At 44.2% G+C, this 72,089-nt stretch overlaps 1 pseudogene across 1 annotated transcript; it reads left to right on the top strand.

Annotated features, from left to right (window-relative positions):
• Nucleotides 1-10,836: 10,836 nt before the first annotated feature.
• On the top strand, nt 10,837-37,350 carry LOC309834107 (small ribosomal subunit protein uS19-like; annotated as a pseudogene). Its single transcript has 3 exons — nt 10,837-10,936; nt 12,024-12,150; nt 36,917-37,350. The product of its transcript is annotated as a small ribosomal subunit protein uS19-like (transcript).
• Nucleotides 37,351-72,089: the final 34,739 nt, after the last annotated feature.

Below are 72,089 nucleotides of genomic sequence, written 5' to 3' on the forward strand. Positions count from 1 at the left end.
GGATTGGTCTGTTCATATTTTCTATTTCTTCCTGATTCAGTCTTAGAAGATCACATGTTTCTAGGTACTTATCCATTTCTTCCAGTTTGTCCGATTTGTTGGCATATAATTGTTTATATATGATTATATATGTAGTTTCTAATGATTCTTTGTATTTCTGTGGTATTAGCTGCAACTTTTCCTTTTTCATTTCTGACTTATTAATTTGGGCCCTCTTTTCTTCTTGATGAGTCTGGTTAAAGGGTTTTCAATTTTGTTCATCTTTTCAAAGAACTAGCTCTTAGTCTCACTGATCTTTTCTATTGTTTTTTTAGTCTGTATTTCATTTCTTTCTACTCTGATCTTTTTTACTGCCTTCCTTCTGCTAACTTTGGGCTTTGTTTGTTCTTCCTTTCCTAGTTCCTTTAGGTGTAAAGTTAAGTTGTTTATTTGAGGGTCTTTTTCTTTACATTGTTTCTTTAGGTAGGCCTGTATCACTATGAACTTCCTTCTTAGAACTGATTTTGCTGTGTCCCACAGATTTTGGAAAGTTGTGTTTCCATTTTCATTTATTTCAAGGAATCTTTTCTAATTTCTTCTTTGATTTCTCCATTGATCCATTGGTTGTTTTGTAACATGTTGTTTAGTCTCCATGTGACTGTGTTTTTTCCAGTTTTCTTCTTGTAATTGATTTCTAGTTTCACACTGTTGGTTGGAAAAGATGCTTGATATGATTTCAGTCTTCTTAAATTCATTGAGACTTATTTTTTGGCCTAACATGTGATCCATCTGGAGAATGTTCCAAGTGCACTTGAAAAGAATGTTTATTCTGCAGTTTTTGGATAAAATGTTCTGTATATATCTATTAAGTTCTTCTGATCTAATGTGTCATTTAAATCCAATGTTTCCTTATTGATTTTCTGTCTAGATGATCTACCCATTTATGTAAATGGAGTACTAAAGTCCCCTACTATTATTGTTTTACTGTCAATTTCTTCCTTCATGTCTGTTAATATGTGCTTTATATTTTTAGATGCTCCTATGTTGGGTGCATAAATATTTGCAAATGTTATCTTGCATTGACCCCTTTATCATTATATAATGCCCTTCTTTTTCTCTTGTTACAGTCTATTTAGTCCAATATGAGTACTGCTATTCCAGTTTTCTTTTTGTTTCCATTTACATGGGATAGCCTTTTCCACCCTTCACTTTCAGTCTATGTGTGTCTTTAGATCTTAAGTGAGTTTCCTGTAGGCAGCATATATATGGGCCTTATTTTTCTATCCATTCAGGCACCATATGTCTTTTTTAAAACTTATTTATTTTTGGCTGTACTGGGTCTTTGCTGCTGCACGCAGGCTTTCTCTAGTTGTGGCAAGCGGGAGCTACTCTTTGTTGTGGTGCATGGGCTTCTCATTGCAGTGGCTTCTCTTGTTGCAGAGCATGGGCTCTAGGCATGCAGGCTTCAGTAGTTTTGGCACGAGCTCAGTAGTTGTGGCTCATGGGCTCTAGAGCACAGGCTCAGTAGTTGTGGCGTACGGGCTTAGTTGCTCTGCGGCATGTGGCATCTTCCTGGACCAGGGCTCAAACCCGTGTCCCCTGCATTGGCAGTCAGATTCTTAACCACTGCACCACCAGGGAAGTCCCACCATATGTCTTTTGATTGCAGCATTTGGTCCATTCACATTTAAAGTGATTATTGATAGGTATTTACTTAATGACATTTTTAAAATTGTTTTCTGGTGTTTTTGCAGTTCTCTGTTCCTTTCTTCTTCTCTTGGTCTCTTTCCTTGTGGTTTGATAATTTTCTTTAGTGTTATGTTTGGGTTTCTTTCTCTTTATTTTTTCGTATATATTAAAGGTTTTTGGTTTGGGGTTGCCATGAGGTTCATATATATTGACATATATATGAGATATAAACCAGTTTAAGTCTGAATGCATTCTAAAAGCATTACATTTTTATTACCCCAAACAAAGTTTTTTTTTTTTTTCGTATGCGGGCCTCTCACTGTTGTGGCCTCTCCCGTTGCGGAGCAACAGGCTCTGGACATGCAGGCTCAGCGGCCATGGCTCACGGGCGCAGCCGTTCTGTGGCATGTGGGATCTTCCCGGACCAGGGCACGAACCCATGTCCCCTGCATCACCAGGCAGACTCTCAACCACTGCGCCACCAGGGAAGCCCCACACTAAGTTTTTGATATCACATTTTACTTCTTTTTATTTTGTGGATCCCTTAACTACTTATTGTAATTATAGTTGATTTTACTAATTTTGTCTTTTAACCTTTATACTAGCTTTTTAAGTGTCTGATTCACTGCTTTTATATATATATATTGGCCTTTACCAGTGAGATTTTTTCTTTCATATTTTTTTTTTATTTCTAGTTGTGGCCTTTTCCTTTCTGCTTAAAGAAGACCCTTTAACATTTCTTGTAAGGCCAGTTTAGTGTTAACGAACTCCTTTAATTTTTACTTGTCTGTGAAACTCTTTACAGCCTCTTCAGTTTGAATGATAACCTAGACAGGTAGAGTATTCTTGGCTGTAATATTGTTGCTTTTCAGCACTTCAAATATATCCTGCCACTCCCTTTTGGCCTGAAAAGTTTCTACTGAAAAATAAACTGATAGTATTATGGGAGTTTCCTTGTATTTGAGTAGTTATTTTTCTCTTACTGCCTTTAAAATTCTCTCATTATCCTCAAATTTGGCATTTTAATTATGATCTGTCTTGGTGTAGATCTCTTTGTGTTCATATTGTTGGAAACACTCTGTGCTTCTTGGACCTAGATACTTGTTTCTTTCTCCAGGTTAGGGAAATTTTTAACCATTATTTCTTCAAATAAGTTTTCTACCCCTTTCTTTCTTTTCTCCCTCTGAGACCCCCTATAATGCAAATGCTAGTATACTTGATGTTACCCCAGAGGTCCCTTAAACTATACTCACTCTTTTAAATTCTTTTTTTCTTTTTGTTTTTCTGATTGGGTGATCTCCACTATTCTGTCTTCCACATCACTGACCCATTCTTCTGTATCATCTAATCTGCTGTTGACTGCTTCTAGGGTTTTTCATTTCAGTTATTGCATCCTTCAGCTCTGACTGATTCTTTCTTATATTTCCTAACTCTTTGTTGAAGATCTCACTGTGTTCCTCCGTTCTTCAGCCAAGTTCAGTGAACATCTTTATGACTATTACTTTGATCTCTTTATTAGGTAAACTACTTATCTCAGTTTCATTAGGCTTTTTTGGGGGGGGGGGTTATTTTGTTCTTTTGTTTGGAAAATATTTCTCTGCCTTCTCGTTTTGTTTGACTCTTTGTGACTGCATGTGCAAAGCAGTTTTGGCTGGCCAGCTAGAACTGGGGCAGTGATGGGCCAAGGGGGCTCCAGGGCTCAACACAATAGGGCAGCCCTGGCAGAACAGCTGGAATGGGACAGGGTGTCCCAGTGTGCACCACACTGGGGTTGCTCTCATGGGAGAACTAGAGTTGGTGTAGGTCAGGGGCATGCTGAGGCAGCTTTGACAGGCTGGCTAAAGTTCCTGCCCATGCTATCAAGGTGGAGGGGGAATGCAAAAAAATGGTGCTCTCCAGTGCCTCCAACCCTGAAGAGAGTTCCAGCAATTCCCCACCCACTTGGCAGATGCTTTAGGGTTATTAAATGGATTTCCTTCACATAATCTAGGTGCCTTTTAGACCAGTTTTTTCTCTGTGCTCCAGGGTGGCTGATTCCACATGCAGGCCCTCCTCAGTGATGTCCCTCACTCTGCCGGTTGTCAATACCATGTCTCCATCTCTCCTATCCATCTCTATGTTGTCCCTCTATTGTTTCTTGTGCAGAAGGTCATGTCTATCAGCCCTCAGTTCTTCTTTAAGAGGAATTTCTGAATATATAGGTGAAATTCAGTAGGTCCATGGGAGGAAGTGACCTCAGGGTCTTCCCATGCTGCCATCTTGGACCAAATTACCACTTGTAAATAATCCAGAACTCAAAAAAGAAAGCATAAGGAAAATTAGAAAATATCTCTAACTGAATAATAAAGAAAACACAACATAACAAAATTTGTAGTCCTATATCTATTAAAGAAATTAAACTTGGACTTCCCTGATGGTGCAGTGGTTAAGAATCTGCCTGCCAGTGCAGGGAATATGGGTTCAATTCCTGGTCCAGGAAGATACCACATGCCGTGGATGAACTAAGCCTGTGAACCACAACTACTGAGCCTGTGCTCTAGAGCCCACAAGCCACAACTACTGAGCCTGCATACCACAACTACTGAAGCCCACATGCCTAGAGCCCATGCTCTGCAACAAGAGAAGTCACCACAATGAGAAGTCCACACACCACAATGAAGAGTAGCCCCTGATCACTGCAACTAGAGAAAGCCTGTGCACAGCAACAGAGACCCAATGCAGCCAAAAATAAATAAAATTTTTTAAAAGAAGAAATTAAACTTATAATATCATACCTACTAAAAAGGAAACCTCCAGGCTCAGATGGTCTCACCAATTAATTATGTAAACATTTAAGGAAGAATCAGTGCCAATTTTACACAAGCACTTTCAGAAATTAGAGAAGGAAACACTTCCCCACTTGTTATATGAAGCTCATATAACTCTTATATCAAAACCTGAAAAAGACATTACAAGAAAATACAAATATCCTTCATGAGCATAAATACAAAAATCTTTAAGCAAATATTAGCCAAAAATTTAGCTTTATATACACATAGAAAGATAGGAAGAGAAGGGAACTTCCTTAATCTGATAAACGGGATCTCCAGAAACCTACTGCTAATGTCATACTTATATCCACTCTTACCACTTCTATTCAGTATTATATGAGAAGTCCTAGCCAGTACAATAAGGCAAGAAAAAAAATACAACACAAGAATATTAGAAAAGAAGTAAAACCATTGTTATCTGTAGACAATATGATTGCATAGGTGGAAAATCCTATGGAACGACAAAAGAATTAGTAGAATTAATACACGAGTTTAGGAAGGTCACAGGATACAAGGCCAATGTACAAAAAACAATTTAATTTCTATTAGTTCTATTGGAATAATTGGAAAACAACGAATAATTGGAAAATAATTTTTAAATTCCATTTACAGTATCAGAAACATTAAATATTGATAAATAAAACTATTTTAAAATGTGCAAGTGACAAAATTTTTGCAGAAAGAAATTAAAGAGATAAATAAATGGAAAGGTACTATGCTCATGAATTGGAAGACAAAATATTGTTAAATGTCCACTCTGTCTAAATGATCTATAGATTCAATGCCATTCCAATAAAAATTTTAGCAGACCTTTTTGAAAAATTCACAAGCTAAGTCTAAAAGTTATATGGGCACAGAATATCCAAAATATTTGAAAAAGAATAACAAATTTGGAGGACTTATATACTACATGATTTCAAGCCTTATCAGAAAGTTATAATTTGATATTGATGTAAAAATAGACAAATAGATCAATAGAACATGATAATCTATTAATTAACATATATATATAGTTAATTGATTTCAACTTCTGTTACAAAGGAAAGTCTTTCTAACATATGGTGCTAGATCAGCTTGATATCTGTGTTAAAAACAAAGTGAACCTCAACACCTATCTCACTCTTTACACAACAATTAATTCAAGAAAGAGGGATCATAGTCCTAAATGTAAAAATTAGAGCTATATACCTTCTGGAAGAGAACACAGAATATCTTTGCGATCCTGGGATAGGCAAAGATCTTTTAGGATGGTTGCAAAAAGCACTAACCAATACAAAATAAACTCATGTATTAGAATTAGTCTAGGGAGGAATACCCTGGTGGTCCAATGGTTAAGACTCCACACTTTCACTGCTGAGGGTGCGGGTTCAATCCCTGGTCAGAGAACTAAGCTGCAAAGCATGGCCAAAAAAAAAATTAGTCTGGGGAAGATTTTATTCTCCAAAAATGGCTACAGCAGTCCCACATGCTCTTCCAAAACTTTGTCACTCCCCTACCAAGAAGCTGAGTTGATTAACCCTTCCCTGAAACCTGGGTGAGCTTGTAGCTGCTCGATTCCTAAAGTAGAAGTGATGATGTATGACTTCTGAAACTAGGTCAGAAAAAGAAAACAGCTGCCATCTAACTCTCTCTTTCCTCTCTCTCTTTCTGGAGGTGCTCTCACCCTTGGAACCCAGCCACATGGAGAGGTCATAGTATTTATTCCTGCCAACAGTCCCATCTAAGATCTAAGCTGACAGTATCAATGGCCAGACATGTGAGTAATCAAGGCTTCAGATGACTTCAAGTCCCACTCTTTAAGCCACCTCAGCTGACACCTAAGGGAGCAGAGACAAGCTATCCCTACTGAGTCTTACCAAAATTATAGATTCATGAGCAAAATAAATGCTGTCATTATTTTAAGTTAAAAAAAAAATTGGGGGATAGCTTATTATGTAATAATAGTATCTGGAGCATTCTGAAAATAAGAATAATTCTGTGATCAGAAGACACCATAAAGAAAATAAATAGGCTATCCACAGACTGGGAAAAAACATTTATAATACATATATTCAACAGAGGATGTGTATCCAGCATACATAGAGAATACCTACAAATCAAGCTTTTAAAAAATAACAGCCCTATTTTTTTAAAAATAGGCAAAATAAAATCTCACAGAATAAGATATGGCAAATTAAACATGAAAAGTTGCTCAACATCATCTTTAAGTGCAAATTAAAACCATAATTTCACACCTACTAGCACAATTAAAATAAAAACCCTAGCAATGCCAAATATTGGAGACAATGTGGAGCAACATTTGGAGCATGTATAAAATAGTACAATCCCTTTGCAGACCTGTTTGGCTGTTTCTTATAAAGTTAAATACACATCTATCCTATGGTGCAGCATTTCACTACTAGGTATTTACACAAAAGAAATAAAAACACACTTCAACAAAAAGACTTATACAAGAATGTTAATAGCAGCTTTATTCATAATAGTAAAAAACTGGAAACAGCCCAAAGATCCATCTATAGGAGAATAGAAAAATAAATTGTGGCACATCCATACAATGGAATATAAATCAACAGCATAAAGAATGAACAAAAATTTATATGCATGCAACACCATGGATAAATCTTGAAATCATTCTTTTAAGAGGAAAAAGCCAGACACAAAAGAGTACATATTTATTGTTCCAGTTAGATGAAGTTAAAACTAAAGTAAAATGATAAAAATTAGAAAGTGGTTTCCTCTGGGGACAAGGAAATTGACTCTAAAGGGATACAAGAGCAATTTCTGAGATGTTCTATATCTTTTTTGATTACATAGGCATACACAATTGTCGATACTCATTGAACAGAATACTAAAGATCTGTGTACTTTACTGAGTATAAATTATACTCAATCAAAAATCAGAAAGAAATGTTTCCCTAAACTCTGTGACACATTGATGCTCAAGCAGCCCTCTGTAAGACCCCCTCTAACAAATGCCTCTTACAAAGAAGAGGAACATTCCCCTGTCCAACTCCCTCCCCACACTTTACCACAGACCAACAACCTCCAATACAGCAGCATATTGGAGCACAGAGGCACTGAGCAGGACATGGGAAGAGCAGAAAGACATAACAAATATCTAGGGTCCATCAGCAGTTACAAACCTTTTTATACACAATACCTCTTAGAGTGTCCCAGGAGTACTAGTGTTAAGTAGGAAATTTTGCAGGAAGACCCAAGGTCATGAGTTACACAGGTAGGAATAATGAGCCAATCAAATGTGTGACTTTATTCATACCCACAGGCTGGTGGGTCAGGTTACACCAGAGACCTGAAAATTCTCACTCACTCCAATGAGACTGCTTGACTTACTGTACTTCCCAAGCCACCACTTTCTCCCACCTAACTTACTATACTACCTCTTCCACCCAATGGATGAGTTCTAAAACTCATTCCTGCCAGGTCTGGCACATATACATACTATTATTTTTCAAATATGTTATTTCCCCAAATGTATGTAGACATTGATTATTCAAATACAAATTCACCTAAAGGTATTACTGAGTTCACTGTATCTTCTCAAACAGTAAATGTCAAAAGTAGAACTCCTATTGAGAGTTAATTATTTTTAATAAATAATTTTGAGGGTTTCTTATACCTGAACAGATACTTAGAGAGACCTGGATTCAAATTCTGGCTTTGCAACTTCGTAGTCATGTGACCCTGGGAAAGTTACTTCATCTCTCTGACTTTCCATTTCTCATCTGAAGAGATAGGGATAATGATAGGGTCACTAGGGGATTAAATAATGATACTGAAGTTTTAACACAGTGTATGACACATAGTAGGTGCTCAGTAAATATGAGCATTATTCAACAGAAACTGTAAGGTATGCTAAAAAAAAAAATGTCCAGGACTTGGAGTCAAAAGACATAATTCTGCTCCCATGTCCCCACTTCTCTCTCTGGTTTGAGCATGTTCCTTTAAATCTCCGAACCTCTAAACCCTTACATGCAAAAAGAGAATGTTGAGTCTAGTTGTATTAGCGATGTCCCACCACCATTGAGCAACTTTTTCTAAGTTGCTGGGAAGAAGATGCCCAAGATGTAAATGTTTATCCCACCATCAACACAATCCAAATTGCAGCAAAGTGCCAATGAACAGCAGGGCTGGGGTAAACATGGCTGCCACTCCCTGCCAGTGGTGAAATGACACAGGAAAACAGCTGGTAAACAGAGAGCTTGGAGTATTGAGCTAAGAATGATCTCTTCCCTCGGGACTGGCAAATGAGCTAAATCCAAGCAAAGAGGACCTTATGGATAGGAGAGGAAAAGGTCTTTCCAGTGTGTCTGACTTTTTCCATTCCCATTACTGCCACCTAAGTCACGTCTTCAGTGTCCTGCCTTGAGACTGAGAAGGCTTCCTCACCAATCACCCTGCTTCAGGTAATCCTTCCCCATTCTATCCTAAATAGCACAGCCAGACCTGTCTTTCCAATGCACAGCATCAACATGCTCTCTCATGGGCAAAGTCCTTCAGTGGTGACCATCAACACTGGACTCATGCTCTTCCCCCCCTCAAGAATGAATACTCTCTAAATTCTACTGATCCTTGAAGGTCCAGCTCAATTCCTACTGCTTCCAGGAAGCTTCTCCTCATGGATTCTTGGATGAAGTAGAGAGTACTCACTTATTAGAGAATCTCTAAAATAAGCACATGCCCATAAATTTTTATTGGTTCCCCACTTTTTACTGAATTTTAATAAAAACACCTCAGACTGGCACTCAGTACAGTCCACAACATTAGCCCAACCCAAATTTCCATCCCACTATTCCACCACACATGGGCTATTCTCTAGCCAATCCTGAGAATTCCTGAACTCATGAATTCACATTCTCCCTCCCTGGTATTCCTGCCCTCGGACTGTCAAAATGGGACCCATCCTTGGTTATTTCAAATACTATATTAACTCTGCTGCTTTCCCTGATTTCATCCTCCTTCCAAGCCCCTTAGCACCTTGTTTATTCCCCTGGGACTCAAAATCTTCTTGCATTTCAATTAAAGGTGCACTTTGGGAGCATAAGATCATTAAGGACAGATGCCTCTTTGTGCATTGTGATCCCTGTATTAGCACTGTCCATGCATGTCATGGGACTTAGGAATTATCGGGTGAGGAACACTGGAACGTCTATGCCTTGGTAGTTGTACGAGACATGCCAGCATTGAGCGGGAAGTCAGATAAAATGGCACGTAGAGTCCCTTCCAGTTCTAATCTTCCAGGAGCCCTAGAAGGCTCTAGGAGACCCCCTGAGCTCTGCTTTTTCTGAATTCCTTTGGCCACCAGTCACTCAATTCAGCATGTGACTGATTGGTTTTGGTGTTGTCGTTTACACCTAATTTTTTGCAAAGATAATACATTCACATAGTCCAAAATATTTTTTATAATCAAAAGGTACAAAGGACAACACCTTACCCCCGCCTCCTGTCAGGTGACTACTCATTAAGCACTTTTATTAGCTTTTTGTATCCTTCCAGATTTTCTTTATGCAAATGTAAATATATGTTCTTCTATTTTATAACACAAACAGGAGCTTGCATTTAGGTGTTTTTGCAATTAATTTGGGAGTTAAATTTGCCTTGCCAGCTGCAGTGAAACTGCCGTGTGAGGTGTATACCTTAAAGCTCCTCCATGCTGTACTATGACTAGCTCAAGGCTGGGCACACACAAATGTTTAAATAAGTGCTTCTTGGTTGGCTGCCCTTCCACAACTTTCTCTGCCCTGCCTGGAGCTGAGAGCACGTGCCCCACCTACAACTCCAACGTGTGAAGAGAGGCCCTGCATTCTCACTTCCTCTGACACATTTTTAGAGAATGGTCTGAGCCTCAGGGGGGTCAGTGCAAGTTTTATTCTGTGGTATGCCAAGCCTCCTTCCACCTTGCAATTTGGTGGAAGAGAAAGCACAATTGCCTGGGAGTCAGGAGACTTGGAGTCAGCTGCAACTGTATCCCCAAGTGGCTGCACAACTCTGGACAAGTCATCTGTCCTCTCCGGGCCTCACTCTTCTAAGAGGCTTCCAGCATCAGGGCAGTCCTTGGCCAGGGTCTTCCAGCCTTGGCTCTGCAGATGTCATGTGCTGTGGGCATAAGGGCATGTTTGCACCCAGGAGTTCATGGGAGGCACCTGGGGCATTTCCCCTGGACCTGTGTCTGCTGATTCTGGCCATGATGACACAGCCCTTGCTGCAGTCACAAGACAGTGAGTGAGCATCTCAGGGAACAGTTTCCTCCCCGGGACCACAGGCAGCTGTATACCCAAAGACTGAACTTTCCCTGATAAGTCAAGAATGGCCTAAGCAAGGGTTCCACAGTTGTCCACATATGGACCCCAAGAAGCCTACGGGCACATCTGAGGAGGCCAAGCTACCCATCCATGGAGCCTTCAAGGCCAGCATCCTTCTTACCCGCAACCTCCGAGCAGGTGGCACTAGAATGGGGAACTGTGTGGTTCCCGAGAGCCTGGCTGGGGAATTCCTCTCGATTTCTCTCTGCTCCACTGCCCTCCCCACCTGCCTCCATCTGCCTTTAGGGACAGGAGAGAGCTGACCTGGAAGGGACCTCCAAAGCCATCTGGTCCACCCTCTCAGTCTACAGATTCAGAAACTGAGTCTAGAGAGAGGAACTCACTCACCCAGGGCAAACAGCTGCCTGAGGGGGAACAGTCATCAATGATAAAGCCACCCAACCTGTCTCAGGAAAGCCAGCAGGGGCTCTCTCCTTCCGGAGGCCTTGTCCACATGTCCGCAGTGAGGCAGGTGCCACACCAAGGCTCTCCTCTCAGGGAACAGGGTGAGAAAGTGTCTCAGAGGATGCAGCCAGACAGATACTCCCCATGGTTTCCTGTTCTGGCGGGAACCCCGGTTGGTTGATTTGGTTCTCTGCACCAGTGGCGAAGGCCAACTACCTGCCTGCCTGCCTCTGGGGGCACAATGTTGGTTATAAACTTATCATGACTGTCATGAGCAGAACAGGAAGGAGGAGAGTGAAGTGGCAGTGTCTTCTTCAGCTGACCAGCATTCAGACTGAAATTGGGACTCAGGCCTCAACTCAGACCAAAAAGCTATCCCTAGGAGCCCTGTTCCCTACAGGGCTAGAGATCCTCAGGGCTTCTGGAATCTCCTCCTTCTACTGAGTTATACCCACTTCTCTCTGCCTGTCTAAACTCCTCTCTCTCCTTTGAAAAGCAGCTCAGGGCTGCCTCTTCCTTGAAGCCTTCCCTGACTATACTCCCCCATCCCAACCCCCCACCCCCTGCCCCTCCCACACCCCCCCCCCCACACACACACTCAAGGTCTCCATCCTCTGAACTGGGTACCCATGACGTGTCCTGGGCTGCTCTTTAGAATGCACATACATCTGCAATCATCTGACCAAAGACTCTGAGTGTCCTCCACAGCCCCTAGCCCAGCAGAACACATAAAAAAGTGTACCATAGTGACTTGCTGGTCAACTGATTCCAGTTCCTCCCACTGAAGGAAAGGGAAACCAACATGTGTGCCCCACACCAGCACCCCAGGAGGTTCTGCCGAAAGTTCATGGCAAGTTGCCTCCAGGGTGCGACGACCAGAAGTCAACCGGTTTTGGCGGGCTCCACACTAACTCACAGGCCAGCTGCAGTGTGGCAGACCAGGACCGGTAAGTCCCACCTTCCAGCCTCCTTCCAGACATTGCAACACACACACACACACACACGCGCGCGCGCGCGATGTCCTTGCATTTTGCGTCCTTTGCTACCCCTCAAGTCTCATTTCACCCAATTCCTCCTGTGGATAAGTTAAGACTGGTGTGGTCACGGGGCTCATAGGGACTTGCGTATAAGTCACGCCCCGGTCTCTGTGCATTACCCACCACCCAACTCTCCCCCAGGACTCCTTCCAGCTCTAGGAAAAACCAGTGAGAGCACTTCTCCATACTTGCTCTGACAGGGCTCAGACAAGTAAAACCAGAAATGGAGAAATGGCAGCAGTAAAAGCAAACACCACCGCAGAGCTGGACCTCACGCAGGTCCCTGCCGACAGTTAGAAGGACCCTACGATTTCCAGACTGCTCCAGGCAGTCATAATCTGGGGAAGACCTTAATGCTTGATTTCTCTTTTCCTGCGATTTGTAGCTTGTGGCACTCAAAATCCTTGAGTCCCAAACAGTGTTCTTCCCCTTTAGGCAAAGTTTCTGGGCCAGGCAACAGTGGCTCTCTCCAGCCCGGCCCCGCCTGGCCCCAGCCTAAGGCTGAAGAAACCTCCTCAGCGAAAGCTAAGGGTGTCATGGTGACATTAATTCAGCCACATTCCACATGTATAATATTCCTGAGGAGTAGTTAGGCCTGTAAATCCATTATTTATGATGCAGAATTGCCCATGCAATGCAATGCAGGTATGTTAGTATTGCTGTGAGAAACAACTTTTCAACGTCCTTGTTTTGAGAGGTACAAATTTTACAACTTCAGCAATGCGTCACCAAACACTGCTTACATAGCTACTTCCATACCTGGTTCAAAGTGGCTGCTTATATTCAAATATAGAATTTCCCCTACCTGAATATACCGAACAAATTAAAAATGGTTCATGATTTGCATCCAAGTTCTGGGTTTCTTACCATTGCCCTCGTTTCCTTTGTAGCACTGAAATCAGACCTTAACTGTGCTTGTGAAACAAAAACACGGAGGCCATTTCCATTGCAGAACAGAAAGTCATAGACAAGCACCTGCATATCTTTCTTTGTTGGTTGGGGGTGGGGTGAGGAGGGAGAAGGAAGAGGGACACTTCATCTCCACCTCTCAACTTCAAGCCAGAGACTGGGGGTTCAACCTCTGTGTGCCCAGGGCACCCACACACCTTTTCTGAGCTGTGATTGTCTGCTCTTGAAAACAGCTATACCACCAGTATGCTTTAGCACTGACAGAAGAGAAGAGCTAATCAGAGTGACTAAGGCAAATATACCAGATTATCACAAGCCCTAGCCCCTTTCTGACTTGCAGCTGATCTGGAGACATACTTCATCACCTTCCAGTGCCATGTTCCATGGAGGTGAGGATTTTAAGTTCAAACCTCTTCCAGGTCATTATGAAGATTCATGTGTCAAGGCAGAAGAAATGAATATGTTTTAGCAATTTATTAGTTTTATTTGTAATTTTAAAACATTTAGTCATGGGACAGGTAGGCTTCTGTTTTTACTCTAATCCTGCTCTTTTCTTGGCAATAGGCTGGCTTGCCATTTTCCAACACACATCCTTCGCTTCAGTCGGAACCGCAATCCCACCGACACACTGCCTCATCCTTAAACTACACCAGCTCCTCCCCCAGCGCTGTTCTTCTCCAACCCTCACCAGGACTGCTCCCCACCCCATCCCTTCCAAATCCTTCCAAGCTTCCTGCAGCCCATCTGAAGCCTCTGCTGAAACCTTCTGTCACTCACAGACCTCCCTTCTCCCTGCACCCCGGTACTGCTCCCAGCTATACCACCAGACTTGCCCTATGTAAAGTCTATTTGAATCACCTGATGACTTGTACCGCTTGTCTCTCTTCCCTTGCAGACCTCCAGGAGGGCCCTAATCTTACGTGCTTCTGCACTGCAAACAATCCCTAACAGAATGTTGAATTGAAAGTTGACACTCAATAAATACTTGCTCTTTTTTGGGAGGAAAAGTTGGCAGACGTAATCAAAATTTTAAATGTTCTTGGACTCTAACCTAGCATCCTGACTTCCAGGCATCTAACCCGCAGAAATACTTGGAAAAGAGCTTAGAACAGGACCCTGCCCATAGTAAGCATACTATTCAGAATTAATGGTAGCTAGCTGTTGCTGCTGCTACTGTTGTTAGAATGTTCCCTGCAATATTGTTTATAATAGCAAAAATCTGGAAAGAAAACAAATGGCCAGCAATAAGACAATCATTAAATAATTGGTGGTACGTCAATTACATTCTATGCAGATTTTTAAAAGAATGATTTTATTTTTTTAAGAACTAAATATATAATTTTGTGTATGTATATTATACACATTCAGGGAGGCAGCATAAACTCATAATTAAGAGCACAGATTCAGGACTCAGACTGCTTGAGTATCAATCCTGGCTTCATCGCCTACTACCTATGTGAACTTAAGCAAATTATTTAACTTCTCTGTGCCTCAGTTTCCTTAACTATCAAATGAAGAAAATAATAATACCTGCCTCACAGGACTAATGTATGGACTGAATGAGTTCCTATGGGTAAAGCACTAGAAAAGTATCTGGCACATATTAAAAGTTAGTTGTCATCAGTATTATTATCTGCAAAAAAGACAAAAGATAAATACCAAACTGTTAACAGTAGTTTCCTCTGGAGAGAGATACTGGAGAAAAGGAAATGTTCTGGTTTTTGGGTTTTTTTTTTTTTAACCACAAGCAGGTATAGCTTACATAATATAAAGATGCAACCTACTTGCTAATAGGTTGCAGGTTTGACTCATAAGGACAACTGCTACCTGAGATGCAGTGTGAGATGTCAGGATGCAGGACCACAAGCCACGGCTTCCTCATTTCTAAATCCTGATTCTAACTCCAACCCACAGCCAGAAAATAAAAAATAAAAGATGTTATCACCAGCTGCTGCCCCACACACACACTCTGCAACCCCACAACGTGCTAAAAAATTGAGAACATCTGTTTGGGGGGAAAAAGCACCAATTACTATTTTGAACGGGAAGAAAGGGAACAAGTAAATTTGGCAACCAATATATTTTTACTCATACGTTTTGAATGCCAAGGTAGGATCTAGTGCTGCTTTAATAATCATCTTCCTGTGATAAAAGGTGACTCTAAGTACTACCTAGGACCACACCCTCCATGTCGCAAAACCCTCCTCTCTTCCTAGACACCTTCCCAGCCACCCCCAGTCTGCAGCATCGTCTACCTCGCGCCACGTGGAGCCATGCTTTGGCCCCTGCCTCTAGGAAGCTCTGGCTCTGGTGACCCACGTTGTGATATGACACATGTGCCACCCAAGGCCCAAGAACACTGAGAACAGAAGCCCTCTACCTTGGGCTTCATTCTTCTCCACCACTTCCCAGCACATTCCCTCCTACCAGCCACACCACAAATGTAAACTCCTTGACCCCACCTCAAGGCCTCGCCCAGCCTAGCCCCTGGGCTGTTTCAGCCCTGTCTCTGGCAATTCCACGATCCCCTCTCCTTCTGGGGGTGCAGTCAAGCTGGCCAAGTCCCTGCCCTCCAGCTTGACCTTTTGCTTTGCACTTCTTTCTTCTGTGGAGGCTGCTCCTCTCATATTCACCATCTTTGTGCTACTGTCAGCATCTCCTCCCTTGCTCTTCATGTAACCACTTCCCACTACCCTTCAGACCAACTTAACAACACCCCGCATCCTGGCCCCTGACCAGTGCATAACGACCTCTCTGCCCTCTCCACTCTGCACCCTCATCTTGTGCTCAGCAAATAACCCAAATCACACAGGCTACCCTCTGAATGGGTAGAGCCTGTCTCCTTAACCAGACTGCAAATTCCTGGAAGACAGGACACCTGCCAAGGTTCTTTTCCTTTCTCATATTGGGCATGGGAAGAGCAGTGTAGAGGGAAGGCTGGGAATTGGAAGAAAGGGAGGTGGAACTCTTCCCCCAAAAAGCTGAAGTGGAGTTTCATTTAGTAGCGAAATCTCCATTGACAGCTTGCTAACTTCTCATGGCAACCTTTTCTTATTTGTCTTTTTGTTCACTTAGAAAGCTAGGAAAGAAAAAAAATTGTTAAAAATTAAATCCAAAACTTTCGGCTCTGATAAGATGAATTTTCTCAAACGCCAATAATTCCACATGGCTTGTCTAAAATTAGAGAGAGAGAGAGAAGTGACCAGGATTTTTAATGGATTGGCTTCCATAGTAGATGCAAGATAGTCAAGTTTTATTTAAATGACTTTCTTAGGAAATTGGAGCAGCAGGCAATGCATCAGATGCCAGAAGTCCATTTAAATATTATACTAAGGGAAGGGAATTCATTTGGTCAAGCTGCTAAAATGAACAGGCAGAGACAGAAATGCCCTGGAGAAGTGCTGGGTGTTTCATCTTGAATCCATTTGTAAAATAAACACATTTATTTACCAAGTTTAGCACTTTGACTACTTCCTGGAATCAGTGTTTGCACAAATCCAGGCTGAGATGGCCAACTGGAATTAAAAAGTGACCAAGACTACAAAATTAATTTGACACTCCTCAATTTTCTTGTTTAAAAACACAAGACAAAATCCTAATCAAATTGGAAGTTTATACAGTTATTTCAGTCTACAGCTTGGAAATTGCCACAGCGCACTGGCAAACGGCCGCCCTTAGCGCCTCCAGCCCCAATGTGCTTGTGATGATGGTCCAAACTACAGCTGTTTATGAGCTTAAAATGCAAACATACTAACTCTTTTCTTCTGTAGGAAGAACTTGCATTCCCACTGACACCTACCGCTGCCTTACAGATGGGCCTAGCCCTGAGATTTCAAACATACTATAGGAAACACACTGACACACACACACCCTGCCCAGGGCCCACACTGCCCAGACACTTAAAATTACTTTTCCAGTAGGATCCCAGGAAAAGGTTCTGTTTAGCTACCACCTGCACATGGCCAGGTTATGACTGGTTTGACAACCTATAGCCTCTCCGGTTCTGCAGGGGTCCTTGGGGTAACTCTGCCCTCTGCCGAGTTAATGACTCCTTTTGGACTTTGGATCAGGTGTTTGGTATCCTGAGTTTCCTGTATCCAGCAGAGGCAGGAAGACCACACAGTATCAGACTTAACATCCCACAAGATGAGGTGTGGTACAGCAGACCTACTCTACTGTGCTGGCAACTGGGGCTGGAGGGTGAGGTTGTTGTTTACTGGCTCAGTATCGCACCAGCCAGTTTCATTACTGTACTCCTCCCCTCCTTGCCCCTGAGTAACGGAACTCCTGCAGGGAGGCCTGGCTCTTCCCCATAGCTCTCAAAGATTTCAGAAGCCCCTTCTTCCCTGGCAAACTTTTTCAGCAATAGCCTGCCCTGCTCTCCCCATATTGTCAACAGTTCATAGCTGAAGCCTCAGCGGAATATCCCATCCAATTTCCCATAAAATGGGACATGAAAATAAACACACATATTGTATGTTGGTTTACATTTCCTGCACAGACCCAGCAGGGGCAACAGGAAAGACATTAAGGAAACTATTTCTAAAGCAATGGGCTACATTTTAGCAAGAATACTCTCACTGACCCTAAAAAGGAAGCCATTAAGATGGCTAAAATCCCATATAATTCTTCAAAAACGTTCTTGAACATTCCCATTTTAATTTCCAAAGTCAATATGGCTTGCTAGTGCCCCATGCTCTACGACAACAATTCACATTGATGGGGAGGGAAGTATGAACATTTTTCTATTGAATGGAAAATTTGGTTATTTTTAAGGACATTATTCCAAGAGAGAAAAAGGTCTTAAGTCCATAGCACCTGACAGAATATTGTTTTGTTCCTAGAAGGCTGGTTTCTCTTGACATCTCTGCCCTTATTTAAAAAGCATATCACAGTTGTCACCTTTATATTTTCAGTCACGCGATTTCAAACCCCAAAACAGAATGTTGCCATTTATTTTTCTTCTGAAGAAAAGGAACCCTGCTTGCATGCACGCTCAATGCCCCAAATCCAAGAGAACATTCCCGTCGCACCTCTCTAGTTCAGAGCACGTGGCAAGTCTGAGTTAGTGAGATGTCTGAACTAGAGAACAGAGAAGGCTATTTTATTTCTTTCAGGTGAACTCACTAGTAATAATCACTTGCCATTAGCACATTAAAATTGTAGGTAAGTGGTGTGCTGAAGTGCTAGAAAAGTTTGTTCTCAGGCAGATAAACGGTCTCTCCTGTAGTCTTGTTCCCACTGCTAATCTGGTCAGCAAAGCCTTTCCTCGTGGATCGTGTGAGCATTAGCACCAGGTGTCCTGCCAGGGAAGCACCACACAATCCAAAGCCGCCTTGAGAACACAATGCATTTTCCACCACAACGGAGCCATTTTACCACACCTAAGAGCCTGAAAAATAAACAAAAAATAAAGGCGTGTGTCAGATCACCGCCTCTCTCCGCAGGGGCCTTCTTATGGTGGCGGACAAAATGGCAGTCCCACACTCCAGCCATCAGGAGAAACCTGACAGCTCCTTCCATTGAACTTTCCTCCGTATCCTGCTCCTCACTAGCCGGCCTTGGTGCCCTAATTCTTCCCCTTCTCCCACTCCCAAGCTTCTCCCTGTGAGGAGAGAAGGGTGAAAAAGTGTGGAGTGTCTGGGTCCGGTCTCATCTACTCATACTCCTCTCTTAGTATTCCTGTGCCACTGAACCTGGGATTATTACTTTTGTGGGTTGGCGAAGGTGGGCGTCTTAGATCCATGCTAGCCTTAAAGAGCAATGTCCTCTTCACTGGCTCTTCCTTGAAGACCTGCACTTTGTCTCATCTCAAGAGGCAAAACTGAAAGACTCAGCTCAGGGTGTGGGGCTACAGGACTAAAGGGATCACTAGACCGCTTTGGAGCCAGGCCCTCAGCCAGAAGGGCTAAAGGAGCCCTGTGACCCATGCTAGTGCAGATTTCAGCAGGAACAGAAGTTTCACACCAGGGCATGGGACCAAAGCCATGATGAAATCAATAGGATGCCTTTGCCAAGAGTGCCCACTCTGCATATCTCCCTTAAGCCTGATCTAAGAGTTGACGTTTAGGACCTGGTTAAATAGCTTTCCAACTCATCACAACTGGCTGAACGAGCAGATAAATGGAAATTTGGAACATAAGAAGCTGAGATAATCCACACACAAATGTCATGTCCCCAGATGACTGTGGGTTGAATATATGCACAGCAAGACATTTTCATAAACCAAGAAGAGATTAAATTGCCCAAAGTCTTTCACCCTTCTTACACTTGCCTATAACACAGCTGCTAATATCTAGCACCATTATTAGGGGTTATTGAATTGACGTTATATATACAATAAGATTCACGCTCCAAAGATATTAAGATCCACTGTCAGACAAATCAGTCTTTCTCAGCTCTGATAAGAAGCCCAGTTGGGTGATTGGCTCAAGGGTCATGCAACTTCCAACCCCTCATACCGAGAACAGTGAAATCACACTTCTGGGGGCCCAACATAGAGGATAACATAGAGAATCTAAAGCAGAAGTTTGAAGTTTCCTTATTTTAAAATTAATGCAAATTTTGTATTCAACTTTATAATGTAATAATAATCTTTCCATTAATTAACAATTCCTCAAAAATCCTTCAATAAAATAAATGCTCTGGGGAAATTGCCACGTTTATCCTACGGCCCCAAGGTTTGGCCAGCATACCACCACCTCACCCCACATACCCCAGCTTGAAAAGAAAAGCAACGAGGGAACCAAAGCAGAATTCTGAATCTTGGAAAGAGAAGTGAAAACAATGCTTACCAAAGTAGGGGGAGACTGATTATATTTTTTCCATAACCATTTTCCATAGCCACTGCTAGAAAATGATTAAAGTCTTATGCTGGCTTGTCATGAGGTTTCACACTGAACTGTGTTCATTGAAAAGTTTTCTCCCCTAGGGACCATCAGGACTTGGCTTAGGAACAGCCTCTGAGAACACCTTGAGAACTTCATGCATATAGGCCAAACTCCTTAATCCCTTAATACACCTAAATTCTGATGAAGTCACTGAAAGTGTCAGAGCAAGACGCAAAATCCTCGAGAGACTATCACCAATTTAGCATTTCCAGTTCAGGTGGAGACATTAATTCCACTTATCAAAGAGAAGTACAGAAAGGCATTCATTATGAAAAGCAGAAACCCGAAATGAAGAATATTGTGGGTTGGTCTCAGCTGGGTTTCCCTGAATTTATTACCTTGGAAAGTTCAACACAGATCTAAGCCTTCCACCCGAGACGGTAGCTAGTGGGAAGCAGCATCTGGGAGCAAATCACCAGGATCATGGTGGCCTCCTCATTGGGTACCAGCTGTGCAAACCCCCCAACGTGAAGGAAGGAAGAAGCAGCAGCTGGGGAAGAAGGTTAAGGAAATTGTGTGTTTAAAGGCAAGACCATTTTAAATTTTAATATTATTCCTATATAATTTGATATATGATCGGATGAGATCGGGAGGAAAAGATTGAGACATACGGGAGAAAGAGGAAGTAAGGAGATCAGGTGAAGGAGTAGGGAATAGTAGGAATGATACAAAGGCCAGAAGACAGAGAACAGAAAACAAAAGAGGCCAGATGGTGGGAATGGAGAAGAACAGCCACCAAAATCCTGTCCTCTGGAGGCATGCTTGTGCCATTTGGAGGAATAACTTTAATTTGTTTTGTCTTTTTCTTACTGTTTCAGAACATCGGTGGCTTAGACAGACAAACTTCTCATTTGCAAGGAGGAAAAGAGATCTCGCCTTCAACTCAACATAACTTAAATTTGGCTCTGACTTTAAAAGTTAACCAGTTTTGGAAAAAAAATTAACCTAAGCCTGAAGCTTCAGAAAATGGACCTTAAATTTTACCTGTAGTTAAATCCACCTTCTTGCAATGAAACAGTAATTAATATATTTCCATCTTCCTTCATGATTAAATTCAGGAGAAGAGTCTACAAAAGCATGATTATACCTAGGGAAAGTTACAGTCAATGGATTTACTGACTAGAATTAGGGGCACTGTTTTCTCTATTTCACCCCGAAGTCAGACATCAAAGTAACCTCTCTCTCCCTCTCTCTCTCTTTCTCTCTCTCTCTCACTCACACACACACACACACACACACACACACACACACACACACACACACGAGCACGTATACACTCCACCTCACTCTCCCTCACTCTGAATGTATTCCTGCTGATAGAGAATCCCAAAGTCTCGTTCCCATGCTCCACCGTCTTTTTTCCTTATAAGCTTAGAGTCATGTATGCGGCATATCAATTCAGTTCTCACTTGTCAGGTCAAGAACAGGGCCAATACACTGGCTTAATTTAAAGAGTTTCTGAGTTGTTAGAATTTCAGGATTCAAACAAAAATGAAATTTGACTTAGAGGGTTTTTTTCCCTTCCACTTCCTGGTGAAGATACAAGAAAATAGCCAAATGGTAGTTAGACGATGGAGAACAGGTGCAAAGGGCTGGAAAATGCTCTGCTCTTGAATAATTGAAAGCAGACTAGAGATCCTTCTGTTCTATGAACTCTCCACAACCGGAGAGAGCAGGTTCCCTGAAAAGGTCTGAGCACTGGTCAGGGAATTCCAAATTACAAGGGGGAGAAATCACTTGAATGACGAGTTCAACAAGAGATCCCCATCTATTTAAATTGTAAAGACACCAAAACATGAAAATCTGCCTGCCAGTCCTGCTCTCATTCGCTTGAGCCAACTACATGCATGTGCTTGGATGCAGAAAATAAAAATGGCCCTGCAGTCCCTTGAAAAACTTTCCTTAATCTTGATGTTACTTTAAAGCCATCATAAATCACACAACCTGCCAATCTTGCCATGTTTTATAAACCGTGGTGAGAGGTAGAGTATTTCTGGCCCAACGATCTCCCAGTAACAAATGCCAGTTCTAATGCTGCAGCATTTCCTCAATACCACTCGACCTCTTAAACAAGGCTCTACAAGTATATTAACTGTCATATTCTCAATTTTTTTTTACAATGGGAAGTGATATCCTCTTATGACTAGCTCGATGGAGCCAAGGGCAGCGGCTGTCTGGGGACTGATGAAAACACCCAATTGTGGTGGGCAAGGCTTTCCGCCCACCAATCATTGTCCCTAACATACCTATGGGTTCCCTGATCCCTACAAGATCCCCCAAGGTCACACCCCACTGACTCATCAGGTTCCAGCCTGCCCCTGTAACTCACTGTCATCCAAATGGGTGCCAAAATCAACCTCCACAGGGCCACACTCTGCATGGCCTTCAGGATCAATCGAAAAGGCTGAACCCAGGCAAGCCCATGGCCTGGCTTGCCTTCAGGAAATTCCGGGCTGTCTGCAGCAGCTGTGGTTTGAGTAGTACAACAAATTCACTTACTGAATGACAACAGCTTTATTGGCAAGCCAATTCAATTAAAGCCCCTGCATCCAACAAAGTCTCCGGCAGCCCTCTCTGCATAAAGAACATGGAATCATGCCTACATTTCCCTGAGTGCCCTCAGCCCTAGCTGTCCCTCTACATGAGAGGGAGAGGGATGAATGAATTAGATGCGGATGATGGTAATTAATGGCTGGCTGTCAGAGAGTCATTTTGGAGGCTCGGCCCGTTGAAGGCTCCGTATTAAAGACCAAATCCCAGCACAAACTGACCAGGACAGGCTAGAACTCGCTTTCTAAATAGTAGGAGTGTCACAGGCACCTGCAGCAAGAAGGGAGGGGGAAGCAGGGTAAGGTAAAGGAGGGTTGGAGGGGAAATAGAGAAGCAAAACATCAGGCTGCTTACATTGATCAATGCTTCTTACACTATTGATATATAAATAATATGTTCATTTTTCATTCTTACAAAATATGTCCTTTAGGCTACCATTATGGTGAACTTACTTCAGAGTTCTGACATGAGATTATTAGGAGGGGGAAAGGGAGGGCTGACTGTAGAGCTACAAACAAAACACATTTTCTTATAAAATACATATAACAGATCATTTTTGCCTTCAGTAACAAAGATAAAATAAGAGTTTTTCAGATCCCTGGCACAGTCTTGCCAACCAGTCCTTTGGCACTCAAAGAGAACGTGGGGGGAAGAATATCAGAGGGGGCAGGAAGGGAAAGAAAACAATTAACAAATCAGCTCCGACTGGCTCATTTATATGGAGATAGCTCTCACTTTGCCTTTAGCCAATGCCACCAACACAGCCAAGTCAGGTTAACTACCTAGCAGGAGATAACTTGGGTCGATTGGGCTTAATTATTCCTGATAGTAACAGGTTACCATATGCACTGTTTGGAGCATAAACAAAAGCCAGATATCGAGGGGCTAAAATGATCCTTCTCCAACAATTGGAGTCGTGTGAAAAGCCAGATTCCTGGTTCGTTCCACCTGTCTAAAGTCCTAGTCTTAGAGGTGTCAGGGCCTGAGTTGCCACCCATGAAATGTAAGAAATTCCATGACTATACTGGAATGAGTCTTTTGTCTCACTCCCAGAAAGAGAAGAGAGTTCCAGGTGGGAAATTTCATTTAGGGAGTTTGTTTCTCTGCTCACAGAATGTCTGCCTAGAACCTGAATGTTTGCCTAGAACCTGACTTCAAAATTCCAAGTTTGGAGAAAATGTCACCTCCACCAGGAAGCCTCCCCAGATTCTCTCAATAATAAAATACTTCCTCTGCTACACTCCTAGAGAACCCTGAATGTCCTCTATCATGGTCTTTAATTCAATCTTCTCTACAACATAGTTTGTTGTCCCCTTGTCTTCCTTCCCCAAAAGACATGGATTTTCTGAGGGCTGAGCTCTGGGCTTTGTATATAACTGGCACTCAATAAATCTAAGTGGAGTTGAATTAAATGGCCCTTAGGAAATGGATACAACTTGGCAAAGCCTCAGTCTTAAAGAATTATGTGGAACCTTGTTATGACCCTACAGGCATCAAGATTTCACTGCTGTTTTCTTCACTATAGCCACTAAATTGGTTGCCCACTTTAATTAGAACAGAGGCCAGATGTCTGGCCAGCTCTGCTAGAACCGGAAGAGCTAGCAAGCTGGTGGAGTTTCCCAGCTGGGGGCTCAAGAGGCTGGCTTCGTGTGGTTGGGTCACCTTCCCTTGCATACTTCCTTCCCTCTTACTTGACTCCCCTTCCCCCCCCCCACCACCACCCCATCCCGAGGGCAGCTGTCCCTTTTATCAGCAAAAGCCCTTTCCTGACAACACATCTGTCCAGCACAATGTTTCACCCTGTCCAGTGATTCGGTTACCTGAAGCATTTGCATCCTTGATCAGTGCAAGGGCCTGAAACATACGTGTCCGTAAAGAGCCAGCAGAGGCAGAATATCTCCTTTCAGAAGACTACTATCCACTAAGAATGAAATCTAATATTTAAAGGGCATGACACCCCGTTCATACTAGATTTCATTAATCAGTGTTTTCGTGGAAAGGATAAATCCTTTATGCATGCCTTTTTCCTGATTTTTTCCCCCATTTAAAAACTGCAATGCTTATTTTTCTTCCCTGCTATTAGCTCACAGAGACCCACTACCGTGAACCCTGCTTCCTTGCCTCCCAAAACTCACCCTTACTCATTCACACTGAGGGAATGAAGTTCAGTCAAGAAAAGAGGGGTAGAAAGAGAGACAGAAAAGTGTTCTAGTTAGTTTTAAGCATGTTTCATTAAATAAAACCTTTGCAACCCTTGAAAAAAATAGAGACTGTCACTATAATTACGAGCCTGTACTTGGCATGTGAGTGACCAATACGTTCAATGCCTCAAGAATATTAAGTAGGAGATCACAGCCTTCGCTTGGACACTCACTAAGGACTATATTACTGACATTGAACATGATGAGAATGGCATTGCTACGACAGCCACAAAACCCACACTTTTAGGTGAAGTTCAGAAAAGAGGAATCACTGGTATCCTTCCTGAGAGATGCTGACCAAAGAATATGCTGATTTTTTTTTACCTTTTCACATAGACTCTTATGCATCTGCATATGGCATTGAAATTGCAATGAAGCAATGAAGATCAGCACCAAAGTACTTCATCATGTCGCTAAGGACGGAAGAGTCTAACAATGCCCAGGACCTCGGAATGAACCAGAGGCACTTTTCAGATGTCTAAACACCTATGATTGTGCTAATACTTTTCTGCTGCATGTTCCCTTCAATTTATGGAATAGTGAAGACCCAACAAATGGTTAAATAATGCCCCATTTCCTCATTAGCTTCAAATGTAATTCCCATTGTTGAGTAAATATCTTGGTTCCTGAATAACACTTTTTAAAATATGCAACAAATAACACAAATATGGGAAAACAATATGTACAAAGATGCTTATCACAATATGCTTTATAACAGTGGGAAACTGGAAGCAATCAAAATGATAACAATAGGTAAGTTGTTAAGTGAATACACTGCAATGGACCATCACGCAGCCATTAGGAGGATAAAGACCATATAGCAACATGGAAAAATGCAAGTGACACATGCTAAGTGGGAAAGGGACTGGAAATAGTATTGCACTGTGATTACAACTAGATAAAAGCATACATACAAAAAGAGACCGGAAGGGAATAAACAAAACTAACAATTGTGTTAGGGATTATAAATGATTATTTTCCCTTATCTTTACTTCTCAAACTATCAGTAATGTTACGTGTCTTTTATAATTTAAAAAATAAATGGAAAACCCAGCAACTTTTTAAGAACTATTATTTTTTAAAGTAGCTATAATTTTGAAATTAAAAAAACAGTAATATGCAAAATATTCTAACTATATGAAGCCCTAATTAAGATGTTCCACATGGAAACAGCAGCCCTGGCAGGGTGAGCATCACCCCACACTGCTGCTCCCACCACTAACACACATCTCAGGGAGAATTCCCTTCTGCAGACTCTTCCACTGACTCAGATTTACAGGCCTCTTTCTAGATATTTTCACTCCACCTGAACAGTTTATTTCAATATAATCATTGGATGGGAGAAAGCAGCAGTAGCTGAAACTGAGGGCTGGAAAGTCAGAATTCTGCTTAACCACAGATGCTGGCGTCCAGCTGGCTGGCTGCAATGAAGCTGCTTAGGGGTGGACACTGGAATAGCCACACAGGAGAGATAAGAGGCTGGGAAGAATGAGCCTAGCAATTTAAAATAAACCTGAATCTCCTTAGCTCTGTTGAATAAGATCCCAGGATACTGAAACAACCTGCAGCTTTGGCCTTGGATCTGCCGTGTATGATCTTTGAAGAATTAAAGAATGAGAATAAAAGGGTCAGAACTCTGGTAGGGGCCAATTTTACATCCTTGCTCCAAACAGCACCTCTTAATGTTCTAGTGGATCATGCCCACTTCTTGACCAGAATTCATTTCCAAACTACAGCCTTCTGCACCCCACAGAAAAGAGTATACCTAAAATTTATCTCATGGGCAGCTAATAATAATCTACAGGCATTAGCTAACAGTAATAGATTCTGAGTTACATAAAGAGACAATAGATAACCAAAAGCTTACCTAGCAAGATGTCCCACTCACTTGGCAGCACCTCTTGTACTTCACGTTAAATCGTACAGGTCACATGTTGCTGCATCAAAGAAACCATAATTTCTGTAGTCTTAGGTGAGTAAGACTTATGTCCCCACATAAGCTGTAAATGCTAACCACTTTTTAAGACGATGGCCTCCCTTTAGGATTTGACTTCTTGCCATGACACTTTTGATAACTTTATCAACCCCAGCGTATTAAAATATTCAAGCTTGTAAGCATCAACTATCTAACACTGATTCGTGAGTCTAATCCTAAAACTAGCTCTTTAGGCTGTTTTAGCTACTTTTATATGCAACCTGAGTACATGACAGTATCACATTCAGTTTGGAAGGCAGACCTTATAAAGTGTGAAATCTTTTAAGACACCACAGGAGTGCACAAAACAATTATTAATAAGCATTGCACATATTTTTAAATGTGACTCTTTTGCTGGCCTTCTTCCTCATCTCAGTGCTCCTGGTATCACTTTAGACAATACAGTAAGTCGTTTCAGCCATGTCTGCCCAGGGAAATGGAAGGAAGAATTCAGGTCTTCCTTTTTGGGTGCAAATCCCAGACAGCCCCTAAATTAAGACAGAGAGGCAGAGGACAGCAAGAGGCATCTCCCCAGAAGAGTAATTTATTTTGGCTTTAATGAGAAGCAAGACAGTCCCCACACACTTGCTTGGCATGAGCAGAGTTTAAGAACTTAGAGCAGTTCCTGAAATAAGCACGAAGGACATCTTCTCATACCACACCTGAACCACCTGTTTGCTAACTTCCTCCTTAGACTCTCAAGTTTTTGCAAGTCTTTGCCTGAAACAGCTTCTTAAATCTTCAGTTAAATCAAGTGCCACCTTCTCCCTATAGAAACCTCAGCCCGTCCAGGGTCAAGGCAAAGGGTTACTGCTGAAAGGAGGCACCAAGTTGGAAGGACACTTGGGGACTCTTCAGTCTAGTGGTAGCCACCAAATCACCAGAGGAGCCTGTGACCCAGCCCCAGAGATTCTACTGCAGTGGGACTGAAAGCCCCCTAGGCGCTTGCGCACACACAACGTCTCTGTCACAGGTGGCCCAAGCACAGCACTTTGAGAAACAAGGATGTACTCCAATATCCTCTGAGGCTCAGAGAAGTTGCCAAAGACACATAACCTGTTGGCAATGGAGTTAGGAGCAGTATTCAGATCTGTAGACTCTTGCCACATCCTACTGCCCCAGGGAGCGAGAGGAAAAGCAATTACAGCTGGAGGCCGGGCAGGAGCAGGTAGCACTACCCTCCCCAGGGGATACCAACATGCGCTGTGGAGTTTGGAACCTGGAGCAGGCACTTGGTGCCAAGGGGTCATAATACCACCTTTAATGATGCCTATGGCTAACCTTCCCCACAGGAGCCACAGCAACAAAACTCTTTTCTAGGCACCTGCATTTGATCTAATATCTGGATAGAAGTGGCCATCTGGGGCTGGCTTAGCAGAACCATAAAATCCAGTCCCAGCTTCACCGGGTGTCAGCCATGTACCACGAGCAAGTCACTTACCTTCTCTTCGGCTTCTGTTTGCCCATCTGAAAAATGAGCCTAATGCCTACTTTTCTGATTCATTGTGAGAATCAAATGAGGTCACGATATGTCCTCTGAAAATTAAAATCTTCCGGAAGCATAACGTCCTATCTAGTATTCTCATACTCTTATGGATCCTGTGCAAAACTAGAAGGAATATACCCTCTTCTACAACAAGAATTGGATAGGATAGAGCTTCCCCAAAACACCAGAATTGCTCATATTTTCTAGGAAGCCTAAAGGCTATAGCCAGTGTACACAGTATCAGTGCAGACCCGTGGTAAGCAGAACAGAAAGGATGAAGCCTTTAGAAGGCACTTGGGATGCATTCAAACTTGGACCCCAAGGCTTTGTTGACTTCCTATATCCAAGAGTCACAGCCGCAGGACTGGGGTTTATCTGGTCCTCTTAGCCCTGATCAGAGCCAACAGTCGTAATGATTCTGGGGTCCTTCGATGGCTCTCCTCCCCAGCTATATAAACACATGGTTCTGAGGCACTTCCTTTGCCTCCTAAACCAGCACTCACAAACGCATTCCATGCAGGATTCCAATTCATCAATTTTCTGCCTGCATTTGCATGTTTGAAATGAGGAAAATATTTTAGATCTCTGTTTTTTATTCCAGATGGAATCTGTTTGTAAAAACCCAGAACTCCTTTCAGAGGCCATTGAGAGGTAGAAGAAGGTGAGGGGGTGGGGCTTCTGGGAAGGCTCTGGGGCCCCAACTTCCTCTTCAAGTAGAGCAGCTGTACTTCTACCTAATCGGGCTCCCACAGAAGGCTTCGTTTTGTTAATTTTTTTTAAAAGTCATGAAAACCAGTCATCTTATCCAGTCCCCTGGTTTAAAGGGGAGGAAATCACATTGGAGAAAGGTTAACTGATATTCCAACCTTCTCCCTTAGTCACTTGCCCAGGCAGGAGAATAATGGGAAATTCTGCTTCCAATGGAAGGGCTTCCTGCCAGGGTCTTCGGTCTCAGTGCAAGCTGCTATGCGTGGCAGCAGCTGGGTGGCTTCTCCTGTCTGTCCCCACATCTGGTAGCTCTTAACAGTGGCCACCTCCAGTTCCAGCTCATCAGTGCCTCCCCAGGGCCTCTCCTGGGACACTCCAGTTAACAGCTGGGATGGCATCTCCAGAGTTCCTCATCTCCTCTGCCAGCTCGTCTGGCCCTCTGGTTTCTGGGTAGCACCATCTTTACAGAATCAGCCCCTCTCTAGGACTCTTTCAAAGGACAGTTCTCAAAACAACATGAAAATTAAAAAAAAAAAATCCACAAAACTTATTAATGACTCTGTGAAGTGAATCCAGGGAAGCAAGTCCACATAAGGAACGCTGGCTGTCACACTTAGTTGCCCCCTCAGGGCCCAGGCCTGCTGACTCTCCTTAGCTCAGGGTGTGTACCAAGGTCTCCAAAGCTGTCCTCCCAAGGGTTGTAGGGGGAAACTTTATACTATTATATCTATGTTACATTTGTTGAGCATGGTAATAGTATTGTGATTATGTAGGAACATGTCCTTATTCCTAGAATATGTAGTCTGAAGTGTGTTTGTGTGTGTGTTTAGATGGGGAAGGCGGGGAGATATAGGCTGAGAAAGAAAGAGGTAAAGCAAATGTAGAAAAATGTCAGTTGGTGAATCGTGGTGAATGGTATATAAATGTTTATTGTACAAGTCTTTTAACTTTTTCTTAGGTTTGACATTTTTCCAAATAAATGCTTGGGGATAGGGGAAGGAGGTCTTATACAAAGGCACATTTACCCTGAAGTGGATGAAGCCTAAGTGTCAGGGTCCCTCGCTATATGGAGCCCTTCCAAGACACTGGTAGGTTAGTGAGGGTCATCAATGTAAAGAGTAGGTAAGATGAATTACTATACCAGAAAACCTGAAACACCCTGAAATCTTACAGCTTACATACAAAGCAAACTGGATAGAGGTTGTTCCAAGTTTGTCAACAACCTAAAAAGTTATGACATTACCAATTACAAGCAGCAAAGCTGACATTTTCTTAATTGTCAATAATAAAAGACAAATTTCTATCAGCCATGTTAGAGAAAGACTAAATTATCTTTCTATTCTCTCTGTAGAAAATATTACAAAATTGTTGTGTACAAAGAGGTGAACAAAGAATATAGAAGGAAAAGTATCATAGAAGTATGTCAAGTAATTAATTCAAAATATTGTTAGTTTTCTAGATATTTGTCAGCATGTTTAATAATTATATAATTTGATTTATTTTTTCCTTCTGTATATGAATTCACTGTTAGAGCCTCCCTCCTTCTAAAGTGCATGCTTTGTTTCCCAAACATGTTGATCACACAAATATATACACACAGACAAATATCAATACATGCAGCCTTTTTTCAAAGCAACATCTTTTGCGTTTAGGGTTCCTTGGAACACATTTGGAAACACTGCCCCAGAGCAAAGTTGCTTCTTTTTATCCACATCTATCTATCATGGTAGCTGCACTGTAGCATTTGATTTCCAGAAAGACATTTATTTCAAGAGTTTACTTAAAGCAAATAAACTATATTTTTCATTGATCTTATATTTACATACAATCTGCTTTATATAGCCACATTCATTAACCCAGCCAATTAAGGTCCAAACAGCACTGTGAGGGAGGCCAGACAGGTAATAAGAAAGGATTTGCCCCAGGTCCCACTTCACAAACATCCACCTCCATCTCTCCAGCCTCTGTATGGCTACTTCAATGTTCCACAGGAGTAAACTGAGGCAAGGGGGCTGGAGGTAACTTTTCTTAGAACAACAAGGCATAGGATCTGGGTTTCCATTTTGTGGATTACTGTCGAATTGGTAAATTATTTTAACAGGCTCGATTTCTGTGGCCTGCTTGTCCTTTGACAACTTGTGTTCAGTGCCACCTGGGGGAGAGACACAGAAGACTAGGGCTCACATATGGGAGAGAGGGGAGTGAGTATGAGGGTTCACCCTTCTTTGCCCTCCCCAAAGTGAGGACAATTCATCCTTTTCCCCCAATGGAAAAGGATCAGTCTTTGACATTTTGCATTATAGATAACGCCAAAGAGGTAGCCCTAAATGCTAAAGGAAACTTTCAGAAAGAAGTGCAGCTTTCTATGGGTCCCTCTTCCTAACCATCCTGCATCAGCAGAACAGAGACCAGACACAGCTTCCAGGCCCATGAAAGAACTGGAGGGACAGAGCCCCATCACAGTGCTCACTTTGCATTAAATTCTCCTGCTTTGACATGGAATTCCAGGGGCGGGAAGGGGAACCCTTCTGGTAAAAAAACTCCAGAGCTGGGCTTCCCTGGTGGCTCAGTGGTTGAAAGTCCGCCTGCCGATGCAGGGGACACGGGTTCGTGCCCTGGTCCGGTAAGATCCCATGTGCCGCAGAGCGGCTGGGCCCGTGAGCCATGGCCACTGAGCCTGCGCGTCCGGAGCTGCAACGGGAGAGGCCACAATGAGAGGCCCATGTACCGCAAAAAAAAAAAAAAAAAAAAAAAAAAAAACCTCCAGAGCTAATGTTCTAATACAAAACCCAGTAACAACAACAACATAATAATAATAATAATGGTAAAATAACCATCATTTATTAAGCATTTTCCCAGCCACCTTAGGTACTTTCCATGAATTATGTCATTCCCTATAAAAAAAAAACTAGCAAACATTTCTTCAAACACTAGGGTAAGATGGTTCCATTCATGTGGTAAAGGGTACAGAGCATTGCTCTGCTTTGACTCATGTCAATAAGTAGGTAGGGCACTCCCCTGGTTGCACAGTGGTTAGGAATCTACCTGTCAATGCAGGGGACACGAGTTCGAGCCCTGGTCCAGGAAGATCCCACATGCCGCGGAGCAACTAAGCCCGTGTGCCATGACTACTGAGCCTGCGTTCTAGAGCCCGCGAGCCACAACTACTGAGCCAGTGTGCCACAGCTACTGCAGCCCACGCACCTAGAGCCCGTGCTCCGCAACAAGAGAAGCCACCGCAATGAGGAGCCCGCGCACCGCAACAAAGAGTAGCCCCCAGTCGCCCCAACTAGAGAAAGCTTGCACGCAGCAACACCCAGTGCAGCCAAAAGTAAAATAAATAAATTTTTTTAAAAAATAAGGAGGTAGAGGAAGCTGACCCCTATGGTTGGGAGTCATCCCCACTCCCCCACCCCTCACCCCACCATGGCCTCTCCACTAAACACACAGAGGACCAGCGATGGTGAATACATAGGCTGTGCACTGGTCACACTCAGATATTAAAGTCGACTAATAAGTAAGAAATATAATAATTATACAGTTGATACATTATGCATGTTTATTTTACTATTTAGACAATTCTGAAGTTTATACAGGTAAAACAGAAATTCACTCCTCACTTCCTCTCCTACTGTTAACAGCTCAGTGGGTATCCTTCCAGATTTTCCATATATATGCATGGAAATAATAATGGCCTAGACCGGCTCAGAAACCCTGCCTCCAAGATCATTTTTAGGAAAGAATGACTAGGAAACATTTCTGGAAAAGATAAAAAGGGTCAGAGACCAGTGTCACCACTTCATCCCTAATCATGGCTCCAAGGGATCTACCTCAGATCATATTTCCTAGAAACAGACTCCGTGACAGAGATTTGGGTGCAGAGCAAATTGGGGAGCATGCTTGGAAATAATACCTGTGACAGAGAGGGGGAAACAGAAAAGGACAGGTGGGAGAGTTGAACTGTGTGATGCAGCTGTCGCCTCTGTGACAATCCCGTAGGGAACTCAGGAGTTGAGATGCCCTTCTGAGTTGCCCCAGTTAAAGCAAGGGAACCAGGCTTTCCTATTCTCAAGTAACTAATAATTGGATGCAGGGAGCCCTTGGGAGAAGGAGTAAGATTGGGCAAGGCAGCTTCCTTCTTCCAGGGCTGGTTCCAGAGAGAGTACAGCTGTGAATCAGCAGGAGCCAACATCTCTTGGTTTTGAAGGGGGAGCTGGGAAGCCTACCGCAGCATATACTACAAGACCCTCAGATATTCCAAAACATTCTCTTCTAGAAAAAATGTTTCTCTTCTAGAAAGGATGAGGAGTAAACAGGAGGGAAAAAAACCTTGCTGAGTGAACAGATAAGAGAATGCTACAGCCCAAATGTTGACACAGCTCCTGAATCCGAAATGCCAAGGCTCATACCTAATGTTCCCACGATTTCCAAGAATATTGCACTATGCCATACCCTGCATAACAACACACACCGGACCTAACTACAGTTGCCAATAAGGAATGGCTAGGATGGCATTTTCCTCTCCTTTGGCCCAGAGCACTGGATTCCACTGGACAAGTTTCACCTGTATGATTGGAAATGAAAAAAAAAAAAAAAAAAACTCTTTTCTTTATGAACAATAATAAAAACAATTCTAGGAGGGGAGATAGAGCAATGCAAAGCTTTCTTGGAAATCTCATTGCTGCACCAGGAGCAGATGTCCTGGGGCACAAGTTCAGTCCTGTTCTATCCCAAATAGCACTTCGGCACACGTGGATCCAGAGCTCCTGGTGATCCTGCTCGCCCAGCTGTTTTCTTTCCTTCTAGCCTCAGCAAGGACACCCAAACCTTCTGAGGGCAGGACCAGCTACAACACAGAGCTGGGACCCCAGTCAGCTGGACAGTGTTTTGTGTCCAACTACATCAACACTGGTATTCTTTGGGTGATGCTATATCAGAAATGTCTTGCTGATTGCATTTTTCTACAAACACTCATAATGAATGACAACTAACCCTTCCTAAACCAGGCCTAGGCCGGCATGCTTTCCGATGAAACACTCCAAAGTTCCTTCAAGTGGGATTTCTATCCTGTAAGAAGTGTCCAAAATTGTCACGACTGGTGTCAAAATAACACAACCATTATCAGCATTCGTGGTAAAAGTGGCCAGTAAATGTGCCTCTGGGTCTTAGGCTCATGGTCTACAAAACGGGCAGCTGTGTGCCTGCACTGAACTTGGAATAACAGGTCAGAGAACAGACAGCATTCCTTTCAGCATTTGGGAAGACGGACTCTACAAATAAAAGGTAGAATTAACTGATCAACTTTGTAGCATGACCTTGTCCATCAGTTCTAGAACATGAGAGATTTCCATTGTGATGGTACAACTACCACTGAACAACTCATTGCATGCATTAATTCAGCCACTAAAGGCCTCCTTCCCCAGAAGTTCATATAAATACAAATCTGCTCCTGGGGCTCTAGGACAGTCAGGGAAAGGTTAATATTTGGAGATTTATCTTTAAACATTTTTAATCCACTTTTTTACAAAGATTGGCAGAGCACTTGGCAAACTGTCCCCTTACCAGTGACTTATGAGGGGCGATACTACAAAAAAATAGGGACCAACGTGTCTCAGACATCCCTGACTGATTTCTTCTGCAGCAATCTTACCTTCCAAGGGGACAAAGGACAGGCCCTACTCTACTGTAGTTAACAAGTGCAGAGCACCCACCTGGACCAGGCACCATTTGAAGCCGTTCAGCATTAAACCCTCACGACAATCCCAACTTACTACTGTTATCCCCAATTTTCAGATGAGAAAATTGAGGAACAGAGAAGTTAAGGGACCTAGTAGTCAGTGTCAGAGCTATGATTCAGAGATAAGCATCTGACTCAGGAGTCTGTGCACATAAACTCGATGCTATCCTGCCTCCAGAATGGAAGCATCTTCCAAGAAGTGCTTTTACTTTCAATCCTTTAGTTGCCTTTACTTTCCAAATTCCCTTTGAAATAGGCAGAGCCGAGGTTACCCATTTCGTGGAGACACCAGACCTACATGACTTAACTGAGTCACAGAATTAATCAGTGATTGGACAGAGAATGGAACCTAATACAACACACAGCACAGATCTTTACAATTCAACCAAGCAGACAAAAAACCAACAGACTCAAATCTGTTCCCGATCAGCAGACACCTGGACATGCTGGACAAGTGCGGGAGGTGATTGCTAAGCTCAGACCCATTATAGCCCCAAGGCACATCGCCTCCTCCCTCTAATTCATCCTGAGCAAGGCATTGAACCCATCTGGGCCTCCTTCTAGTTGCAATGACATGAGTCAATTCATTTCGAGGATAAAACAATAATAAATATTTGCATTATCCTTAATCATTGCCAAAACATTTCAAACACATCATCTCCTTTAGTCCTCCTAACAGCACTACGAAGGAAGTTTTGTAGTGTTCATTCTAGAGATGGAGAAACCAAGACTCACAAAATTTGTCATCTATCCAGTCCCATGCATAACTCAGTCTTAATGTTTGATCCTGCGCTCTCTCCACTGTGCTCCTGCAACTGTATTCTGGTTCAAGATCCAGCAGTTGAAGACCACGGTCAAAGAGAAGGCTGGGGAAATCTGAACCTGCCATCAAACCAGGGACTGTTCATCCCCAACACTTCAACGCTTCATTGTCAAATAAAAAGAATGTTGATTTCCATTATTTAACCAAATAGGATCCTTTCCATGAACATTCCAACTGCAAATCAGACTTGATGAATGACAAAAGGACATTGTTTTCCACATTTTTAATCTGTTCTGCTGGACTCCCAACCCACTGGTGAAAACTCTGAGGGACCCCAAGATGCCAGTGGTCAACTTGTGCAAATCACGTATTTTGTGATCAAAAGACTGAACTACTCTAATATCCAACTTTTTCTTGTAACTGAAACACCATTGGCCACCAAAATCTAATGGTTCTTTATATTATTAGGTCATTTATTCTCCCCAGCAACCCTGTGAGGTGGATACTATTGTTATCCCCATCTTTCTTACAGATAAGAAAACTGAGGCACAGAGAGATTAAGTGACCTGCTAGTCAGTGTCAGAGCTGTAATTCAGGACTCTGATTTGGTGGACTCTGGAATGCTCAGTTAGACAGAACTTCTTCAGTACAATTCTCTAGGATTTGAGTTGGTTTGGGGATAGAGAATGTTTTGTTCTACTTTTTAAGTTTCACTATTTATCAATAGAGTTTATCACCATCTCTTATCACTATAGTGGCTCATAAGGAGACCTCTCCCCACTACCATTAAAATAGAAATCTTCTTGGAAGGGCCAATGTCGAAAACCCTTATCAGTTATGAAGTAATAAAAAATAAGAGAAATAAGGAAAAATATAGCCTCTGGAGAGACTTGGCAATGCCCGGAGGTGACAAAAGGAAGAGAAAGAATAGATAGTAGAGGTGAAAGTTTTCCAAAAACAAATGTTACCTCTATTCTCTACCCCAGCTCTTTACAGCATAGCACATACCTCTATGAATGAACATTCTACTTACCAACTAGAAAAACACAGAAGCTGTGACTGAGTGAGTCCAAAGATGCAAAGTCCAAAGACCTGACTCTCTCTTCCCCTCCAAGCCAGGTGAGTTGCTATCCTTCTAAACTCTTGGCCTCCACAAGATCATTCCCTACCCCTGATGTAAAGACGTGTCACCATGCCTCCGGTGGCAGCCCTCCCAATCTTAGATGGCCAGGCCCAATCTTGCAGCCCACCCCTCAGCAGACCTGGTCTTCCTGGAGAACCCCACAAAGAGGGCATCCCATGTTTTCAGCTGCTGCTGCCAATTACCCAATACTTCTTTTTCTACTTCTTGGTAGTTTATTTTATCAGGCTATCTTATTTCCATGTACGTGGGCCACTCAAATACTTTTTTGAACAAGGCAAAATGTTAGTAAGTATAAAAGTTAAGGCTGCCGAAGAACTGACAAGACGGCAGAAGTAGGGCACAAGAAGCAGACCTTCCGCAAGTTCACCTACCGCAGCGTGGACCTTGATCAGATATCGGATGTGTTCTACCAGCAGCTTATGCAGCTGCACAGCACATGACAGCATCAGATGCTGAACAGAGGCCTGTGGAGGAAGCAGCATCCCTGCAGAAGTGCCTGCGCAAGGCCCAGAAGGAGGCGCCGCCCAAGGAGAAGCCGGCAGTGGTGAACACACACCTGCGGGTCATGATCATTCTGCCTGAGAAGGTGGCCAGCATGGTGGGCATCTACAACCACAAGACTTTCAACCAGGTGGAAATTAAGCCTGAGATGATCGGTCACTACCTAGGCATGCTCTGAATCACCTATAAACATGTGAAGCAGGGCCGGAAGCCACTCACTCCTCCTGCTTCATCCCCCTCAAGTAGCCTGCTTGGCCAACCAAGGCACAGATTTCTCTTTTTAAAAAAAAAAAAAAAAAAAAAAAGGTAAATAGGTAAGTAAATCACACCACCAATAAAGGCAGAAGTAATAATAATAGCAATAATCACAACAACAACCATTTATGAAGTGCTCCCTGCATGCCCTGTACTTTCCATACCTGATTGCATTTCATCTTCTCAACATGCCTTCAAGGTAAGTATATTTTACAGATGGGAAAACCGAGGCTTAAAGGCATTAAGTAACATGCCCACGTCAATCAAGAACTACGAATGCCCAGTTCCACCTGCAGGTCTGTCTCTCTCCAAAGCCCAGGCTCTTTACTAATATCCTAGACTCCTTGATCCACTCTACAGCCAGGTAGGCTTTGCATATAGGAGTACATTTCTCTGTTTTGTTTCTACCGTATTATACTGGTGGGGTCTAGAGAGATTTACTCCCTTGCCCAAGGTCTCATGGTGGTGTGGACAGAAACAGAGCCTCACATCCTCTGATTTCTACTAAAAACACTCATTCCCCTCTACCCTGCCTATCGAACTGGCCCTGCCTGCACGCGTCTCTCAATAGACAACATGCTCAAAGTGCCCTCCCTTCCCACGCCCCTTTGAAGCCCTGGAAGGAACACATAGTGATCCACTCCTATCCAGATTCCCAGCTGCTGAGGCCCACGGGCTCATGTCAAGAGCTCTGGGGATCTACATCTACCCAGAGCATCTGAGAAAGAGCCCCTGCTCCAAGATTCCAGGTGTGGTCACAGGAGAGTATTTTCTGCTAGGACCCACCCAGATCTTCCAGCAGTGCCCATGCTGGGCAGCAACCACTCTAAGGACAAGAAGGATCAAGTCTCTACTCTGCCCTAACAAGCTCTTTCAAGTCTCTGGGCCTCCCTTTTATCCTTCGTAAGGCTTAGCAGGCTACTCCAGGGGCAGTCCAGTAATCAGCCCCAGGGCATTACCAGGGAGCTTTTTAGAATTGCAGACTTTCCAGCCCCAGGCCAGGACTGCTGCATTCAATTGTGCACTTTTAATAAGATCTCTAGGTGATTCGTGTGAACAGTAAAGTGTGAGATACACCAGCTGAGACCATCTCCATGTCCTTCCCAAGACCTAAATTCTGATCTCAAAAGGCGGCTCGTGGCTCAATTTCCAGACCTCAGGGTTGAGATGCCTCTTGGAACTGGGGGAATCCAAGCTTCTAATCAGGAGTGGTCAGAAGCAGAGTCACAGAAGGCGTCTGTGAAACCCAAGCTCTTGGACAGGCAATGCGGGACCACGGGGCGGGCGAAGGAGCCGGTTCATGTTTTCCATAGGCGCGCTGTGTGTGCCAGCTGAGGTCTTTAATGTAAACCCTCCCGTGCTCCGACCTAAACAATGAGCATAATTATGGGCTCGCTTACCCCCTTCAGATGCAGGGCTTGGGTCGGCCCTCCACAGGGTCCTGCAGGAGGTCCTATTTCTGAGTCGGGGGGGCAGGGGGGCTCTGGTTAACCAGAGCAGACCCGACTCTGAGGGGCAAAGTTGACATACCAGCATAATTACACGTAGGTTGACCATATTTACTGCAACTCTGTTGTTCTAGAATTTCAAACAAAGACTGAATCCTAGGAAAACACACCACTAAAGAGAAGCAGATTGTCCTGAGTGATTTATTGACGAACAAAAGCGAGGGGAAGAAAGAGAAGAGGATTATCAGAGACTCGCACATACTTCCCTTTCCCCTGCCTGGTCTAAGGAGAACACGCAGTGACCACCGCTTTCCCACCCTCCCCAACGGAAAGGCCTCAAAACACTGACATTTTGCTTTTTCTAAGTCATGCTTTCACGTGGCCACATCAAATCCCTTAAACCCATCTAGACTCATCAGAAGAGAGCGGGCAAGTAGCACTGTCAGGACAGAGATCCCCCTCTTCTCTTCTGACTCACTTGACTCTCCCCCCACACCCTCCTACAGGACATACACTTACATCTCATACGGATCTATTTCAAATGAACGGAAAATCAACCAAGGCTGGAATTTGGCTTTAGAGAAGCCAAAACATCAGGTCAGGCGTGTGACTGGCCTTTAACTTTGGGAGGTTATGGAAGGCTTTGAAGAGCTGCCAGCACTGTTTGGCCTCAGCTCTGTCCCATGTAAATACATAACTGTTATGGAAAGCAGTGGCATTTCCAACGCACAATTCAGAGCTTTCACTGACCCAGCAATGACGGGAGGCGGCAGTTGGAAATCTGCACCGTTAGGAAACAGCACCTCCCTCCCAAAATTAAAACCTCTATATATGCAATTTAGGTGACTCTGAGATCAGGGCCACAAGGATCTCAGGGCCCTTGCTTGTAGTTGCCACCCGGTTAGGGACTGAATTTTCACACATTGAAGCCCTAGCCCCCAGTGTGACTGAATCTGGAGGTAGGGCCTTTAGGAAGGTAATTAAGGTTCAATGAGGTCATAAACATGGGACCCTAATCCGGTAGGATTTATGTCTTTATAAGAAGAACAAGAGATCTCTTTTTCTCCATGTACACACAGAGAAGAAGCCATGTGATGACACAGTGAGAAGGCATCTACCAATCCAGGAAGAGAGGTCTCACTAGAAATCAGCTCTGACAGCACCTTCATCTTAGACTTCCAGCCTCCAGAACTGTGAGAAAATAAACTTCTGTTGTTTAGGCCTCCCAGTCTGTGATACTTGATTATGGCAGCGCTAGCGAACTAATACATACACCACCCCCACGCCAACACATACACACACACACAATTACAATTATAACTCCTCAGCCAGGGAAGGCTTACCAAGGGCCTACCAAGCGCCCGACAAAAGAAACAGGAGAGGGCTTCCCTGGTGGCGCAGTGGTTGAGAGTCTGCCTGCCGATGCAGGGGACACGGTTTCGTGCCCCGGTCCGGGAGGATCCCACATGCCGCGGAGCGGCTGGGCCCATGAGCCATGGCCGCTGAGCCTGCGCGTCCGGAGCCTGTGCTCCGCAGCAGGAGAGGCCATGGCAGTGAGAAGCCCACGTACCACCAAAAAAAAAAAAAAAAAACACAAAATAAAGAAACAGGAGATAGGTTTCCTGTCCTCATAGAGCTCAGGACATCTTCGGCTAGACAAGATCAACCCTGAAAAACAAATTGGAACAATACAAGAGGGGATTTGGGTGGAGCAGAGCAGCTGATAGACCATTATGTACGAGGGTCACCAGGTAGGAAGCAGAGAATCATTCATTACAAAGGTACATGATAGTTACTGGAAGTTTCTTTGTTTTCTTTTTTTAAGTTGCTCTAAGATATTTTGCTCAGAAAGTCCCCAAACCTTCATCCTTGCCCATCAAGAAGAAAGAGTGGGTTTCCTGGCCAAAGTTCCAGGGCAGGGTCTTGAAATTCCTAATCCTGTACCCTGTCAAGATGGTTGTTTGCCACGTCTCACTGCCTGGAGCTCAAAAGGGGTTACATGCTCCTGGGCCAGGTGGTGCCACACAGATGAAGAAATAGCGAGTGACTGGGCTAATTAACCTATTTACACACACTCATAAAACTGTGAAAGCCTTTTGCAAAACTACACATGTTGTTACTGTTCAAATGTCAGAAAAAGAACACACAATCAGGATGGGATTCAGTTCCTACCAGATGTTCACAAAGGTTAAGCTCTGCTGAATGGCAAATTCCAAACTTGGTCAGTTAGAAACTCTATGGGCTTAACTCCCTCTCTAATCCTGCACTCCTCCTAGTGACACCACTTGAAATCTCCAAGCCTGAGCAAAGGGCAGGGTCTGACGTCAGAAGCCCTAAGATAGAATATGGACACCTACCACAAAAGACACCCCTGGTGGGATGGGGCACCCAGGATTGCTCTGAGCAGGGAAAGAACAAGCGGGATTTTTCACAAGTTCACCAGAGATTATGCCGCAACTTCAACGTGGGCTGGACATATTATAGCCCAGACAAAGGAGGGAGGCATGGGATGGAAGAAAAGCCATAGAAAAGATCCTGGACATTTACCAAATTGTCTTGAAGAACAGCAACTTTCTTTTTTGTGGGCCCCATCCACCCCAACTTTGGTTCTGTGGTTCCAGCAGCCCATCACAGTCACTTATCCTCTTGCCAGAGAAGTGGGCTTATGACCAGGATTGAGCCAATCAGTTTCCCCATCCCGTTCATTGATCCGAGGATTGGCATTGGACTGACCAGGGAAATCAGGATTCAGCCCCAAGAGGAAGAAAACACATTTTCTGCTCTGGTTACATGAACCAATAAACATCCTACACGTCCTTTCTTCTCAAGCTGGTCCCAGTGCTGATTCTGTTACTTACAATCAGAGGACTCATAACTAACGCAGAAAGCATTTGAACTCTCACCAGTTGCTTTCTGGTTTGTATCAGACCACCATCCTGTGTCTAGTCCTAGAGGACACCCTAAGGGAAGAGGGGACCTTGGCTGCAGGGTGACGAAACAGGATGGGGGGGGGGGAATTTCTGCTGGTGGTGACAGTGACATTGTCCAAAACATCATAAACAGTTGTGAGGAACTGTCCCAATATGCTGCCCAGCAAGGTGGGTGTTCTGGCCCTGGGGCACTCCATAAACAGAGCCAGTGACACCAGATTCTCTCCATGAACGCCTCCCACTGGGAGCTGCCAAATCTCTCCCAGCCACCTGCCTTCCAGCAGAGCTGGAAGGAGAACCCACAACCCCTCAGCACCTCCAACAAGTACTAAAAAGGAGTTCAGTGTAGCAGTCAAGTGCATGAGATCTGTATTCGGGACACTTGCATTTTAATTCCACTCCCTACCAACCGTGGGACCTTGGTTAAATAAAACCTCTTGAACCTCTCTTTACTCATCTGTATAATGGAAGTGGAATATAGCGCATAGGATTGTAGCGAGAGTTAAATGTGATCACGTATATAAAGCACTTAGCATGGTACCAGGCACTGCTGGAACTACCATCATCATTATTGTGGCTGTTACTATTAGGAAATGCTCTGAAAACTGTTCTCTGTGAAATAAGTCAGGATCTGACCTTGTAAAATCAAAAAGTTCATTCTCACTGGGAAATAGCTAGCAGCTCCTTCCAGCCTAGAGGGGCAAATTCCAGGCTTGGGTCTATTTCTTGCCTTGATATCCTTTCTCATTTATTTTTTGATTTATGAAAACGCATCCATCATTTTCTAAGGAAAGCCTCCAGACACATGAACAAAAATGATAAAAATGCACAACAAAAACAAATAAAACCATTCAGCATGGCTAACAAGTCAGGCATGTAGCCCCAGTGGGGTAGATAAATCCGGGCTCGGCACTGGGACCCAAAGGTCAACAGGCTGGGACTTTGCTGAAGGAATCGAAGAAAGGAGATTCTGAAGCTTCAACTAACAGTCTACCTCAAATCTACCAAGAGCTTAAGAGCAAATTTTCTAGAGACAACATCCAAATGGGTCTCTAAGAAGCCAGTCTAGAAAACAATGAGACAGCTACCCGCTCCCTGCCCATTCACTAGGGGATGTTTTCAGAGAGCCAGCAGACTTCTAAAGCTATGCCAAGCACCCCTTTTACCTACAATTCCCATTTCCATGAGGGAGGGGTCATCTCGGAGAAGGACACTTAGTTAAGTGACTTGGGGCTCCCTAGGAAATGTGACAAGGCCAGCCCTCTGTCCTCATCTCTTTAGTCCATGGACATTGCTCTAAGGGGACCCTCTCTGAAAAGTTTGCTTTGGAACCCAACACTTCTAGCTTTCAAAATAGATATTTCATTTTTGCTTTAAGCTGAGAATATGTGAGAGGAAAAGTGAAAATGGAAGCCCAGTAGAGGCAGGGAGGGACGCTTATGGTGTGAGATGGAGACAGGGCCTTCAACGGCAGAGCACAAGTGCCCTCATATAATCTGGGCAAGGCTCCTGATGGGTAAATGAGTTCCCAGAGTGTCTCATTGGATAAGCTCTGCAAAATGCCTTCCTGCCCACAGTCTGAGGGGGTCTTCAGTCATGGGTTGTCCTGGCCACTTCTGACTGAACAAGGGATTTATTCATAGGCTGCCAGGAGGCCAATGAGATGGCCTAGTGTGAAAACTGTGCCCCGCAGGACTGCTGAATAATGGATAACATCTGGCAGAGCTATCAGATCTTCTCCCGGGACATCTGGCTGTGACAGGGGAGCCACCGTCGGCAAGTAATGATAGATGCAGCAGAACAGAAAAATGTAACTGAATCACTCCAACTACCCAGCACTGGAGTAGACACTCATTGATAACTACCTCTGTCGGTAGAACCTGTTAATAACAAGTATTAACAACGACACGATTAACGGAGCCACTGTCGACAGCAACCATACTGGTCGAACATAACTTTGTGCCTGGCACTTTTAAGCCCTTACACATGTGACCACACTGAATCTTCACAAGGACCCTATTCAGTCAGTGCTATTATTGTCATGATTTTGCAGGTGGGGAAACTGAGGCTAGAGAAGGGACACAGCCTGGTAACTAGCAGAGCTGGAATCTGAACCAGGCAGTTTGATTATGGAACATGAGATTTCATTCACCAGGTTTCACACGCTCCTGTTAAATCACACCATGTGGCCACGAGTGATGTTCTGGTTCTCAGTGAAGCCTGCTCTGTGACCACTCTGAAGATTTTCTGTTCATCCTCACCTCCTTGTGTGTCCTTCTGATAATCCCCCATCTCCTAAAGTGATGGAATTATGTCATCGTTCCTTAAACTGGAAGCATCTAACTTATACAGAGACATTGAAGTTCCCATCAAGTGGCTCGTGGGGACAGCAGGTCCTCTAAAGGAGGTGAACTGGCCCTCATTTGCCCTTCTGAGCCTTAAAGGATGAAGCACAACCTAAAGTATTCAGCACAGACAGCCAGTGCTGGTAACACTTTCAAAGTACACTTGATTTATTAACCTCCTTCTTCCAGTCATCATAAAGAGCCTTCCCTGAAGCCAGCTAAATCCTTGGTCTAGACCAGGGGTCAGCAAACTGTGGCTCAGGGGTCAAACCTGATCTGCCACCTGTTTTGTAAATAAAGTTGTGCTAGAACATTTGGACCACAGTCATTTGTTTATGATCTACGGCTGCTTTCTACCTACAACTGCAAAGTTGAGAAGCTGTGACAGAGATTTTATGGCCCCAAAAGCCTAAAAGTTGTCATCTGGCCCTTTACAGAAAAATTTGCCAAACTCTGGTCTAGGGTGACCAGCAGGCAAGGAGGACACCCCACCACACTTAGGGCCTCTACTCAGCAGAACGGATTTGCTCAATGACAGTGACTCAAGCCACAGAAACTAAGTGCCATGAATATCAACATCAATCAAGTAAATCAACAGGTATGTAGTGACCATGGCTGTGGGCCAGTCCCCAAGACTTCCATGAGCTGCTCTAGGGCTGGATTGGACAGGGGTCTGGTGAGGGGGCCAGTAACAAGATAGGAAGAAAGTCCAAGCTGGTGGGACTCCAGGCTCCTCATTCCACCAGAACACTTCTGCTTGTTCTTTTTATATGTTTTAGTTTCCACTGAAGACTCCATTTGAATAAATGGAGTTCTGTTGCATTTTTTTTTAAATCTCAATCAACAAGTACCTCTTCAGCTTCTACTATGGGCCCAACATTAGGGTGAGTTCTAGGATGGGGGGAGGCTGGGGAAGGAGAAACCGTGACCCCTACCCTCCCACAGTTTAGCCCAGTAGTAAGAATACATGGGGGGGTACACGTAAACTGAGAAAAACATGGAAAAATAAGAATCAGGCAGTACAGATAAGAAATGCTTTTGAAGTTCAGATTATGAAGGAAGTCAGACTTGCAGCTGTAAAGGATGGGAAGGATTTTCAAAGACAGGAGGGAGAAGGAAATGACAGGGCTGGGGATGCAAGGAAGGATTGAGGATGAAGTATCCTCTCAGCCACCATGTGAGGAGCTGGGACTCTGCTAACCAGTGTTCTAGAAAAAGGAAGAGCTGCATTAGCCATCACGCAGGAAATGAGGAAGCTGTGGAAGCTGCCCTGTAAAAGGAAAACACTTCTAGCTTACTCCAAGGGGACTCCAGGTGGACATGCCACAGTTAGGGGAAAGGCTTCCAGCCAGGCATAAAGGAAGGACACAAAAGACTTTCCACAGCCTCAGAGCAAGATTTGCAAAGATTCTGCAAGACATTTTTCTAGAAAACGAATGGACTTGCCTTTTGATCCTGGGCCCTCCAAACTGGAGTAGCCAGTGAGACTTGAGCCACATGTGTGGACTCTACCCTGTAACTAAAGATCCCCCAAAGTCAGTTCTTGAACCCCAATTTAGTATCTTTCATATTCATGCAAAGGACCAGCTCCATTCCCTGTGGAAGGTAAAAGGAAAGGAGAAGATTTACCAGAGGATGGCCACAGCTTTTCCCCAGAGCAGCCCGTCTACACTGCCAAGTGAAGTTGGGTTTCTCCCCAGGGCCTAGAGAGGCAGTCTGTCCCCAAGGAACGTGGGTTCAGGCTCTAGGGAAAACCATACATTTTCTAGGTCCCTGTGGGCACAGCCCTGATGTACCGGGGGTGGGAGGTCAGACTTTCTTTACATTCACAAGCAAAACTGAAGTTAGAAATCATCCCCTAGGGAGGGCGGGAGGGAGGGAGACGCAAGAGGGAAGAGATATGGGAACATATGTATATGTATAACTGACTCACTTTGTTATAAAGCAGAAACTAACACACCACTGTAAAGCAATTATACTCCAATAAAGATGTTAAAAAAAAAAAAAAAAGAAATCATCCCCAACTCAGCCAAAAAGAGATAGCAGGGCAAGGAGGCCTCAGAGAGTAACTGAGAGTATAAGTGTACCTCATGCAGGACACAGCAGATTTTCTTGTTCTAAGTTCCCAGTGTTACAGATTCTTCCCATTTCCCTCTTTAAAAACAGCTTTAAAAATATGTACACATTTGTATTTTCTAGTTTATGTAGACGAGACTAAGGCAAAATAAGAGGGAATGTGCTAACCACCAAAATCATCCTCATTTTCATGGTGAGGTGACAAAAAGGACCTGAAGCCCCTGCTGCCCTGTACTGTGGAGTAAATATCTCTTCTCCTAACAGTGACCCAGGCCCCGTCAGCCAGACCCCCACAAAGTCTACTGGCATCATACAGAAAGACTGTATCTTCCCATCTCAGCTAACAGTTTGTGAGTTTGGGGCTGCCTGTATCAGAGAAATGTCTGAGAGATGGAGAGTGAGACGGAATCCTGACAACCTTGTGAAATACCCAGCTCCAGCCGTACCTGCATCCCATGTTCCTCTGCACTCGCAGATACATGAGTCAACAACTGCTCTTTTTTTTTTTTATGGCTAGTTTGAGCTGAGTTTTTGTCACCTGCAACCTAAAGTGGTCTACCTGCAAATTCCAGCCAAAGTGTTTACCTTAGGTCAAGCCCCTTCAAAGAACCTGCAGCCACTGCTTTTGAACACTAAGCTCCTTGCTCCATGTGAACACTGACTACCAAAAACAATGAGAATGAAAACTCCTGGACCACTTGGGCACAGCAAGTACTCCATCTCTCAGTGCCTCTCCTGCCTCTCTTTGCCAGCCCTCTTGGTCTGGCCTGTCAGCCTCTGAACTATGCCAATCCCATCTCACTCTGCGGCACCCACCATCAACTCTTCACTCCAGTGCCTCTCCCCACCCATCTCTGTTACAAGTACCTCACCAGGGAAAGAAAAGTAGCCCTGCTTCAGAAAAGAATAACTGCCATGAATTGTGTACCACGTGAAAGGAAACCACACCCACTTTGATAAGTGCCCAGCAACCGCCACTTGGTCATGGTTGTCCTGCCCTGATGGTTGGGACACTCAGGTTCCTGATGTTTACAGAGTAAAAGCAGGCAGGTCCCAGTGCCTGGAACGTGGGGCACTCGTGCCCACACACAAAGCAGAGACAGGCCCTTGCTCTCTGAGACTGTTTCCTTACGGTTACACTGGGAATCACATAGTATTACCGACCACCAGGGTTTTGTCAAAGACCACTCATCCTGAACATGGCCAAGTCTTAACAGCGATAAAGAGAACTGTGGGGAGGAATTCTATACTGAATTTGATTAATAATAAAACAAAAACAATACAGTAGGTGGTGCGGAGGGAGCCTCACAACGGGCCTATGCAGCAGGAACTAATTATTGTCTCCATTTTATAGATGTGGCTCTTGAGTCTTGGAGAGAATGCAGGTCTTGCCCAAGGTCACTCAGCTGGGCGACCACGGGGGCTTGGAGTCAGACCCCAGCATCCGAGCTCCTGACCGAGCCTCAGCGATGTTAAAGAACTGAGCCCTGCTCAGAATGTCCCTTTAAGCATCTCCATGATGCAGACAAGAACAACGGCCTTGCTTCCAACCGGGGTTCCTGAGTGAGTCTGTAGAAACAGCCTGGAGAAACAGAAAGTTCTGTAAAATATTGGGTATTGTGACTATTTAGGCAATCCAGTCCCAGTTGACGCTGCAGATGATGGCCTGTCCGCCGCACTCCTCTCAGCCTCAGACGAAGCCAATGAGGTGGGTGGAAGATTTCAAACAACAGCTGTCTTCTGGAGGCAAATGTTCACTCCAGACTAGCTCCGCTTTAAGTCACTTCTCCCCAGCTGGCCTGCAGACCCTGGTGGGCAGCACAGGCTAGTGCTTTGGAAGCTCCAGGTCAGACATTCCTGAGTTCACTCCTCTTACAGCATTTACTCTGTGCCAGCTCCAAGTCTTGCTTTCTCATCTATGAACTAGGAAGGGTAAGGGGACCAATTACAGGAGGGGTTTTCGGTGGGTGGGAGGAAGCATTGTGTTTTACCTCTTGACTATTATGAAATACTTCAGATATTGAAAATATAATAATATACAACCATCAGCAGCTTGAAAGGTAAAATGTTATCACTGACACCCCTCTTGTGCCCCTCTCCATTCCATTCCTCTTCCTCCCTTACCAGAGGTAAGCATTCCCCCGAATTTAATATAGAGCCAGAGCTGGCAAACTTTTTCTGTAAAGGGCCAGATAGTGAACATTTCCAACTTCGTCGATCATATGGTCCCTGTCACAAGTATTCAACCAGGCCTGTGGAACACAAAAGCAGGAATGAGTGTGGTGGTGTTCCAATAAGTTTTATTTGTGGGCATTGGAATTTGAATTTCATATAATTTTTAGGTGTCATGAAATATTGTTCTTCTTTTGATTTTATTACCAGCTACTTTTTTCTTACATTTTTTTCCAACTTTATTGAGATATAATTGACATATAATTTTTATCAACTACTGAAAACTACAAAAACCATTCTTAGTTCACAGGCCATACAAAAAGCAAGTAGCAGGCTGGACATGGCCAGTGGGTGTAGTTTGCCAACCCCTGGTCTATATCATTCCCATACACACTTTCATACTGCAACTCCACATGTGTATGTCCAAATACAGTGTTGTTTGGTGTGTCTTAATTTCATATAAATGGTATTATATAGTACATTTGCTTCCACAACTGGTCACTCCTTTTTTAAAGTTATGTTTGCTAAGATTTGTCTGAGCCATTACATGGAACCTTTAGTTAATTCATTTTTACTACTGTATAGGATTTCATTATATGAATTTACCACAACTTATTTATAAGGTTTCACTACATGAACTTCACACAGCTTATATACCTTGATGGACATTCAAGGTGCTCTTTACTATTACAAACAAGGCTGCAGAGACACCCTGACACCCACCTCCTGTGCACGTGCACCAGATTTTTTCTAGGGCTGCTCCTCCAAGTAGAATTGCCTGTTCATGGGGTGTTTGTTCATCATGATCACATAAAGCCAGAATCATGAAGAACTCAGCACCACACCTGACACCTACTAAGTGTCCAATCACTGGCAGCCCATGTTCCTCTGGATCCCCCTTAAGTACCAGGCAGAAGACTTACTAGTAATTTTTAAAGTGTTTTTTCTGTGTGTTTCAAAATAAGTACTTTTAAATTTAATTCAAAAAGACTATCATGGGCAAAATGTGTGGGACAAACAATGGGACTTGTGGGTGATCAAGGAGGGAAACGGCCAGTTGGGTCAGAATTATCAGGAATGGCTTTTTTAAAAGCAAGATTTGAAGTTGGGAGGGACACAGAGAAAAATGGATGCTTGTGAAAAAGGGGATGACAAAGTAGCTCAGAATCGGGAATGGGTGTGATGTGTGCAGGGGAAATCCAGGCGCCCAACCTGGTTGGGGCACAGGAGCCGTATGGGAGAGGGGAGAGAGAAAATTTGCAAAGTCCTTTTGGCAGGCTTTGAATGCCAGGCAGAGGGTATGGGGCTTGACTTGCTGGGCACTGAGGGTGCAGGAAAGGTCAGTCCCCCTGAGAAGGGTGAAGGCTACCTGCTGGGGTATTAACTCAGCCAGTCCTGTTCAGTGTCAGCTCGAGAGCAGATGGAGCCGAGCCAGAGGCAATCAGCCTCACGGCCCAGAGTGAGTCTTCAGAACTAGCCTGTACGTGCAGGTTTGGGGTCCAACGCCGCCATCACTCAGCAGCTAGACTGGGCCTTTAGAAAGTCTATTGGGAACCAGGCTGAGAGCTGGTTTTTAATAACACATTCCACTATCTGGTCCTGGTTGGGGATGGGGGGTGGGGGGACCAAAGCTATTGCCTGAAATCAGACACAACACGGAAACAGATGAGTTGGTGTTGTGGCTCTTTCCATGGCTAAGCCCAATCGAATCCAGCCTGCCTTCTTTACACAGTGCCTTTAAACTGATTCAGCGTTTGTGTTTCAGGCAGAGATGGGTATACCCTCACTAACCCAGCTGGGACTGCAGGGACTTATAGTCTCCATTTTAACCTATACATAAGTCAAATAATTATTGTTATTAAAGGGGACACTGTTTAAGACATGAAAGCAGACAGAATGAAAGAACAAAGGAAATGAAATCATCTCACTTATTCATTCATTCATTCAACATATACATATTTATTAAGCCCCCACTGCACCAGGTAGGGTAGGGCCACAGCAGTGTATAAAGCAGGGCATGTAAGGTCCATCTCAACAGTCAAAATAGCAGCTGTTTTTTTAATAGTGATACAAAGCAGCATATGGTAAGTTCCAGAATTAGTCTTTTGAACAATTAACACAATGGGAATTCAAGGGAATAAAGAAAGGCAAGGGAAAGCCTGGGAGAGGCATTTTAGGATGGCTTTTTGAAGGATGGAGAGGCTGAGAGAAAGTAGGAGGGGATCCCAAATATACAGACTGGGACAAGCAGTCTTATGGTGGTGAAAATGAGTGAGACATTTGGGCTGGGTGAGGCCTAGTGCCACAGGCTCTTCCACTTTCTGTAACAGAGCTGCACACATCCTCAAGTCAGTCCTGGCTGGGGGATGCTCATTCCCCCACGTGTCAATGTTCTCTCTTCCCCAGTGTCCTGGTGTTGTAGGCCCTGGTCCCTCGTCCAGACCCCTGTTGGATCCGGGCGCCCTGAGTATGTTCAGTCTGTGGCTTACTGCCTTGTTGCCTTGGGCAGATCACTTGCCCTCTCTGAGCTTATTTGGTGCTCGTGCCCTCACTCTTCTGGTTGTTGTAAATATCCAAGAGATAGCCCACACTGAGCCACTGTAAGTAGGAAAGGGTCCTGCAGATCAGGGCCACCACACCATTTCTGTGCTCACAGAACAGAAGCTGCCATGCAAATATAACCAGCTACAAAATCTGAAAGGATACGAGCAGGCCATGAGCAAGAGTGACATTCCACTCAAAATGAAGCTCCAGCCACAGGGCCCCGACAGCTGGGACCTGGTTCTCATCACTCCTTCTCTCTCACTGCTATGAGGACGTTTGGAGAGTTGATACAGTTGTTAACGTTGTTACATCCAGAATTTACCGTCATGCTGCTTGGCACTTGGGCAGGCCACATCTTCTCTCTAGGTTTGTTGTGAATGGCTCAGAAATACAGTCTAAAAGTTATATCTGGGTCTTTTCCCAGGTAGGGGCTAGAATCCTAGATGACAGTGGTTTCAAGGGGTTTCCCCACACCTCAAGGGGGGCACAAGTTGAACCAATGGGGTGAGGGAAGGAAATATTAGAGCTTCTACTTACAGTTGGTTTTTTTTCTTTTTTTTTAACATATTTATTGGAGTATAATTGCTTTACAATGTTGTTACTTTCTGCTGTATAACAAAGTGAATCAGCTATACGTATACATATATCCCCATATCCCCTCCCTCTTGCGTCACCTTCCCACCCTCCCCATCCCACCCCTCTAGGTGGTCACAAAGCACCGAGCTGACCTCCCTGTGCTATGCAGCTGCTTCCCACTAGCTAGCTATTTTACGTTTGGTAGTGTATATATGTCCATGCCACTCTCTCACTTTGCCCCAGCTTACCCTTCTCCCTCCCCATGTCCTCAAGTCCATTCTCTACATCTGCCCCTAGGTTCCTCAGAACCATATTTTTTTTTTAAGATTCCATATATATGTGTTAGCACATGGTATTTGTTTTTCTCTTTCTGACTTACTTCACTCTGTATGACAGACCCTAGGTCCATCACCTCATTACAAATAACTCAGTTTCATTTCTTTTTATGGCTGAGTAATATTCCATTGTATATATGTGCCACATCTTCTTTACCCATTCATCTGTCGATGGACACTTAGGTTGCATCCATGTCCTGGCTATACTTACAGTTTTTCTAATGTTTAATTGCATTAGTTTTCTATTGCTACCAAAACAAATTACCACAAACTTAGCAGCCTGAAACAACACAAATGTATGATCTCACAGTTCCTGTAGGTCAGAAGTCCAGCTGGACTTGATTGGGTCCTCTCTTTAATGTCTCACAAGGGCAAAACCAAAGTGTGGCCAAGGCCATATTCCTTACTGAAAGCCCTGGGGAAGGATCCATTTCCAAGCTGATTCAGGTTGCTGGCAGAATTCAGTTCCTTGCGGCTGTAGGACTGAAGTCACTGTTTCCTTGCTGGCTGTCACCTGGGGGCCAGCTGTCTCATTCTTAGAGGCTACCTGCATTGCTACCCATCTTCCCATGGGGACTCCTCCAGCCACTGTGGGCCGAGTCCTCACATTTCAAATTGCTCTGAACTGACCTCCCCTTTGGTCACATCTCTCTGATTCCAGTCAGAGAAAGTTCTCTGCTTTTAAGGTCTCAGGGATTAGATTGGGTACACCTGGATATTCTAAAATAATCTTTCTATTTTAAGGTCCTTAACCTTAATCACACCTGCAAAGTCTCCTTTGCCACGTAAGGTCACATGTTCATAGTTTCCAGGAATTAGGCGTGAACACCTTTGGAGAACATTCTTCCTACACAATAATAAAGAAAATAAGCTTTACTAATATTTGATAGACAGATTGCTGCTGTGTTACAGAGGATCACTGTCATATAAGGCACTGGATGTGTCTTGAGAGAAAGGCAGGAATCCCATACAAAGAGGGATTGACAGCGGCACCTTCACTTGTTTGTTTGCTGTAGCACATTGGGACAGATTAAAATGTATGCCTTCACAGAGGCTGGGATTCAGAAATGAGAGCCCCAGTGCCCTTCCTCCATTTGGGCTTATGTATCTTATATATTTTTTTAGCTATTACAGCCCAGGTTTTGAAAAACTAAACCTAGAAACAGACTTTTGACTCACTGTGTCACAAAGCATTACATGTTCAAAAACAGTGAGCCTAACCAATCCATTGCTCTCACTAAAAATATAATTATTCATCATATATCTTAGTAAGAACAAAAAGATTTTTGTACTGTTAATAGATTAAAATCATTATTTTTAAATATGTGTTTCATCTATATCAGTTCTTAACATGTTATTTAGGGGGTTGTTATTAAATATATGTAAAATGCGAATACAAAAGTATGTATAAATTACAATAAATAAATAAACAAAAAACAAACAAACATATTTTAGGTGTACATTCTCAAAAATGTTTTTGCTGGTAAAGTTGCTCAAGCAGGGTTTGGAAGACAAAGCCTTAGGTCACAAGACAGAGACCATGCTGGGGTCAACATAAACCTTCTGGAGTTATTTTGAAGTTCTTCAAGCTCCTAAATATGCTGCTTTTCAAAATAGTTTGGGTTTTGGTTGTGGTTGGCTTTTCAGGCAATTTGGAGAATTTGTTTTCCAAGTAGCCCCTTTCCTGGGCTCTTGTTTTGGCCCAAGCATGGTAAGAGTAGAAAATGGAGTTTTCTTTCCGGTACCATTTCCTAAAGTGCAAACTCAGAGATGGGGTCTGGGCCTCCTCGTTGCTTGTTTTCAGGGTCTGGCAGGAGGTGAGAGCCTCTGAATGGCCATGCCGGGGGGCTTCCTGTACAAGACTTTACACATTTGCAGTCCCATCAATCCAACACCTATGGGACAGGAAGCCAACCAGGTTTGTGGAGCCAGATAGCCAAATAAAACGGGATCACTTTTTACTTTCCTGAAGTTAATTAATGCTGAACGGAGCAGGCCAAGTACAAAACCGATGAGGCTTTTTCTGAGTGAAGACTCCACGTTTTATCCATAAAGCCAAATAAACCTGACCCTGGGACTCCCACAAATGCAGGGCAGGCCTAGCTGGGAGGTACAGAGGAACTAACACTTTTCCCTTCACACTCCTTCTGGTATTTCCCTTCTGGGTTTTATTTTTATTCATTTTTCCAGTTTATAAAACACACTCACCGATGGGCCCTTGGGGCACATGTGGAAAAGCTTAAAAGACACAAGTACAAAAACAGACTGACTTAGCGTCAAGAACGAAAAACATAAGAATTTTCCTCCATCTCTCCTCCACCCCTATTCCTGCCCCAGTTACATTCTGGGCCTTCCCCTCCCATATTTCCTGAAAGGGCCATAAAGCTGGGCTTTTTCAGAAGGAAAAGGAGGGGGGTGTCAGAACTATTCTTTAATATCTCCATCCAAGTCTTGCTCTGGAGCCTGGTTCTGTAGCCCAAAGCGGTTTGGCAAAGAGGCTGCTTGAACAAGGAGTTCAGGCCTCAGCACTGGGCAGTGGGGCCCCTTCAACTGGTTCCAGGCCCTGGACAGCCTCCAGGACATCCAGGTCACTTCCAACATCTCCAGGATCCAGACCCCGTGAGTACTGATCGGGAGCTCCGATTTCCCACACCAGGAAGGGAAAGAAAGACTATATCCTTTGAGGGCTGCCTAAAGAAGATGCTTTAAAAGGCCCACTCATCCCTCCCTTTTAAAAAAAGAGTGCTGGTGAAATTATTTTAATCTGCTCTGTTAAACAGCTGACAGACAACTTGAAGAGTGGGGAAAAAAATAAAAAGGAAGCCAGACACCATTCTGACAGGGAGAAGCAGTGCCACTCAATCATTCTCTCTTTCATTAAACATGTATTTATCGAGCACCTACTATATACCATGGGCTAGAGATACATCTGCAAATGGAACAGGCCTGTTCCTGCTCCTGTGGATTTTACAGTTTAGTGGGGAAGATGGACATTAAGAAAATAATCACACTAAATACCTACGTAGTTTCGGTTGGGCCTCATACAATGGAGAAAAAGCACCACCAGGCTCTATGAATGTGCCCTCGGGGACACCGACTTTGTCTGCAGGTCAAGGAAGGCCTCTCAGAGGACAGGTGTTTAAGTGGAACCCAAAGGAAGGATGCACAGGAGTAGCCAGGTGACACGCAAGGGAAGAGCCATGGAGGCCAGAACTGCAGAGGGAGCTGAGGAGCCCTCAGCCCCCCGGAAAAAAAGGACATGAGATGCAGTGAGAAAGGTGGGGTAACACAAGCCAAACTCTTGGGACACAGTTTTGTTCAAAGTTCAGTGAGTGGAATGACGTGATCTGGTTCACGTTTCCAAAAAGATCACGTTGGCCAAGGAACCACCGTCCACACCCAAGGGCTCTTGTTGTCCTGGAAGCCAAGAAACATGATCTGAAAAGTACCAACCTAGGGAATTATGATCATGGTCTTCAGTCCCCTCAGTACTTGACTTCTGTGACGAGAGGTGCTTTCAGACATTTTGCTGAGAATCCTGGGCATAGCAGACATTATAGAGTGTGGAAGGAAGAGACAGGAGTCTGGGGCAGCAGGAATGTGTCATCTAGCAGGGAGATAAAGCACACCCAGCCAAGTAGCAAATCCCCAGATGGGGCAGTCAGGGAAGAATTGACACATTCTCTTCCACGGGGGTCCAGCCAGCATCAAGGGGCCACTGCCCATTCATGATTTCCTTCTATCGGCCAAACACCGCCTTCTGCCAGGTGATCCATACTCCGCCACGAAAGATTAAAAGAAGATAAGACTGTCCTATGGAGTCTTGGTCAAATAACGAAGCATGACAACTGTCAGGACACGTTTTTCCCCTGAGGCCTGTGAACATATCCTTCTTGAGGCAAAGGAGAACAAGCAAAGCCAGGCCATGTGCAAATCTCTGGGCACACTCATCTGGAAATGTCACAGGGGACCAGGATCCCTGAATCCTCCTCCTGCCAGAGAAGTCTTCCAGAAGGACATTGTTCTCCAGTGCCTTTTGTGCTGTGGTATTTTCACAGAAAAGGGAAGTGGGGCCTCTGCCTGAATTGGCTACATGGCCCAGGTCCCCCCAAAGTTAACATAACGCATGTATCCTGCCTTGGCTTTCTTTACAAATACGGGGCTGGGGGGGGGCAGTCCTGTGTGATTTATTAATCCTGCTTCCACCCTTCATCCAATGCATGAATAAATGAAGAAAACGTATACTCAACTGAAAAGGAAAGAGAAAAGAAGGGAATAAGAGACACCCCCCCCACCGGCCAAAACTTGAAAAAATAGGCCATTTTCCCAAAAAGTCACTGCATAGGTTAAAATCACCCCAGGGAATGTTTAACTTGCTCCTTGGTCATTTATTTGAGCTCTAGGCCACTCCTGGGCTGTGGTGCTTAATGGAAAGAGTATTTACCTTAGCAACCACAGCAAACCAGGGATCCAGCAGGCATGCTGGGAGGACACAAAATACCTTCACGAAGGAGGCCATCAGCTAAGAAAATGTCAGGCTCTGCATTTGGGGATGCCATCAAGGGATCTTTTAAAAATATTTTTCTGTTAATGATGGCTGAGGGTGGAGAAAGAGAAAGAAAAGGCACACTCAAGTTTCCCTTCTATTTTTCACCACCACCCTCACTTCCCCCTCCTCCTCCTCCCCCGCCCCTCCATTAAAGTATGCAAGCAGGTAAGGCAGATTGGGTAAAAAGGGGTCCTTTGGGAAAGGGAGTTCAGAAAGCAATGCCTTTCTTGCTGCTATCTTGTTGCCAACAGTCACCAACATGCACATATGAAGCTCCTGTTAAAACCTCACAGGTCATTTCCCTCACCAGCCTAAGGGTAAAAGGTATCCATGTGTATGCTCTTGTAAGTCCCCATATCCAGTCCTCTGATTCCCACATGCCAACGGATGACACTTCACTTGCCTGTGTCTAATATCAGGCCCACAGCCCACAGACACACACACACATACAAACAACACACACACCGGACAGCCCTCTTATTTTCAGGAGCATGAGAAGGAATCTACTCTTTAGTTGCAGCCAATTGGACCAGATGACACAGCTGGCCTGGAGTGTTAGGGCTCAACCACAAAAAGAGAAGCAATGGACATCTGTACCTTCCTGAGAGCTCCAGTGAGCTCTCTGCCTGGTGCCTTAGCAGAAAACCAAAGGCTGAGTCCTCCAGCTTTTCCTGGGGAGGTTTTGTAACCAATAGGGGAAAGGGGATGGAGAGAATAGTGGGGGATGAGAGGGAATGGTAGGTGGGGAGGGAAAGGTGTAAAAGCACAGAGGGCAGCTACCATCTGCAAATCTTACTGCAAGCTCTGGGAAGGAGGATCAGTCCAAGCCAGCACCTCACTCTGCCCCCAGCTATCTCACCTGAAACATCGCCATTGCAAATGCAGTGTTCAGCCTCATATCCAGTTCAGTGTTGGCAACAGAGTAGACATCTGTGCTCTAGGACTGGATTAGCAAATACAGTCTCTGTGTTTGTTAAGAAAGTGTAAGATGCAGTAACCAAAAATGCAGTGTCTTAACACCTCAGAAGTTTATTTCTTGCTTGTGTAAGCTCTTGGGAGGGTGCTCTGGCTGTGAGCAGCTCTCTCCCACACAGTCTTTCAAGGGCCCAGGCTCCTTCTGTCCTGTGGCTCTGACATGCTCTGAAGCGTCATTCCCCTAGGGTTGGTGAAAGAGGAAAAGAAATGGCACAGTCATCGCCTGGAAGGGGCACAGTACACTCCTATGCTCCCAGGAAAAATCTTGGCTTACATATGATGAGTTCAGCTCATTTTACTTCTAGTTTCTGTTTAAGGTTGAGTAGATGATCAAGGAAGAGGAAGACTAAGTATAAGTCACTTACGTTCCTCTGATTTGATTTGATTGGCTGGTTAGTACGTAAGTGGTATCCCAGCTGCCCACCCCACCCCAGGCTTGACTAAGTATGAAGATCTTCATTGGTTCCACTGTCAGAAAAGGGTGTCATCCAAGTGTATCACTGCCTGCTGGGTGCTGTTCCACCTGGTCCTGGTTATTTTATCAGCCCCCTCTCCTGCCTCCTCCTCCCCCACCATAATTCAGCCCACGCACCAGCCATGTCCAACTCCTTCTACTCCCCGAGCCCGCCATGCTCTGTAATGCCTTTGCACCTTGCACACTCTTCCTTCTGCATACAATGCCCTTTCCTCTCTGCTGTGCCTGGCAAACTTCCACACCCTATTCAAGGTGCAGCTCAAATGTCCCCTGTTCCCTCCTTTCTCATCCCATAACCAGTGGAGCAAACATCCATTAAAGCACATTGCTCTATGTCAGGTGTGTCTGTCTTCAATTAGACTAGCAGTTCTCAACCGGAGGTGATTTTGCCCCCCAGGGGACAGTGTCTGGAGACATTTTTTATTGTCACAACTGAGGGTGAAGTGGGGGAGGGGGCGCTACTGGCATCTAGTCGGTAGAGGCCAGGAATCCTGCTAAACATCCTACAATACCCAGGACAGCCACTGACAACAAAGAATTTTCCAGGCCAAAATGTCAACAGTACGGAGGTTGAGAAATCCTGAATTAGATGGTGAGTTCCTCAGGGTGAAGGCATTCCATATCTTTGGACTCACCTTCACAATGTCACAAGGCTACATAATGCACATAGTAGGCTCACTATAATAAATGTTAAATGGAAGTAGAAACAGATACATGGATCAACATCAGAGCAGACAGTGTAGGCTGAAGAACAGCGAAGCTAAGCTTAACCCCTGAATCGTCCTTGGCACGTAAAGAATCTCCAAATCCGAAGCTCCTGTGGTCCGAGAACAACTGGCCAAACTGCAGGCGCGGCCAGAAAGAGACCCCAGGAGGACAAGAGCTCCTCCTGGAGATGACCTCTAAAGCAGGCACTTAGCACCATCCATAAGCCACTGTTTCAACATACAGCTCAAACTGGTGTTTGGGGGGTGTTGTTTTTTTTTACAATTCATATTCTGCTAATTGATCTATATAAATTATGTTTATCAATGTAAATAATTTGCTGGCTGAACTTGTTTGTTTTGCCTTATGCATCTTCACGCCCTTTAGTCTCTGGGAACCCTGAAGGACAAAGTGTTACATAAACTGGTTAAAAAGTGTAGGTTTAGCAACAACATATTTTTTAAACAAGACATATTTAACTGTGGTTTGCCTGCTGCTTACTCAAGCAGGAACTAAGTAGGTGATTATGAGACCCAGCCTGATGTCACTCCCAGGGTATCCCCTCTCCCAGGCCCTGCAGAACCTCCAGTTAGAAAAGCAACGACTGCAGTGCACACCTGCAGCACAGGGGTAATCCCCTCTCTCTCCCCTCCTTGTCCCACGGACCCCAGCTGTCCATCTTCTGTGGCCAAATGGGCCAACTTCCACAGCTGAGCACAGGTTTCAGAGGGCAGCCCCTGCCCACTGGTTACTCCAGGACTGTGGCCCAGGAACTCTACAGACACAGACTCAGAGATCTGCAAAGCTCTCTCCCTGTGTGTGCCCCAAATGCCACCAGGCCCAGTGAAATCTTTGGGCTTTTGACAAGCCTGTTCACCTGAGTTCAGTTCAGGCCAATTCCAAGAGTTTTTATTGAACAAAAGCTCTGTGCCAGTCACTGTTCTGGGAGCTGGAGACTTAAAATAAAGAACAGAATTACTGGGGGGACACAGACATGCTGACAAACAATTGCAGGGCTGTGTGTAAGTGCAGTGAGAGCAGTAAGTGTGAAGGTCTAAGTGAAGAGAGCATAGCCCTGGCCATGCCCATCAGAGGAGAAGATGTCGGCTAGCTGTAGGGGAGAAGGGGAGGGGAGGGCAGATACTGACCTACAGCCTTAACTAAGTCCCCAGGCTTAGGTTCCCGACAACTTTGATGACAGCCCTGCACACGGTCCTCACCCTTGGACTTCAGGAGGAGCCAGCTTCCTTCATACAAACCCCCAAGATTCCATTTCACAGGAGAGGTGGGGGTAGATGGCTAAGTCAGGCCTATCAGGAGTTGAGCCCGCTGGGGCCTGGGGGTCTCATGCAGACTAAACATTTAAAACCCTGAACTCCCACAGATGTCAGTCTGGCTGGACGGCACAGTCGGACACCTCCAAAAGGCCATCCACTCCCTGTCTGAGAATAAACAGGACCACGAACTGTTGGAATTTTTTTCTTTTTTGGTGTGTGTGTGTGTGTGTGTGTGTGTGTGTGTGTGTGTGTGTGTGTGTGTGTGTGTGTGTGTGTGTGTGTGTGTGTGTGTGTGTGTGTGTGTGTGTGTGTGTGTGTGTGTGTGTGTGTTTTCTTTAAGGAAAGAAAGAAAATGGCATTTCCTTAACCCAGAGGTCAGAGGCTCAGCCCTTCCCACCTCAGCCCACACACACACCAATTCCCTCAGCCCCACGAGTCACTGCAGGAGACAGACTTTCCCATGACTCTGTCCCTCCTCACTCGCACCCATCCAGATGTTATCAATGCCTCTGATCCTTCTCTTCCATGAAGACTGACCCTCACATGTCTGGCTGCCAGGACCTCCTCCCTCCAGGAATTATTATCTCAATGTTTCGGATTTGTTCAAAATCGCATAGCCTGAGTTACGAGCTGCAATGGCCATCCTTGATTGTTCCTGGAGCCGTGGTCTGTCTCTTCAACATTACTCTGGGTGGGACAGCCCTGGGAAAGTGAGGGGCTCAAGGTTTCCATGTGAGGCTAAAAAAGTGGCCCCCTCAGTTCCTGCTGCAGACTCCTTTTGCAGAGCTGCAGCTCCAGAGGAGACAGTGTGGCTTTTACACGGACTTTTCCATAAGACCACCCCAGTCCCAAATAAATCACTGCATTAGTAATCCTTTATATGCTCCCATTTCTCTCAAGTTAGCGTAGAGATCTGATAAACATGGCCCCAGAGGACCCAGACTCCGACAGCTCCAACCCCATGCCGTAAACGTCTGTCTGACCCCCAGCCTCTCCCTCTCACTGCCATGCAGCCACAGTCAGCTCAGCCCCTGCCCAGGGCCTTCTCTTTCTCCACCTCTCCTTCTCCCAAAGGAGATTCTAACCTGTGACAGCTTGAGGAGTCCCTGGGGGAGATCCCGTGATACCTCCTTCAGCTCAGTACCACCAGAACATACTTAGTGAGGGCCTTAATTATGACAAAGGGTGAGCCCATTTTCAAACTTCCCGGAATTTAGAGGGGCCAGTGTGCGCATCCTTAATTAAATTACTATTTCTTATCTATCATCCCTTCGTAAGCCTAGGAGCTTTGAGCCTTTAAAGAATTAGACATGTGTAACACTAAGATCTGCAACTCAGAACATAGCAGATTAATCATTGGCCTTTTTCCTTTAAAAAAAATTTTTTTAACGTCTTTGTCATTCCTCCTTCTCCCTAAAATGCATTTACCCTGAATTAACCTTACGGAAAAAAATCCCTCCCCCAGAGAGCAAGAGGAGGGCAGGTATATTAACAGTCAACTCAGAGCCAACCTTTAACCTCCAGCCCTTTCATCAGAAGATTGACCATATATTAAGCAAAAGGGCCAGGTCAAAGGCAGCTGCAGATACCTTTGGCTTCTCATCCTTATCACAGATCAGATGCCTCTTCTCCCAGGCTGGCTCCAGTGCCGAAGCACAGCTCAGCCAACACAGACAGTCCCCATGTCCAGGCTGGTTCCAGAATCCAGGAACTCTCCTGTTGCCTTCAAAAACAGGGCCATCACCAACAACCCAGACAGCAAAGCCAGCAAGAGCACTTGCTCTGCTATAGGTGGAGAGGCTGTGGGGTGGATGGACGAAAGTTTATGGATGAGGTTGGGAGCTATCGGATCCTGGGTCCTCCAGGTCAGTACTTACCAGATCTCTACCCCTTACTTGAGAGAAATGTGGGTAATGTAAAGGATTGCTAATGCAGTGAAACTGAGTAATTTGTTTAAGATTGGGGTAGTTACATAGACAAATCCATATAAATTAGCAACAGTTCTAAACTGCCCCTCACATGGGTGATGGGGCATCACCCCTCAAGGTGATTTTAGGGCTCAGGGAAGGTTGCCACACTTTCCTAATCCCCTCTCCCCAAAAACATTTCTCATCTTTCAATTTGATGCCTCAAATCCCTTCTGTAAGTCAGAAAGCCTTTTACTCCATGATTGGAACTGAGGCTATAGCATGCCCCAAGAGGTAACCCCCTGGCTTTAGTTCATGCCTCCAAGGCCTAGATAATGTCTAGATCTGGTCTCTGAGGAGCTTTCAGAGGGAGGGCCAGAGGGCATGGAGGCAGCAACCTCTGATGGGAAGAGTCTGGTATTTAACAGGCCTGGATTGAAATCCTGGCTTCACCCCATACTAGCTGTGTGATCTTGACTGAGTTAACCTCTCTGAAGGTCGGTTCCTTCACGTGTAAAATATTTAACTCACTGGTTTATCCTAAAAAGTAAAGGTAATGGCATAATTAAAGTGTCTGGCACAGAGATGGTTAATTTTCTTCTGTCTCTTGTGGAGGAAACTTGCAAAAAAGGGAAAAAACAAAGAAAATGATACTTTGTTTCCCCACTGAGCCCAGAACCAGTATTAACTCCCCTGAGATATAAATAGGAATTCATTAGTAAATAAGCTAAATAACTGGTGAAATCACACATTCATAGGAGGCTTGTGTGACAGCCTACTTTGATCTACATTCTATACCAGGGGTCAGCAGATTTGTCCTGTGAAGAGCCAGGTAGTAATGAATATTTCTGTTTTTCAGGGCCAGTCTCTGAAACAACTACTCAACTCTGCTGTTGAAAGCAGCCATTGACTTAGAAAGACATAGATCCATAAAAGAACAACTGTGTTTCAATAAAACAGTATTTACAAAAGTAGGCGGTGCTCCAGGTTTGGACCCCGGGCTGTAGTCTGCCAACCCCTGTTCTATACCAACAAGTCCCTCATTTTGTGACTTCTTTTGAGCATCACAGACAGGGCCGCCTCTGAAGATCTTGCCATCTTCCATGCTACAGTGTCAAGGAGGACTGAAGTCTTGGGCATGGTCACCAGTCTGTCAAGCCCTCCAGACAGCCACAGGGTTAGGCAAGTTGGACGTTGTTAGGGTTTTTGGTGACTATGCTAATACTCAGGGAAATACCGTGAGTCGGAACTGCAGGCTAACTGGCCATGTGAAGCTGGGTTTAGTTTCTTCAAGGAAGAATCACAGGTTAGGGGGGCAAATGATAATACACAGAGCACTTTATTCCCCTCCCATCCATTATCTCAGTGTACATCAAAACAAAGCCAGGAGATGGAGCAGGAACCATCATTCCATTTTACAGAACGAAAAACTGAGAGGGCACAGGTTAGAAGATTTACCTGCCCAAGATCTTATGGCTAATTGTGGCTAATTAGTGTCAGAGCCAGAGATGAAATTCAGTTCTTGGCCTCTCTACCATATCACAGAATCTCCCTCTGCCCAGTGTTTCCAGCTTTTTCCTTGACTTTAGGAATTTCAAAATCGGCAGTGAGCAGTTATTTCCCACACTGAAAGGGACTGGATTTTTTAACGAATTAAGAAGCTCATATAGAAGGAACTAATGACTTGTTGTGTGTGATTTGTGATGTCTCAGGCATAACCGCAAAGATTATGTCTTATTTTGAAGAGCAACCTTAGCAGTCTGGAAGCAGGGCTTGGGAGACAGGGACAGGGAAGAGGATGGAGGGGGGGCCGGTACACTGCTAGGACTCTTCTGCACAATATCACTGTCCAGTCTCCCCCAAATGGTTCCTGACATCTTGTTTCCTCATCCAGGCAGATCATTAAGCAGGTAAAACTGATCTTAATCCATTTAAGAACAGCCCTCAAAATAGAAGCTGGTCTAAAGGAGGGCACTGAGCCTTCATGCCCATCCTGGGGGTACCACTTGGCTTCTGCATGGATTCCTCCCAACACAACACACCAAGGAGAGGAGAATTCTTCAGCTCCCAAAATGAGGGAAGTCGTGATTCTGTCAGGAGTATTGCTTGATCAAAGAATTCAAACCTCATTCTTGAGCAAGATCCCTTTCCCTCTCCATATGCCCATCTCAAAACTCTGCCTTTGCCCCATGGATATATGTACAAACTGCCTCTAACTCTTTGAAATAAGAGCTAGATATAAATCTTAAGAAATGAATCATGACTAACATAGATCGAAAGCCATAGCCACACCAGACACTTTGCACGCAATAACTCATCCGTGCTCACAGTAACCTCACAGCTGAGTTATTATTATCCCCATTTTCAAGATGAGGAAGGAAGGAGCTCAGAGAAGGTACAGCTTCAACTGACACTTGGGATTTGAACCTAGGTCTCTGTGCCTCCAAAGTCCTGCCTTTACTGATCTGTGCTCATTAATGGAGCTATCTCTTTCATAAAGCTCAGATAAAGTTTCACTGGGAAACTGCTATTTCTGGTGGCTCATTCTCTGTCTCCCTGGTCTTCAAACCTCTCTCTGGTCTGAAAGATGAAGGAAGAAAGGAACTACAATATCCATCCATGTTACCCCCTCTTATGGAGCACGGATGAGTGACCCAGAGACTCTAGACACAGAGAGGTATGTCACTGCACCATCCCAGCCAGGGTCTTATCTAGAGCAGCAGTGCTTATGCAGGGACCATAGTGATAGGGACGGAAGACCACGGGGTCTTAGGTGAAGATCAAAGCCAGAGATGAACTCTGGTCCATAAGGTGAATGGTAGACCATTAGCCCACACTCCCCTGTGGGCTAGAGCAGGGCATTACTAGAGCAGGACAGCAGACAGTCCCAGAACCCAGAGCCCTAATCACTGCTCTCTGAGGCCATTTGGAATGTATCTGACCGTCCAGGTTTCATTCATCTCCTTTGAGTTTTCAGAAGATGACCCGACCCCGGGGTTGCAGACCCTAGGCTCACCTGCAAGGTCATGGGTACGAAACACAATACCACTCCCTCCCGGCCAGCCTCCAGTCAGTCCCCAAGGCCTCAGACAGCCCACAGGAGCCCAGGAGGGGGCTGCAGACAGGCCTGAACAGCGAGAGAAGGGAGCACATGACCCTCCAGGGCTTCTCACGCCACCACATTAAAAAAAAATCATGTGATAGGTCAAATTTCATTCATTTCATCTGGTTTACAGAAAGCAAGTCTGAGCGTTTGGGCAGGAAGACAATACAGAGGAAGGTCCCTTAGGTACTGAAACCCAGACAGCCTGAGTGTACGGAGGGGCGGGGGTGACACACTGTTTGACAAAGGTGTCATGTGATATTAAACATGGTCTCAGACCTGTGAACACTGACCTTCGCCCCTATTCAGCCCCACCCCCTTCTCCCCCCAGCTTCCCCCCATTTCAAATCTGAAATGTAGATTTGTCTTGAATACAAAATGCCTTCCATGGGCCAGAACTGAATGTTTGCGCACCCAACTGCATTGAAATGATACAATGCCGGGGTCAGAGTAACACAAAATACTAGGACCACTAGACATAACACAGACTCTCTTTCTAAACACACTACTGCAGCAGTTGGCAGTCCCCAGCCCCCACCCTCAACCTCAGGCTCCAACGTAAGAGGATTTTCACTTTATCGCAGGTTTGCTGTGCCTTCACATTCCTTATTCATTCAGTGCCTTGGTGCTTTCTCTTTGCATTCATAAAAAAATATTGGGACCTGATCTAGAGCTTTGACCAGCCTTTTGAAAACAGCCACGGTGCAGGGGAAGGCACCTTCAGAATGGGTGTGGAAATCTGTTAGCAACTTTCTAGAACGTAATTCTAAACCACAGGGAAGAACATCCTTCCGCCCTGTGCAGCTAAAAAATTTAACAAACCACAACCGCCTTTCCCAGTCAGAGGCCAATACCCCCTCCAGCTGAAAAACTGGATTCTGAAGAGAAGGACTTATAGGAAGATTCATCACAAAGAGGATATTTTCTCCAAAGCACTCACCTTTGAGTTCTGAGTGTCTAGTTGCGTGTGTGTGTGTGAGTAAGCAGACATGTGTATGCATGAGTACATTATTTGTGTGCGTCTATATAAGTGAATAGGTATATGTAGAGTGAATTAAGTATGTGCAAGTGTGCATACACGTGTATACGAGTGTGTGAATGTGTATGTGTGGGAGTGTATGTAAGTATATGTGTTGCTGTGTGTTCACGTATGTGAGATTAGGAGCGAGTGTATGAATGTATGGGAGTTTGTGTTCATGCAGGTGAGTGTATGTGACTGTGAGAGTATGTGTATCAGTGTGAGTGTGTCTATTAGTGTGGGGGGGGAGGGTAATGGAGAAACCCAACATCTGATTAGTCAGCAGGACTAGGGGTCTATAGACTCCATGTGGAATCTGCCTCCCTCCTCTTGCTCCTTGGACATGGCTGGGGTTAAGTACCTGGAGGTGTGTGATGGGCCAAAAGCCAGAGAAACACAAAGCAGCGAGCATTCTAGGGAAACAGTTCTGTTGTTGAAGACACACTGACATTTGTGGACTTGACCTTGAGTCCCCAGAAAAGCCTACCTCAGGAGGGAAAGCCTATCACAGGATGGGGTCACGCCCTAGAATGAAGCAGGAGAAAGGGCAGAACTCAGCGCAACTGTCTGCTTGCCAGCTCCTTTGTTGATCTATCTGCCCCAAGTATATGGGACCTCCTGCAGGAAGAGACCACCCTGAGTCAGGGGAAAGATGCAGGCATAGGGCCTCCTGCATTCTACATTTGTAGGGCAAGAGACTGATACATCCTGATACTGGGCTGGCCAAAATGTTCATTCGGTTTTTTCCATAAGATGGCTCTAGTAGCACTTAGTTGTCTTTAACTTCATTCAAAACAATTTTGCTAGACTGTATTGTGACAGCTGTCATATCAGCATGCACTTAAAGAGAAAATTATCAAACTTGGTGAATTTTTGTGTAGCCATTTTAATATTGAAGATGGAAGCGAAAAGGCAACATTTTCGGCATATCATGCTTTATTACTTCAAGAAAGGTAAAAACACAACTGAAGTGCAAAAAAAAGATTTGTGCAGTGTACGGAGAAGGTGCTGTGACTGATCGAACGTGTCAAAAGTGGTCTGCGAAGTTTCGTGCTGGAGATTTCTCGCTGGACCATGCTCCATGGTCGGGTAGACCAGTTGAAGTTGATAGCAACCAAATCGAGATATTAACTGAGAACAATCAACATTATACCACATGGGAGATAGCCGACATACTCAAAACATCCAAATCAAGCGCTGAAAGTCATTTGCACCAGCCTGGTTATGTTAATCGCTTTGATGTTTGGGTTCCACATAAGTTAAGCAAAAAAAACCTTATTGACTGTATTTCCACATGCGATTCTCTACAAACGTTAACAAAAACATTCCGTTTTTAAAACAAATTGTGACAGGCGATGAAAAATGGATACTGTACAATAATGTGGAATGGAAGAGATCATGGGGCATGTGAAATGAACCACCATCAACCACACCAAAGGCTGATCTTCATCCAGAGAAGGTGATGTTGTGTTTATGGTGGGACTGGAAGGGAGTCCTCTATTATGAGCTCCTTCTGGAAAACCAAACGATTAATTCCAACAAGTACTGCTCCCAATTAGACCAACTGAAAACAGCACTCAACGAAAAGCATCCGGAATTAGTCAACAGAAAACGCATAATCTTCCATCAGGATAGCGCAAGACCGCATGTTTCTTTGATGACCAGGCAAAAACTGTTACAGCTTGGCTGGGAAGTTCTGATTCATCTGTCGTATTCACAGGACATTGCACCTTTGGACTTCCACTTATTTCGGTCTTTACAAAATTCTCTTAATGGAAAAAATTTCAATTCCCTGGAAGACTGTAAAAGGCACCTGGAACAGCTCTTTGTTCAAAAAGATAAAAGGTTTTGGGAAGATGGAATTATGAAGTTGTCTGAAAAATGGCAGAAGGTAGTGGGACAAAGGGTGAATATGCTGTTCAATAAAGTTCTTGGTGAAAATTAAAAATGTGTCTTTTATTTTTACTTTAAAACCGAAGGAACTTTTTGGCCAACCCACTACATCTGAACTGGTTCGACCTCCTAAAACCCTCCTCATTCTGCCTCTACCCCAGCATTTCCTTCATGCTTCCTGGTCCCCAGCACTCTACCCATCAAGTGACAAAAGACTCTGGAATTAAATTTGCCTTTTTTCCCCACAAATGTATGCTCTTTACTACTCCCTTATATTTCTAATCTCCTAAACCCATTTAATTATGTCCAGAGTAATTAAACTTGTTATCAGGGGGCATCTGGAAGGAAAGTTAATACATTTTAATTTGACTTATACAATGAATATTCGATCCCACATACAGTGTGGGGGAGGAGCTTGTACACACACATTCTTGCTTAATATGCTCCTGGCACTCATGGGTTACAGGAGGTTTTCAGGCTGGGCACTGGGATTCACCCAGCCATGGTAAGAGACCATGAACACCATGTGGCCAAGGCCTCGGGCTGAAGGGATTACTGCAGAGTATTAAAACTGGGAGGGGTGATACCTCTGGAAACTCAAACACCCTTTGGACAAAATAAAGTCCCTGAGATTTAAAGGAGACCTTTCTCACTAAGAGTTGAGGATTTGTATTTCCTTTTAAAAGCAGAAAGGGATGGGGCTAAGGAAAAAAAAAAAAAAAAAAATGTGGCTTGTACTGTGCCTTCCAAATTGAATTATTCCTGGGGGCTCTTTTCCTGAACTAGCCTGGCAGGGAAAGGTGGGCACCAGCAAAGGTTCCCACGTAAGAGACAGGGTACCTGCCCGCCATAAGTATACACCGTGTCTCTGTTGAAACACATGCCCAGCCAGCCCAGACTCCTTGTAAACCAAGAGGAATGAGTCCGCATGACCTAGAAAAAAACCCTGAAGCTAGAGGCATCAAGTCCTGCTCGACACTTAACAGGCTGTGTGACATTGAGCAAGTCCCTATCCTACAGGCTCCCTGTAACCAGCTAGCCTCAATTTCGTTACCTGTGACGTGCAGAGTTGAACAGGAAGCTTGCCCAAGTCCCTCTAGTCAGAATATTAGATGATTCCATGCCTTCTTGCTTCAGACCTCCCCCGGGGAATGTGCCTCCTGGGGAGAAGGGGTTGTAGGCCAAGATCTGCTGGCAGTAGAGTTCCCCAGCAAGGGACACTAATCCACATGGGGACAGTTAGCATAACTGGAATTTAATCAAATAAATGGCTAAAACTTAATTGTTAAGTGGGAGGCTGCCTATGCCATCTGACCGATCCTACAGCTTACTGCACTGCTGGATGCCATCTGAGGGACGGGGTGGGACCCAAGCAGTTCCTGCCCACCTCCCAGTTGGCCCCAGACCACTCATGCTCACACACTGCTGAGGCCACTTTTTACCAGAAGGCCCCTTTATGCTAACAAGCAACCCAGACAAAGCGTGTCAACTATCTGAGGGGGTGAGAGATCCCTGGTGGGAAAGACTCATGGTAAGAGAACACACCTCCCTGGAAACAGATGTCCTGATCCCATAGCACAAATTGCAGTATCACATCCCCAAAATACAAGCCCTCCCATAAATCATTCAGGGGAGCCTGTTTCGTTTTCCTGTTCTGATGAAAGTGACCCGTGTGCAGGGCTCAAGGCCAAAAGTGCCGCCACACTCGAGCACCTCCACACTTCCCCACAGCTTACTGTAAAGGGGCTGACCAAAACCACGGTGGCTGGAACCACTTCCCCACCTGCCCTTTAGAAGCTGGCATTCCCCGGGGTTCTGTCCTTCCTCTCCTCCTGTGCCAGCCCAGCCAAGCCCTCAGGGACCACCCGGAAAATCTCCTTTCTCCCCACCTTCCCAGGATCATCCCACATACAGCTGGGAGCTAGGTCTCATCTTTAATTTCTGTCCCTCTTCTTTGGGCAGTGTCTCCTACTCTACCTGACACTGTACATTTCAAGCCAGCATGTTTCCTCTCTCCTCACTGTATTTTCTTTAATCAACTTTATTGAGGTGTGATTTTACATAAATAAAACTTTCGCCAATTTCCAGTGTACAATTCAATGAGTTCTGACAAATGTGTACAGTCATGTAACCACACCTCCATCATGTAGAACACTTAACGTTATCTCTCACCCTTTTGCAGTCTACGTCCTATCCAGGCCCCCGACTCTTGGCATTCTGTGATCTGTTTTCTATCCCAAGTGTTTTGTCTTTTCTAGAATTTCATTTAAATGGAATCATTCTGAAAGTACTCTTTTATCTGGCTTCTTTCACTTAGCATAATGCCTTTGAGATTCATCCATATTGTTGCAGGCATCAGTACTTCCGCTCTTTTTATTACTAAGTAGTATTCTACTGTGCAGCTACATCACAATTCCTTTGCCTAGTCATTAGTTGATGGCTATTCCAGTTTTCCACTATTACAAATAACGCTGCCATGAATACTGGAATACAGGTCTTTGTGTGGATGTATGCTCTCATTTCTCATTAGCAGAAAAACTGCTGGGTCATAGCGTCAGTGAATCTTAACTTTACAAGAAATTGCCAAACTCTTTTCCAGAGTGACTGTATCATCTTGCATTCCTATGAATTAGAGTTCCAGCTGCGCTACATCTTTGTCAAATCTTGATATTTTTTATCTTTTTAATTTTAGTCATTTGAGCATGTATGTAGTGGTATCCCCTTATGGTTTTAATTTGCATTTCCCTAATGACTAATGATGTTAAGCATATTTCCATGTGTTTATTTGCCATTTGCATATCTTCTTTGGTGAACTGTCTGTTGTTCAAATCTTTTGCACATTTTATTGTTTGTTTTCTCATTAAGTTGTAAGAATTCTTTACTCCAGATACAAGTTCTTAATCAGATATAAAATATAAAATATTTTTCGCAAATATTTTCTCCCCGTCTCTGTCTTGTCTTTACATTTTGTTAACAGTATCTTTTGAAAAGCAAGTTTTCAATTTTCATAATGTTCAATTTACCAATATTTTATTTTATAGTTTGATCTCTGTGTGTGTGTCCTATTTAAAAAGTATTTGTCTAACCCAAGGTCACACAGATTTTCTCCCATGTTTTATAGTTTTACCTCCTACATTTAGGTCTATGATCCATTTTGAGTTAATTTTTGTCTATGGTGTCAGATGGAGATTGAAGTTCTTTTTTTTTTTGCACATGGATTCTAATTACTCCAGTTCATTTGATGAAAAGATTATGTTTTTCTCATGACTGCCTTTGCATCTTTGTAAAAATTCAGCTGATCATGTATGTGTGGATCTATTTCTGGACTCTATTCTGTTCCATTGATCCACATATCTATCTGTATACCAACACTACAATGTCTTGATTATTCTAACTTTACACTGAGTCTTAAAATCAGATAGTATAAGTCCTCCAACTTGGTTTTTCTCTTTCAAAATTGTTTTGACTATTCTAGGTAGTCAAAACATTTTGCATTTTTATATAAACTTTAGAATCAATTTGTCAATTTCAACCAAAAAAAACTGCTGATCTTTTGATCAATTTCTCCCCCATTATGTTTTAAGCTCCTGGAGGACAAGGAATCTATCTTACATTTTCCTCATGGTTCCTGAGTAATGGTCATTTAACTGCCTCGCTGGGGAAATGAGGCTATGATTGCAGGCAGGGGAGGCTGAGGGCAGAATGGGAGAAGGTAGATCTGAAGGAACACAGGTAAGGAATGGTGCGGCGTCAAATGCAGACATGGGGACAATGAATGGAAACTCTTGGGTGGGGGCAAAGTGACTATTGTCACTCCTAGTGTGTCACCCTAGGAGTGGCACAGGAAAGTGGTGAATAGAAAGAAAGGAAGGTTTCTCTCATAACCTAGGTCACTGTGTTTCACGGTCAGAAAAAGTTCCAAGATGCTCAGAACTTGGTTATTCTAGAGGGAGAAACTGGGGTTCCCGGAGGCTGGAATCTAGTAATCAATCACGGTGAAATGGAATGGAAGTTGACTGCATTTCTATCTGATTTCCCCTAGAAAGAGTTAGAAAGGTCTTAGAGATCATCTAGTTTGTGTTTTACAAGTGGGCAAAACAAGAACTGGAGAGACTGAAGTCACAGAGTTAAACAGTGAATTAGTAGCACAACTAGGACTAGAAAACAATATAGGTCTTCTGTCCCCAGGTCAATGACCTTTCCACTATATCCCAGCCTCTTTAAGAAGTTAATCAGTTAATCAGCTCTAAGCTGTTCCAGAAATTCAGAGGCTGGTCTACAGGTCTCCCCTGATGCTTCCTCCCTTTCTGTCCACCCATCAGCAGAAGCCATTTTCAAGGAAGCTTAGTGGCTTCTCCTCAAAATCCTCACTGGGACCAAGCTCCCTTTCTTTGTCATTCAC

The sequence above is a fragment of the Grampus griseus genome, assembly GCF_964374135.1.
Source record: "Grampus griseus genome assembly, chromosome: 15".
Classification (NCBI taxonomy): Eukaryota; Metazoa; Chordata; class Mammalia; order Artiodactyla; family Delphinidae; genus Grampus; species Grampus griseus.